The sequence below is a fragment of the Caloenas nicobarica genome, chromosome 6 (genome assembly GCF_036013445.1).
Source record: "Caloenas nicobarica isolate bCalNic1 chromosome 6, bCalNic1.hap1, whole genome shotgun sequence".
NCBI lineage: Eukaryota > Metazoa > Chordata > Aves > Columbiformes > Columbidae > Caloenas > Caloenas nicobarica.
In genome coordinates this window covers 28365228-28437316 of record NC_088250.1, presented here as the reverse complement: position 1 = coordinate 28437316, position 72089 = coordinate 28365228, and positions in this window count along the sequence as shown.

Genomic DNA, 72089 nt, shown 5'->3' with positions numbered 1-72089 from the left:
TTCTCCTTTTCAGTTTTTATAGATCTGCATTTATTTTAAAAACTTGTGTTTTCCCTCATTAATATTACTTGGAACTCAGAAGCCAGAACATTCAACATTAATGTAGCAGCAAAAAAAAAAAAAAAAAAAAAAAAGAAAAGAAAAAGAAAAAAGAGCAAACCCAAAACAAAATAAATATGTGGAGACTGTTAGTTAGTTCAGGGAATAAGAATTATGACACCATTATTCTGAAGATGTGAAAAACATACAAAAGAATAATGAATGCAAAACCACAGTTTTTCAGAACTAAAAAAAAAAATGCTCACTGTTCTAACATGAGGCAGTAAGACAGTGTTCTGTAAGATGCTTTGCAAAAGCTCATATTCAGAATATGTACAACACTCACACTGTGGTTTTAGATATGAGATTAATATCAACATTCCTTCTTCAGTGGCAGGCTTCCATTTGAAAATCAAACTTTTAAAGAAAAAATATTCAAATGATAAATTATTATTAAAATGTGACTGATTATACAAGGCTATGACTAAATGGGAAGAAATGAAAATTTAAAAACCTATTTTAAATCTCATTTCAGTGTTTAAGATATTTGTTTGTTTTTACATTTCTCTCATGAAAAATGGCAAAAAGACAATCTACTTTCTTGGGTTATCAGTGGGCAAACTTCCTTTTGCACTGTACCTACATGAAAACAGAACCACAAAAGCTGTCATATAGAATAAGTTTTAAGTCCAGAAAACATAAAATAAATTTGAGCAATTCCATTAAATCACTTTATTAATTCATTTTAAAGCAACCTTACATTAGAAATGCAGGATCATGCCCTCTGGTTTTGGTGTGCACCAGACAGAGCTTATACAACTTTGTCAACTGAGTTTGGTTATAATATTAATTGCTGAAGGTCATCTCTCCACTTATACATAGGCAAATACTTCTCATTCGAATTCATAATAGTGTCTGTATAGGGCCAGGAACAACTTTGATTCAAATTCCAGTACCATGAGGAACATTTTCCCAAGTGATTTCAGTCTGTTCAGTGGACTAATGATTGTGTTGAAGCAAAATCTGCTTCTGCTTCATTGATAAGAACATTTCTGGTATTTTTCTCCCAACTTTCTCAGGAAAACATTTTAATGAAGCACACAATGTGTCTGGTAATTTTCTACCAGTGCACATCCATCACAAAGCTTTGCTCTGAGGCTTGTGCTTTCCCTTTCTGCTCTGCTCTGCTGCTCGTTGTATTGCTGGAGTTCAGCAAATGTCTACTTGAGCAGATCAAAGCGTAATCTTGGCTTTCGTTGCTTCTCTGTGGTTTCTGGTGCTTATGTTAATCCTACTTAAACTAAGTGGTCAGAGATTTGGGAGATTTGAAATACAAAATAGATTCTAACCTTGAGATGGATTAGGGTTGTCAGATGACACAGAACTGTCATGTAGGACTAACGTTATGAAAACAAGAGCTGAAAATACTGTTTTAGTGTAGCTGACAACAGGGATTTATGCTAAAAGAGACATGGATGTGTTTGATTAAAGCAGCTCCTTAGTGAATATGTAGCCTGAATGCCTTGCAAGGTTATTGATTATGTATCTTAAGTCAGATAGAGCTTTTTCTCTGGGAGATTTGTTTTTTCATCCAGTAAACACAATAGTCTTCAGAACATGGATACAGTGTTTCACAAAAGCACTTTATTTTCTATGATAAGGAGAGGATTAACTTGCATTATAATTACCTATCAATGACTTTTTTCTTCAGAAAGTCTGCTTCTCTTGCAAGTCATTTTCAAACAATAATGAAGCTTTGTAGCTAAAACTCATTTACCAGGATCTGATGGGTCAATCTTCTAAGCCTCACAAAGTGGAGATGACACTGGATTTGCTCTTGTTGACTCTTTCAGAGGGCAGGGACACCTTGACAGTACAGGCTATGGGTCTAATTTCCAGTTGAATTAGTGGTTTGTAGCCAGCTGTTATTGTGCAGCTGGCCCGCGGAGACCATACTCAGGAGAAAAAGGTTTGTAAATGTTTCAAAAAGATTTCTGGGCCTATTTTTCTTTTAATTATGAAAATGTTTTTCAGTGTTCTTTAACACGTTTTTTTTGTAGTAATATCCCATTTTTACATGAAAATGTTTTCCATGACCAATAGTTATAAGCTCCTGTTCTTTAGAGCAGATCTAAGTGTGGTTATGTTGTCAGCTAGTGGAAATCAGTATCAATCATTGACTTATCCCTTTTCTGGAGGCTTGGGCAGTTGTCACTTTCCTTGCAGTCCTCCTCAGAAGTGACAAGGTATGTCACAGCTAATACAGTGATCTCCAATCCTTCTGTCCTTGATTTTGTACTGCATTAGCACCTATGAGCCTACCAAACCACACAAACATGGGACAGGAGAGTGGTCACCCTCCCAGAGACCTTACAATAGGCATGAATTGGGACTGAATAGTCCCTCCTACAACCATATTTAACCCACCTCTAGCTGTGGATTCATGGGTTCGGAGAGGGGTAAACTCAGGGAAAAGCGAGGCAAGAAAGGTTTAGCGCTAAATTAGTTGTCTCGGTACACATTTGTGAGCAAGCTGGAGAGCAGCTGTTTGCCAATTTTTGCTTTTGCTGTTATAAATGATGTGAGGAACCACCAAGCCACACTGGAGCACCCAGCTTATGTCTGTTCTTTTTTAGTGGACTATGAAGTCAGTTCTTGGAAGTGAGAACCATCATCTTTTTACAGTACAGACATGTCCAACTCCATGTGCCTCTGGTCAAGCTTGCAGTTTTCTATTATAGATGCACATTTTTGTCCAAGTAGTTGTTTTCTGGAAGCTGATTTCAAGCATAGCTGTTTCTTGATAGAAAAGAAAAGAAACCAATCCACAACTGACCTTCTGTACTAAGAGTATTATTATGGTGGAGAGTAAAATCCAGTTGATGCTTTTTTAATATGGCTTTCCCTTCAGGAACCAGATCTAATAAAATGCAACAAATCAATATCTGCAGAGAGGGTTCCCATCTACCTGGCTGTCTGCAGTTTTAAAGAATGGCAGATCTGCAGTCTTCTTCAGCCTTGCTGCTGCTGCATAGCTAAGGTTGAGAAGCAGAGGGATAAAAAGGTATCAAAGTAAAGGAAGGCACTACATACATGTACCAAAGTGCGAACATCCTAGAATAGACAATATTTATGATGGACTTGTCTCCAGCCTGGAGAAAACAATTATTAATCATATTATCATAAATAATTTGTATTCTTGGCAAGGGAACAATGTGGAGACAAGAGAGGACCCTGAAGACACTTAGGTTCTGTATCTGCTATGGCACATTACCTTTCCCAAACATGGGCATGAGTTCTTCCAGCTCATGCTTTGGGACTGCAGTCACTACCTGCCCACTTTCCACCTTAGGAGTGAAAGCAGGAGATGGAGCAGAGCTGAGGATCTCTCTGCCACGTCACATCTATGGTGTGGGAGCACAATGTCTAAGAGGTCACCTTCTGTGGATGGTGTGCACATCACTAGATTTGGCTAGGTTTGTTGGGTGGACTAAGAATTGGAAATGAAAAAACAAAGCAAAATATGGCAGAATACACAGGAAATTATTTTAAAACATATTTGCAGGTATGTTCATACTCTCGAAATACACTTTGAGAGAGAACTAGGTAAATATATTATGTTTTTAAGCTTTCGCCATCTCCTTTCTGGTATTCTTCATTGAAGATCTTTTGGATGAATAAGCAGTAAGTTGGAAATATTTCACCTGACAGTATTTATGTGTCCTTAATTCCTGTTACAAAATCTGACAGTTGAATCATTACCGAACCGTACTGGGTAAGTGACAATGCTAAAAAGACAACTGCCTTTATTGATCCTTCTGCTCTTCTTTTCTCCACTGCAGGAAGAAAAACGATTTAAATCATATTTGCTAACACATTAATATCCTTTAAGCAGCTGTTATAACTTTGTGTAGACAAAGAAAATCATATTGGAAAAGATGTAATGTGGTCATGATCAATTAGGCAACAGATTTACACTTGTGGAGGTTCAGGACCAAATGCTTCCCAATTTAACATAACTCTTATAATTTCACAGAGAAGGGAACATCAGAGTTAGAAATATAAATATGGTGAAACAAATAAAATTTATTTTATAATGACAAATGCCCTTTTATGTCAGCTAAGCTGGCAATCATGGCAGCCAGGAATGCAGGACCAAACACCACATTCCTCTGAAAATTTGTGCAAACCGCCAATACTTTCAGCCTTTATGTCTCCACTTTTGAGTGTAAATAATAACAGCTTTCAAACATGACTGGACTAGTCAAATACTGATTTCTGTTCACACACTTGGAAACCAGACCAACAATTAAGGATGTTTTCCAAAGCTCACCTAAGGCAGTAGAGATTAGTATTGGCCATCTGGAAGAAAAAAATCTCATGTTATGAGTTAGACACCTTTCAGAATGAACATAATTTGAACTATACTTGTGAATTACATTCCCTTTTCCTAAATAAGGATATGTTAGCAAGAAATTATTGAAAAAAGATGATAATGCACTTTCAGATAATGTATTTACATGTCTTCCTTTAACTAGCTTTGCTTATAAGGATTAATTACTAACTCACTCTGAGGATGAAGATCATGGTGAAAGGTATTATTAATAGCTACAGCTAAAATTTTATTGTCTCTTATTCATGCGATATAGCATGTCTAATTTTCATTCTTAGAACAAGAAAATAATATTTATACTGTGATAGATACAGGCAATCTGTAATTGAGATTATACTCTACTCTTAATATGGAGCATACCTCCTTGCTTTAATTTAAAGGCAAGGCTTGCACTGATTTTCGCACTGTAGGTTTAAGTCTCAGATGGAAATGGCCTTCCAGTGTGAAATTTCGAACAATGTTGGGTTTCAGACTTTTTGAAGTATATGTGTAGCATTTGTTTGATGTCTTTTTATAAATTTTTAAAGGGGAGTCTTTGAAAGGTGCACATGGCTGAAATCTTTGTACCTGTCAGGTTTGGTTTTTGTTTGTTTGGTTTTTTTTTTTGTCATTTGTTACCTTTTAGATCAGTTTTGTTGGTGGTGGTGGTAGTGGTTTTTTTGTTTGGGGTTTTTTTTGAAGTAGTCCTCCAATCTTAGCAAAACGAAATTAAAGCGGAATAAATAAACCCCCAAAACCACCTTATGCAGCAACTATCACCAAGTTTTGCATTTCATCCTATCTTCTTTGTTTCCTTTATGTATATGGAAATATGCAAGCATTTTAACTTTCAAATATTCAATTATATGGGCCAACCTGTGGCATCTTATGGACCACCAGTACTTTGTGTTTTGTATGTGATGACATTCTGTTTAGAAATGTTGATAGAAATGGAAAATAAATCTCTCTTTTGCAATGGACAGATGACACTAAAATCACATAGAGATTATAAAATGAAAGAAAACTACCAGTGAGTATACCTCCACAGAGGGTTAGATACTTCCATCAACAAGAAGATACAATTTTGTTGCTGTTTCTTAGTATTTATATCTTACAGGCTGCCAAAGAACACATTCTACAATTGCAATTTTGACTCCCACTCATAATATTAATCTTTCATTATCCCCTTTGAGAAACTTCTTTTCTCATCACAATTGACCAGTATGCCAGATGCAGAGAAATACTTAGCCTGGGAAGAAGTTTATGATTAAGAGATGTGGGCAGGTTTAAAATCCTAAAGCAAAGTTTTGTGTATGGTGGTGTGTGGATCATTGATCTGTGGAAATAAGAAGATACAAAACCTTAGGACAAAGCAGTTAAACTAAAAACTATTTAGCTAAACTTTAAATTGTTATTACATAGTATTGGAACCATTTGTGAAAAAAATCCCTTTCCATGAGGAATACCAAAATCAGAGTTCTTTTCATTCAGAAATGGGGAAACCAACCCTCCAAAATGTTAAAATAACCTGTAAATAAAAATGCCAACATCTGTTTTTTGGTAAAAAAAATATTTAAAAATACACCATCAACATATTTTGTTGAAAATGTGTGTCAGTTCAAGTTAGTCAAGGTATTTTAATAATTGTGTTATAATATGAAAGCTGAAACAAAATTCTTTAGCCTTAGCAGTTTAGGAACACACACACACATATACATACATATATGTATAGTGTTCAATATGCACAGCAGCTATAAAGAGAGAATAGGTGTTCCAATTTATGTCAAGTTGGTTAAAATATTTATATAGAAAATATAAATTGGTTAAAATAATAACTTTATATTTTTATATAGCATATATATTATATTATTATATAGAAATATGTGAATTCATCAAAAGTGTGCCTATTTTATATATATGCCATACTACTGCCTTATTTTTTGATGTTATCCAACATAATAAGCATATTTTTCGAATGTTGTCTTCTTGGTTTTTTAGCTCAGTGTTTTAATAGTTACACATTTGGTATTAATAGCTCACAAATGATTAATGGATAATATTTCAAGATGTGAATAATGAAAAGGCAATTAAAAAAGCCATGATAGATTGCATTTTTCACGAATCAAATAACTTACTTTATGTACTATGAATTACCAATTAAAAATGTTATTGTGCATTGGGAAAAATTGCTATAAATTCATATATTTCAGGAAAAAAAGCAACTGAAATAACACAATTGACCATGCAAAGACTATTTGAATGCATTTTAAAATACACAGAGGATTCCACAGAGAAAGGTTAATAAATCTATTTTGGTTATATGAATCTTACTGCCATTAGAATTAACTTAATAAACAAATTGGAAGGCTGTTATAGAAAATGTTTACTCTGAAGCTGTAAAGTGTCTGGATCTTCTGTGTACGTCCTGGAGGAGGCAGAGAATGACATTGCTGAAGGGATCAAATCACGCTTCCAGTTCTAAGCAATTCTTGCCTGTCTTACAGCAAGTCCAGGTCTGCCTTAAGAGTCATAGCCAATATCTTTATTGTAAAAGCAAGTCAGAATAAGGCTCGTAAAACTCTGACACCCTCTCAAATTTGAAGTTAAAAGAAGGATTCAAATAAATAGGCGTGTGCTTTTCCATACTAATTGAATTTGCTCACTACTCTAACAGTCAGTATTCCATATGACTGGTATATGGGTAATGGGACAGTTACTTATGCTCAGTTTCCCAAACACTTTTACATAGCAAGGAAGTTTGTTAGTGCTCAGATTTCTTTCAAAAGAGTTGCTGTTATACCTTGGGCCATGCACAGATAGTGAGAGAGTCACCCGTATGATTGCTAGAAGCGTTGCATTGACAGCATGAGCAGCAGGCTCACATGGGCAAGCAAGCGGAACGTGTTTTGGGCTCTGAACCTGAAAAAATGCTCAGTCATCCCTTCAGTGAGACTCGTAATTTGTCTGATGAAAAGAACCTGAAAAGTGCTGGAAAGGTCAGAGAAAGCACCAGGTGGCTTTCAGGAAGGGATTTACACGGCAAATGCAAATGAGCTCAGGTCAGTGTATTTAAAGGCAAGAAATTTATTTTCTGAGGTGGTGTAGTTAACGCCACAAAACTAAGGTACCCTGCCTTCCCAAGCTGCTCCCTCGTTAAGAGGCCTCATTACCTTGTGCAGAGGTTGGCTTAACACCCCACCAGGACCTCTAATACAGACCAGCAGTAGCAACTGTGCTGAAAACGCCATCTGTCACGCTAAGCCACGGCTTCTTGGTAGGGCTCAAAGGAAGAGACTGACTCTCCGGTCATCCAGAAGAGGACAGATGTATGATTCCCAGCGTGCCATGTCCTTTGACGTCCTTCCAGAGCAAACCAAGACACACAGGGGCTGAGATAGGGTGGACTCCACTGTGGTCCAAGTGCGGCCAAGGTGGACATTCTGTTCAGGAGACAAGACGTGTTTGTGAGGTGCCCGGCCTAAATGGACACATCATTTCTTACTTGCTGGGTCTCACTCTAACCTAGGACTTCCCCCCAAAGTGGAGATGGTTTGCAGATTCTGGGTTTCTCCAATGCTTTACACAGTGGGGCCCCAGAGCTCTGTAACTGCTAATAAAGAAACATTATGTTTCTTTTAATCCTTTAGGGTTTTAGATGTGTTTTGTTGTTCTGCTTTCAGAAATGCATCAACCTGCCACTTCTGTGGTGGATTGTACAGCTAAAAAGTCTTCCTAGCATTAGATGAATGGGCTTCTTCAAAGCTGTTTCCTCATCTTTTGATGAATGCTCTCCAGAGAACAGATAAATATTGTACTGTTTTATTTTCTTGACACAGTCTTTGTAACATGAATGAGGCAGTAACTTTTAATGTCTTGTGCCTCCTGTGAATTATAGAAATCTGCTGTTAAGTTTCTGACCTTTTCAGTGGGCTGTGTTTCCGATAGATGGCCATTCCACTCTATTTTATCAGCTTCATTTAATTTGTGGGGAAGGTACAGGCATGTTCAAGTGCAAACAGTTTAAAGTGCTTACTCTTCTGTGCTTACAGGATGATGTTTCACAAGTTATGTGCAGCATTAATGTCGTGGTGCTTTAGCAGATGAGAAAACAGATCAGGCAAGCAGAATATAGTCCAAGCAGTGACATTACTTACTTAAAGGAGTAACTTCAGAAATGATTAGTGTTTTTCTCAAGGATCAGCCTCTCAATAACAGTATGAATGTTATTAATGTACAGATATATCAGGACTACCATACTGGCCAAAATTTTTACCTAGACATCATCTTTTATAAAGAAATCTGCATGTGTATATATACATATATATATCTGTATGTATTATTTATCTGTCTATAGCAGAAAGACTAGGTACAATGGTACAGGGAAACCTAAACCAAACTCGCCTGAATTTAAACAAAAACAAAGGGTGATGGATTTAGAAACAAACTTTGTAGCAGGCTATTCATGTACATTTATGTGTATCATGTCTGCATATTATATATATATCTGTATTTCCAAATGAACAGACCAGTCCAAGAAATAAAAGCTGCTTGTGCCTTTTAGGTGTTTTCTTCTCCAGCTTGATTCCAAACTTAAAGCTAAATTCAGCAAGAGAAAAAATCATGGTAGAAATCTGACAAAAACAGTGGATACAAAGACATAGCTCCAAATACAACTAAAGGATTTGCTTCGGTGGTGCTTACTGCTTTATCTAGTGCATCCACTTATATGGCTGCTGTAACTGTAGTTTCTGTGCCTTTTTATTAGCTCTGTCAAAATACTCATGGCAACAAAATTTTGTTCACTGCTGTGTAATAGGCGAGGAGTTAAGTACATCTATGCAAATCCAACTGCAGATGTGGATGCAGTGGAAATTGATTTTAAAAGTCCCCTTGTCAAATATTGGTGCAGTTTACAGATGGCCAGGCAACACCGACATTATCTTGCCATTTTAGGCAGCTAACCATGAACTATAAATAAAGAATTAGAACACAAGACATTCAGGATAATAGTCACAAAATTGAACTTTGGAGCAATCCATGTATTTGCAGCATTTGCAAAAAAACGTTGATTGAATAATTGAGATTAATGAACATTGCTGTAGATGATGAATATTTTTCAAGTATAAAGAAGAAGGACTTAATTTGATGCAGTTTGTTTAGGTCTAAACCTGAATCACAATTTGAGATAAAATATACCACATGGTGATCCTCAGGTGTGAGTCTCATAGTTCACGTGACAGCATACACTGCCAAAGCTCTTCTCTGACACTAAAAATACTCTTGCATGTTGATTGTCATTAGGGTAATGACCAATTAAAGTGCTATAAACCTCTTACCCTTCTGCTTGAAATAATCTAGTTTGTCACTAAACAGAAGTTCAGTTCATGTTGAACATAAGATATGAGGTTTCAATACTAAGGGGTGGTTTCTATTCCTAAACTTTAAATAGTAGGTAGACTAACAGAAACCAGAGCCTGTGTCTGGTCCTCCTCAGCATGTATTTGATAAGAGTTTGCACAGAGAAGTCCACCTAACTCCTAATACAAACTGCAGCACAGAAAAGTGAGCTCAGCTTTTTTAGTGCTAATTGTAGAGCTTTGCACTTGCAATCAACCACTCACCCCAAAACAACCTCTGTGCTGGTTATTTGTTTTTAGCCACTGCACAATTAACACTCCAGTAAATATTACACCTGCAGTGCCTTTTCCTTTCAATCTGATGCTGCTGTTTCAGGTCTCCCTGCATCTTAAACAAGTGTGCTCTGCAATTTATTTTTTTTCTTTTTTTTCTTAATGATTTCAAATTTTCAATAACAATTAGTGACAACAGTTTGAAGCTAAAGACTACCCTTTATTTTCAAAATATGTAAGAAAGGAATTCTCCAGCATGCATAATTACCTAGCCAATGTACTAAAAAACGACAAGCATACAATGGTATTTTGCCTGGTGTGTTTTCCCAGGCTCCAGATACCTATGTGTTATAGAATTCTTGAGCTAGAATCTGTATTTGTGTATCCTTTCTGGATTTTCTTCAATAAAATACATGCAATATGTTTTTGGCACTGATTCTTGGCTTTCCACAGAAAATCTAAAGTATTAGCAGTATTCCCCTATGCTGCTACCTTCATGTGGCTCTTCTGTGATTAATCCTATAGAAGTGGAGTGTAGTTTTTTGGACAGAATTATCCCATTTACAGCTCAAGCACCTTATTTAGATAGCCCACCACATACTCCACTTTCTTAATCCCCTTTCATCCCTTTTCCAGGTCCTTGTCACTTGAAGCACTTTTTTTGATTATTTTTAACCTGTCAGGTCCCCACATAGGGCAGATGGGCTTTTGTTTTGCTTGTGGAAAAGGCCACTGTTGCACATTAAGAGTAGCATTGTGTTGGAACTGAACCTGCTCTGTTTGGATGGAGAGGCTCCTAGAACCCAGGCCTGGTTAGACCTGGGGTCCTTTTCCTAAAACTGTCAAGAGATCTGAATGAACAGTGATCTGCCATGTCTCAGCCCGAACCTTGAACAAATGGACTGGAGCAGACTTTATTCTAAACAGTCATTTAGGAAACTAACTTCCTATTGGTCTGATTTAATAAGAGTTTTCTTAAGATACTGTTTGATACCATCAGACTGAGCTACAGCACTTCCTCTGGTCAACAGCATCTGGCAGATTTGAACCAGCTGCACACAGGTTGATAATCTGCCCATTAGTGACTCCTCAGCCTTCTCACAGAGACCTGGTCCTTCTGAATGTAAAAGGTCTTGTTACAAACAACTAGAAAAGAGCATTTGGACAGGAGGGAATTCAACCAAGACAAGCAAGCAGTAGAATTATGAGGAGCATGTACGCACTGAATTGAGAACTGAATTTACAGTCCTCCTGCAATGTGTGTGCTGTCCTGCTTGCACTCGGAGCTGGGCAGGTGTAAATGTGTTCTGACCTGGAAAGAGAGTAAGCTGTGGTTAGTGCAGTGCTTGACTTGGCTAATGAACCCACCTGGGGCTGTCAGGCTGGCTGTGGATGTGGATGTGTTTGGCTGACAGGGAGCACGGGCAGCGCACGCTCACATCAGCCTGCTGAAGCCCATGCAGGCACACCCCGAGTAAAGCCCAGCTGGAGGGGAAAACATACTGGACGTTTATTTAAAGGTCATTGAACTGAGCCCTGCGTCCACAGTGTCAGCTTCCAATATTATTTCCCCAGTCTACAGCTTTAAGAAAGACCTTTATGGGGAAATTTACTGCATACATGCTTTAATTCCTTGTAAACCAAAAGCAAACAGTTTAATCCCTGCTGGCATTACTTGTGCTTTGTTTGTCAGAGGGAAACAGAGAGGCATAATTAACTGTCATGTTCTGCATGGACAATTGGCTCACAGAGAAAATAAATAAATATGAGAGAAAGTGAAACTTCAGGCCTGGTGGTGCCCCCATAAAACATCCCAGAATTAAGCTTTTATTTTTAATTTGAATGATGGTTTGTATTCATAAGAGCCTCCCAGTAGGGTCTTAACAGGGAGAGGTCATTCATTCCTGCCACCAACCCTCTGTCCCCTCTTTGCTTAAGTTGCTTCAGTATGAACCTTACAAATGACATTTCAATCTCCTTACAAATCATTGTAAGGAAACTAGGGAAACTAATCACAGCCTTCCATAAGTTTGCCAGAGCTTTTTTTTCCCTTGAACATCAAAATCTCCTATTTTCTACACACCAGATGGCAATATCTTCAGACAACTTCCAGTCTTACAACGAAAGAACACTGTGGTGTTACATGCACCCCTGATTTAAAGCCCAAACAGTCTGGTTTTCATTTGGAACATCAGAAAAGGATGTTTCACTAGAGAAACGTCCAGATGACTGCCCTCGCATCTTTAAATCTGAAGACTGTTACAGCATATGCCGCAGCCAGTTTGGACCACTGCTGGGAGAAGTGGCCAAGTTCCCAGTTACCGCAGAGGAGTTCTTGTCTCTGCACCAGGCAACTATACATCAAACAATAATTTCATCTGTATTTATGTAAAAATGAGGAACAATTCATCATATTTAGGATTAGACTTTTATTCAGGCCTAATTATCAACGGTTTGAATGAGTATTAGGAAGCTGTCATGAATATGGCTATCTGTCACACAAGAGAAGAGAAAAGGTGTAGGAACAGGAGAAAAAGAAACTTTCATATTTCTGAACTTAATTCAGTGCATTATGAACATCACAGCAGGTTCCCTCTTGAGCAAGGTATGACTCACCTCTCTTGCCCACACCTACTGCCTCTCCCCTGCATGACATTAAATAAGCATCTGTAAAAGTGCCTAGTTACTAACAGAAATTCAATTAATCATACAGAAGAAGATGAGTGAAAAGAAATATCAATCTTTTGAAGTTTTCGTGTTTCTTCTTCCAGCCCCCGCCACCTCCTTTTCTGGCTCTTAATATGGATAGATTTGCATTCTAGGAACTTTCAAAGAAGATAAATTGAATTAGGTGCCCACATTTGATTGGTATCCATGATACCAGTTTTAAAATTGCCACAAAAGACTTTGAAGAAATCAGAAAATCTGATTCTGTTTTGTCACGTTGGTTTCTTTTTTTACCACCTTTTCCTCATGCTCTGGTGAAATAATTTATCCTCTGACTTCTGAATTGCCTTTCACCACCACATGCTACTGTGTCTTCTATTCTGGGCTCCTGGCCATGATTTTTAAATTTCCAGTTTAGTTTACTTTGTGTATATCAGTCTGTATCATACAACTATCTATAACAGTTTACTACTATGTTATGCAACTTGTTTTGTTGTTACCCCTGCTGTTAAACACGGACACCTTATTTTTAGATGCCAATTTTTATCTCCCAGGTTTGGGAGCTTGTCATATGCTGTGTTTTAGACAGAAGAGCCCTCTTTTGATAATAGAGGCAAGGTCTGCTGCCTGTCGTCTAGACAAAATGGGAATTAGAGGCAGCTCTCTGTAGGGACAAGTGAAAACCCGAGTCTGATCTCCAAGACCACTGACAGAGTATTGCAAATAGTGAGCATTTGATAGATGTTGGTTAGAAGGAGTTGTTAAGAGGAACAGGACACTCCAGAAAAACTCAGAGAAAACTACTCATAGGAAAGAAATTACAGATGTGCTTATATAAACAGGAGCTGAGAGATGTGTTCTTTGAAGCCCTACCACTAAGAGTAACCTTGATGAAGAAGAAAAATAGCTTGAAGAAACTCTAATGTCAGAGTAAATTGGAAAGTTGACCAGGTCTACAGAACATCTCAGAGAGGGCATATTTGGATGTGTTTACTCCACTAAACATCTCCAAAGAAAAGGAAATCCTGTTTAACTTGTGTGTGTATAAGGTTTTTGTGACATCAAAACTAAAGCTAGATGGTAGTGCACTTGGGTGGGATGAGCACGCACTTCCCTGTTACATTACCCAAGACATCAGTCATTGAGTGCAGTGAGGCTGAGGGGAAGAGCATCACAGGGTATCCTTCTCACATTCACTGAAAGGAAAAGTATTTTAAATACACTCAATAAATAGGAGAACCACCAGTATTTGCTCTCCTTCACATCTCCCATACAATCCCACCCCCATCCCTATCCCTTTTTCTGCCATCAGAGATCTCTAAAAAGTCTTCTCTCCCATTTAGAAGAAACAGATGTTTCCTGTGGAGAAACACAAACATGAAATAAATTACAACAAAAATAAGACTTCAGGAGCCATTAGAATCTTCAAAAGACATCTTAATTACTCTTTCAGTGAAGAAAGCAAAGGGAATAGTGTGAAGAAAATAGGTGAATTAAAATGAGGAAATCAAAGAGAAACTGGCCTAGAGGAGTCCCTGTGGTCTTTCTTTACCTGTTTGGTATTACTTCTTAACAAGAGTATTTGAACCATTTCCGTCTATTGTAATTCTTCAGCAATATTCCATTGTGATGTGAGAAACCATCCATTTAGACATGAAGAATATGTTTCATTTAATTTCATTATTTAGCACATTTGGAGGAGATTTAACACGATTAATCTCAAGAGGAAGAAAATGAATTAGATACCTTTGCAGCTGATGAACTCAACAGTTTTGTCTGGCTAATTAGAAAGGCAAGTTTGCCACAACATGAATCCCCCTCTCTAAGACCTGTGTTTAAAAACCTATTCCTCTTCAGAACTGAAAATTGAAGCATATGCTTAACTTTAAGCACCCAGTTCCTGAAGGATGTATTTCAGTGCTGTTTAGAAGGATGACAGATTTACGTACATTGAAGTTCTGATGTCTAATTTTTAACATTACAGTGGCCATCATTGCACCCTCCACCCACATACAGTTTGTTATAGCCTGAAGATCTGAGTCTTTCTACTTACAAAGTTTTTTTGATCTGACTTTTTGCAGTTCCTAAGGACATATTTTGACAGGCATTGCTTGCACCAGAATCCCGAGTTCATGCAGACACAGCCTGTATCCTTCCAGTGCTTCCGTCACAAGACAACAGCTGCAGCTCAGTGAGGTTCCCTGACTGTGTCCGTGGTGAAAGTGATGCTGGCACTTGAGCCCAGTTTGGCTGCCAGGTGAGTGAATGCAGTGTAAACACTCACAGCAAACTCATTTACGTCTGATCTTAATGAACCTGAATTAGTATTTCATACCGGTGGCAGATCTTAATATACAGTGTTCTTTATTTACAGGAAAAAGTATCCACAGTCATGGACTATGCTTGCTTCTCTTTTTAAATGAGATCTAAAATGGTATGAACCCCACACACAGTTGTGACAGATGCTCAGCAGGTGTTAAGACATAGAAGTCCATGAAATTATGTGATATTTACACAGACTGGGCATTTAATCTGAATCCTCCTTAAGGTAAAGCACTGGCATCTTTCTTGCTTGGTACTTGGGAGGCTCAGGGTTCTCTCCAGACTAAAGGCAATTTTCATTAATTTTATGTTATCCTGTAATGGGATGAAATATTGTGAACAATATAAGTGAATTTTTTTTCACAGTTTCAATTTCATCCCCAAAAGGGTATTTACTACAGCAAATAATGTGACACACAGCCGGTTTGATCAAAAAAGATCAGATTTTGATATTAAGGTTGCAAGTAAAATTCTTCCTTCCCTGTCTATAACCCACTTCCCAGGGAATTTCATTTATTTACCCCTTGTCAAACAAAAAACTATGTTAGGAAAAGGTTTTGTCCTCTTCTCATCTAACCCCCTAATAATTGGAACTGAAACTGCAGGGCAGGCCAGAATGGCTACTTAACAGATTGACCAGTGTCCAACCTTTATCTGGAACAAGAACATTTACTAACAACTTGATTGTAGTAATTGTGCTTATAATTCCTTTGAACCAGTACACCATTCCAAAATGCAGAATCCCAATTTTAATTAAAAATTACTTAAACAATGTCTAAACTGGCCAGATAAACGGAATCCCTAATGTGAAGTGTTCTTTGTGGTTAATGAACCATTCTCCTGACAGTAAAAGCTTGGTACAAAATCACTGGTGTTCATAATGTGGTCCAATAATAACACCGTTCATTATTATTGTGATTATTTCTTGCTACAGTACAGCTTAAGGGAAAAGATGATTCATTAATAAATTCCCATTATTTTTTCTAATTCCAGTAATTATTGCCTTTCTATTTTGTACCAGCATGATTCCTCGATGCAAAGGTTAAGCAACCAGCCCTAAATATCAGATGGGCCTACAGCACACCTCAGGATATTGTATCCATGGAAATTTAAGAAGGGCACAGAGTTGTTCTGTCAGTCTCTGAGGCTTCCTGCATGAAATACAGGCTGAGTTTGTGATACACTACATCAAAGCTGATGCTAGATCTTTGTGGTGTACACTCCTGGGAGAATTAGTATCGCAAAAGGCTTGAAAATAACATGGAAAAATGAGAGGAAAGGGACACCTTTTCTATGGGGATATGCAGCTTTTATTATTATTGATAAAAATTGAAAGACACTGTGCTAACTGTAAGTGTGATTTTAGCCATGTGCAAATATGTGTGTAAGCAGTAAAATATGTGATTAAAACAAATCTATAAATTGCTTGTGGAGTAACTGGACTAAAGCATAACGACAGACTTCCTCGTGCTTAACCTACACAGTAGGAGCCAGGATTGCTGAAAAGTTCATTGCATAGAAACTGCCCTTGTTGCACTTTTGATCAAGTTAATTTCATCGGCTTGATTACGAAACTGCCATAAATTCAGGGATCTTTTGATATATAATGTACTTTAAATAAATGCATGCATAAAGTACCATGTCTTGCCAAGTCTTTACAATGCAGTGACAGGACATCAGTGTTTGGTTATGGACACTGTTTCCAAAAGGATAAATCGGATGTCATCTACTGCAGGAAAGATGGAGCACAGGTGAAAATGGACAAACTTTTCCAGACTTAGAGACCTTCTTGACTAAGGATCTGTCCTCAACAGCAGCCAACATTGAATGCCTAGAGTCACACGACAATTTGCTAGCCCTCCTTAGAAGCTACCATTTGCATTTTTTAGAGTTTCTAAAATAATCCGCTTATGTCCTCCTGAAATATATTTATCCTCAATTTAACAACACTGTGAAACAAGGTTTCTCCCACTGTTATGAAATATGGTGTGCCCTGGTTAGAAGCTTATTCTGAGCTGTCCAGCAAAAGCATTCATTTGTGAAGCTGTCATAAACAAAACACACACAACTGTCCTTATTTACTTCAGTAACTTCCTAGTCTCATGGATGTTATGTTGTAAAGATCGTTAGGGGTATAAAGAAATGCCACCTATGGCAGGAAACCTACTAATGGTGGCATGAAAATATAAAGCTGAGAAAAAGTAAAGAGTGGCTGTATGAGTTCAGCTGTGAAATCATGAAGTACCTAGGTCCAGATAATAGCTCTAGCTACCTTTCTCATATATACCACACACTATCACCACATGTTTTATATAAACCAAGATATTGGCAAGCAGTAGCTCAGAAAGTAATTAGGTTGTATTTCAGAAATAATATAGAGCATCAGCTTGGCCTGGACTGCAGTCCTGAGCACCTTCTGCTTCTTTGGTGGAAGCACAGTGCTGGTGGGCAGCCAGTGCAAGGGTTCAGTCTGTAGCAATTTGTGTAAATGTAAGGCAAGATAGGCTGTGACATTAGGATATGTCTGTAGTGGTGTGTGGTATGTGTGGTTCAGTACATACACTAACTATGAGCTTGAGGCTTAACATTGAAATCCTTAAGGTAAATGCCTACAAATTAAAATAAAATTAAAGGAAATATGACAGACATATAAAACTTTCCATGGACATAAAACAGTGAAAAAAATCTTGATCTGACATCATTAACATAACGATTCAAAGAAGTTTTGGGGCAACTTGATGGGAAAATTGAAATTGGCTTGTCATGCTTCTTTTAGAAGATTGGCTCTAAACCTGCAAAATCCTGCTCAGGCCAGTGAAGTGTCCCAGGCTACATCCATGCAAGACTGTACAGGCCACAAGGTCTCATTCTAATCTTTCTCTGTCTGAAAATGCTGCTCAGCGGTTGGTTTATGCCCTGGTTTAGATCCCAACTCCAGACCTACAGACAGTAGGCACACAGCTTGTTGCACTACTTGGCCAATGATGTTACTTCCCAGAATTGAAATTCTTCTGTAATGTTATTCTGCCATGCTGATTAAAGCCAATGTCTAAATGCCTGATCTATTTCCCTAGTGCAGAAAGGACTGCATTGTTTCTGCTTCTGCAGTGTGATGATAAAGTAAAGCTCATACTGAGCAATGTTAGATCAGAAGTCAGGAAAGGACAGAGGAATACTGAGTTTTCAAGATGGATACCTGGATAGAGAATAGAGGTTGAAAGACTTTTTTGTAGAAACTGTCATAAGAAAACATTAAAGTAGATGCATTACTGATGCTACTCTCTCAGTTTTCCACTTCTGCACTGGGAGCTAAATCACAACCAGATCTGGACACTTAAGCTCTCTCCTGAAGTCACCCTAACAGTGGCTTGTGAGGTGAAGGACTGTAATAATTCCTTCTCTATAGAATAAGAACCAAAGCAGTAAGAGATTCCTTGCCTAATGTGACAGAAAGAAGAAATATGGGCCAGCACCAGAAGCTTAGCCTAGGACTCTAAACACTCAGCTTAATGCTTTAATTACCAAGGCTATTTTCCTTAGAGACCTCAAAACTATACCACAGTCCAAATGGTGGGCTTTTCTTTGGCATTTCTTACAGCAAAATGCCATCAATTTAGTTTCTAAAATTCCAGGCGGGAATTTTTTTCCTTCTTTTTTGTCTGAAATACCACAAAATCTTCTATCTTCTTGTTAACTTTATGAACATCTGCCCCAGCAGTAGCCCACAGAATAAGTAAAATCCTTCTCCCAGCAGACACAGCAATACAAGGTATTTCCAATATTTTGCCTGTCCTCTCTCACTGTGACCAAGAAAAAGAACTTAAACAAAATGGGCCTTATAAATACTAGATGTCCTTGTGATGTATTAAGTCGTAACTGTTTCTGCTGTCAGCAGTCTGTCTCCACACCTCTCCTTCCCACTGTGGCAGCAGGATGATCTGTCCAGATATCTTTTTGGTCTTCTTTGGAGGGCTTATTGTAAGACAAAGTCCAATTGTACCCACCTGATCTGTCTGGCAGAGTGAGGACTCCATCACACCTTCTCTGAGACATATTAACATGTTTTCAGTGTACCAAGACATAGCAACAATGTAATGCCTGTGTACTAAACTTAATTCAAGTCTGAATTTAATCCACAACTCATCTTGCCTTACTGAGACATCGGGATTCAATTATTCTCCTTATTTTGTTCAAAGCTAGTGTAATGTTGTTGCCATTATAAGTGCAAAGCCCATGCGTTGATCTTTTCCAGCTCCATTTCAGTTAATGGAAAACTTCTGTTTGGAATTCACTCAAATCCTGTAAAGATAAATATTTTTTTCTCTACTTGTGTTATTTTTCAAATGCTATATGTTCAGGGCAGATGTACATGCTCATTTTTTCTGATCATGGGTTCATTGCCTGTAAAACTCAATGCTTATTGGTAGACCTTAATATAGACTCAACAGTTCACAAATAAGTCTATAAAATAGCCTATGAAGTCATCTTTGTTTGATGGTAAATATTTATACTGGTGGCATTGTAAATACTATTTCAGTGGGTAACTGAGAAACACATAGCACGTGTTAGAAAGAATAACTCATGACTTGTTATTTGAATACTAGTGTTAGGGCAGAGTTAGGATAATTATGTCTAACAATTTCTTACAATTCAGTACAGTATTTTTCTGCAATAGATCCTTTTATCTCACAGTTGCCAGGAGGGGAAAGTTTTGGGGGGAAAGCGCTTGGGAGAAAGGCTTCTAGAAGCATATTCTTGCAAGAAATGACATTTTGTCTTCTTTCCCAGTGTATATGTGAAATGTGGATAAAATCCAACAGTAGTATTGGTGTTGGTAGGAGCTTTAACAAAATAAAAGGTGTTTTTCTTCTGCCAGTCACATAATGCATTTTTCAAGGGATGGATTTTTATCCACACTGATATCTGAATACAACAAAGAAATCTGATTGAACTTCAAAGATAAAAAGCAGAAGCATGTGTATCCCTAGGGTCAGAGACGCAAAACAATCTGTAAAGTGTCAGCTGGGAGTAAAATGTGTAGGATATTCTGGGAATATCAATGATGAGAATGCAATAGGAGAATCAGCAAGTCTTTCTGGACAGTGCTGGAACTAAATATACTGGAGAAGAGCTATGATGTCTCCCACCTCTTCTTTAAAGGTTAATTTTGGAATCTGCCCACTACTCTGCCAACCTGATGGGATGCGCTGCTAAAATGTCTCAATTTCTTTCTGCCTTTAGGACATAGCAACCAACATGAATTAACTTCTTTGCTTGGCATGTAAGAACCATGAGGGCTGTTGCACAGTAGAAGATTTTCCATAAACACTGGGAGTCTGACATGATGATAAGACATCAATGGTTCTTTTTGACATGGCTCTGTGAGAAGTGAAAGCATTTTTATGTAGTGACACTTGCTTAGAGGAGTGTGCAAACATACACAGAGAGAGATCACAAGGATTTTGGAAATTCTATGGGAACTAGAGGTGAACTGTAGCCATGAAATCTGGGCTCCACCCGCTAAAACGATGCTTCTGTTTTCACCCTGTATCCTGATAAAGGAACTTGCCTCATATAATCCAGATCTAATGATAATTTAATCTTGGTGATGTTTCAGTCTGTTTTTTGATATTTCATATTAAGACACTGATGGGGGAAGGAGAAGTACCGGTATTTTTTTCTTTGAAAAGGAGTTGGATGTTCAGGCATAGAAGAAAAATGGTATATGAAAGATACTGCAAGAACGAACAAGATATAAGAAGACACAGCTGAAATAGAAATGACAGCTATAGCCTGTCACAGCAACAGACTGAATAAACAAATTTGGATTATGTCGCATAACACTTTCAAAATGAAGCTTTTTAGAGGACCAGAAACCTGCTTCGTTTCTTTTCTTTACCTTCATGCACTACTTTATTGTAGCCAAGGCTGAAAAAAGAAGTGCTGACAAAACCACAGCAGGACATTTGTACTTGTGACTAGAGCTGTTCCTTGCAGGAAAATGAATTTTCAGTTGTTTGAGGTTATTGTGAATTCATGGTGAAGTATGGCTAAATGTCTAAGTAAAAATACATCTAAATATATTTGGTTTTTAAATAAAAAATCATTTTGACATTTTCAAAATTAAATATTTTTATATTCTATTTTGAAGCAATATTGTTTTAAAATCTGCTTGAATTCAAAATGACAAGAAAGAGAGGGAAGACAAGAAATAAAAAAATGTATAGAATTTTGAGGTAAACAAAGTAATTATGTTGATGAAATTATTATTTTGGTTTGGTCAACTGAAACATCAGTTGTCCCAGTAGTTTAAATTCTGACATGTTTAGTCTTGTTTTGTTGAAACATCTTCCCAGGTATGGCTATGTCAAAGTGCTGTACGCTTTTTGCTAAGCTATTGCTTGTGAAGAGGGATTGCAATTAGAATGAGAAAATTAAGAAAAGAGCCAATCATAACTGCTTATGCTGATCTGCTCACAGTCAATAGGAAATGGACCCTAGATTTCTAGTCTTGAATAATTCACACTGTGCAACAGAAGTTTTATTTCAGAATGTGCAAGTGCTCATGGTTCCAAAATGCTATAACCCTTGGGGATTAAACCAACAAGAAAAGAGGGAGGGAAAGAAGATTAGAAGTTAAGAGCACTTTGATTATGTCTTTGTGATCAGCTGGAAATTGCCCTGTACTGAATGCATATATTTTAATCGTGATGGTCTTTTGGAAACTTTAAAACTCCGGACTTCATTTTATTTTTACCTCTGCTGTGGAGATGACATCATTTTATGGTATCTTTTCATTTCTGCTAAGGAGAGAGAATTCTGTGGTATGCCACCTGGCCAGGGTCTCTCTCATTTAATTGTGATAAACAGTTCATATTCAGTGATGTTCATCAGAAGAGCTTAGTTAAGTAAGGATCTTTCTACTTTTTTTGGGCAGGCAAACCTTCAAAAGAAAGAAAGAAGTAAATAGCCTAAGGTCACGAGCACAATAATCGTAGTCCTTTCCAGTCCATTTGACTGGACCACAGTAGAGGAATTTTTAGGCTGAAGACTCAGCATATTTTTCTATATGCCCCTTCCCCTTACAAGGGGACCTGAAACTATAAGGGTTGAAACGAATATGACAGTGAGCAATATATACTGCAGAGAAGAAATCCCTCACATAGTAGATGAGGAAAAGCAGGTTTCCCATCTGTAATGTCTTTGATGATCCTACTATCTTTGTATTTGCATTATTTGTATTATATGGACAGCATTTTTCTTTGCCAGTTATTCATTATTGACTGTGATGAGCCTGTCCTTTGGTTAATTAGTTTCCATTTTGTGCAGTAAATGGAAAAACTTTGTGGTATCATAGAGAATCTGTCTATGATCCAGAGCCAGGAGACTCCAAAAGCCCGCTGCAGGTCCACTTTGAGAAATGTGATGGATAGCAAATACACAAATATAGGCAGTGATATAGGAAACAGATTTTTCAGTGTGTGCAGCAGCCTTACTCCCAAATACACCTGGCAGGTTATGGTGTACACTGAGCCTTCCCTGACAGTCTTCAGGCGATCAACAGAGCATCTAGACAGAATGAAGGGCAAGGTAGGCGACATGTGAAAGGGAGTATCTTTCAGTGGAAGCATGGAAACAGCTCATGAGATCCACAGATTGCTACTGCTCATACATGCTGAAGGACTGGTGACTTCTAGGATGGGGTTCAAAGCAGTGATATAGGAAACAGATTCTATGCTGGGTTCTAGGATGGGGTTCTGAGTTTTTTTATGTTCACATCTCTGGTCTCAAACTAAGGTGGTCCTGACTTGGAACAACTACAAAACCAGTACTAGATGGTTGTTTCCACCAGTTTTCTAGTGATCATATATCCTTCATAACAGGCCTTGCTACCAGATCATGATGAGGACTAAGAGGGCAGAAAACCAGCAGATATCCTCAACATCTGCATTTTCTGCTGGATTGTTTGAGCAGGCAGTAGCACTGTGGTAGTGCTGAGTAGCTATGTTGTCATAGCTTGGGGTGGTGCAGCAATAGCAACAGCTGTGGTTGTTTTGGGTCAGCAAAAACACCCCGCTGTGAAGATGCTCACCCCCAGGAAGCCCATCTTTTGCAAAGCTTCCATGTAGTTTACATAGATCCAGGAATTGGTGATATAGAATAGCTTTATTAAGGGATAATATTCCAGTCATGCTCCAGAACTCAGGTACCAGAAACTTGTTCATCATTTTGTATGACATAAGGATAAAAGCTAAATACCACTTTTTTGAGGAAGAAGAAATAAATTGTCTAAACTTACCAGAGGAGATGAGATGGGCATTTGTCTATTTCTAAAAAACTCACTGATCTCGAGTTATTACTGGTCTCTCCAATTTAGAAATGAGTAACACATTTCATACTGTCTTCAGAATGCACCTGATTGCACTAAATAACATGGTGCTTCCAAGACCTAAAGAATCAACCTCTGTATTGGTCAATTCAAATGCTGAAGAAGGAGTTTTCAATATTGAGAGAAATGAGGGGATTTTCCCTTCCAGGGAAGAAAAGTAAGGACACAATCTGCAAGTGTGAAATGTGAAACAGAATAAAATTGAGAAGCAATAGAGGAGAGCAATCAGCCTATGCGATTCTTTCATTTTAAGCATCAGTGAGCAGTGAAGCTGACAAGAACATTCAGCTTGTGTTTACCAAAAAGAACCATTCTAAGTTTGAGGGATGTGTGCCAGTTACTTTGTGGGCCTCACTTGAGAGGGGCTTTTGCACAAGGAGGACCACGAAGATCAAAAAAAGAGAGCACGACCTTTGGCACCATAAAATTTGATTGTAAGGAAGATGAATGTCTCCTGCCAAAAGGACAAAGCTAAAGTAATGAAACAAGGATTTGATTGACAGCATGTTGAATGACAAGAATATTATCCATGTCATGCCATAGGGCACTCAGCTGTGGTCTCTTAAAGTGGGAAGCAAAGACATTACAGGCAGGTCCAGGAGTTTATGAACTCGAGGATGCAAAACTGATTTTTCATAGGACAACATCATCTTAACCAGAAAAGCCCTTAAGACAAGAAATAATCATGAAAGTGATGAAAGAAAATGACTCCAGCTAAATAGAGAGGAGAAAAACCACCCAAGTCAGATTTTTTTTCCCACTTGTAAAGATTTACACACTGGGACTGAGCAGTTGTGTAGAGGCCAGTGGTCTGGGTAGATGTAATAGGATGCATTCACTCACCTGTTTGTACACAGACTTTCTTATTCCCAGTGGTGAATTTCTGTTATTTAGGACACTGGTTACTCTTACCTGTAGTTGCAAACATAGGATCCCAAAGGTAATTAGAATTTTTTATTAATTTATTTTTTAAATCTTTGCCATGCTCTCCAAATGCTCTGTGTTGCCCTTGCTATTTTGATTCCTTCCTTGGTCTTCATCTTGAAAATAATCTGAAAAGACCTCATTCACAAAGTAATTTTTTGGGAAAAAAAGACATATTTTCCCTCAAAGTTATTAATCTACAACACTTGTTTTCACCTTGAGATATGCAGAGTCCTGTGGTTCTGCAGTCCATTTAGGAAAATTCCCTGAAAAATTAACTAAGAATTTTTTTTTCCGATTGTAAATTCAGAAAGATTTAGAGTGCTTGTCTACGGATATCACCCTGGAAGTTGAAAAGGGGAATTAAGAAGAATCTGTCAGGGTTTCAGCTGATCTTTCATGATCTCTCAAATATATTAGAGGTCAGAATTGTTAACTCCAGGCCCATGCAAATAGGCACATAAAAATCAAGGCCAAGATGAAATCAATACTACAGGAAGGACTGGAACAGCTAGAGGAAAAAGGATACATTTCATGACAACTTTGATGTTTCTAAATTGTTTTTTGCTGCTCTTTGTCCACTTTTCAGTGTACTCTCCAACTCCATTTTCAGTTGGAAGTGGGTAAATTTTAAATTCAAGTGTTTTTAGACTTCTTCTCCTTAAAAGCTCCATCAGAACTGCTTTCTCCATAAAACCTTCTGACTTTGAAAGCGTATTTCAGCAGAAATATATTTTGTTGAAGCAAGTGCTCTACACAACTTTTACTAGATTTTAGTCACTGCTGCGTGGTGAGTTGCTAGACCTCATGAGTGCAGCACACAGGGAAGTGCTCTGGCTCTGCATTAGGCCAAGGGAACAACAAAAGTTCCTTCACTATGAAACAGGGCATGTGTATGATGAAGTAGAAAAGTTGTCATCAAAGGTCTGTGTTTAGACAAAAGCAGCCAAGGTCTGTGCCAAAGGCAATTACAGCCCCTTGCAAGCTTTTCCTTTTTGTGTGAAAATCTTAGGTGAATTATTTTTAATCACACACCACAGTTTGCAGTCCCAGGAGGCGAAATTTTCATCAAAAGCATTGATCCTTTCTTCCATAAAGACCTTCAAAACCAGGTGGCTGTGCTTTCCAGCACAATGTGAAATGATGTTGTTCCAGATGTTATTCCAGCAAGTACCTGAGTGCATCACACTTCACAGGATATTTCTGAACCTGTTGAAAAGTGCTGGTTTTGGTAACTGTTCACATGTAAGTTTTCAGAAACTGGTGCTCTGTCACAAATTACTGTCTCTCCCTCATTAAAAACACTAAGCTGGTATTTCCTATGGGCAGTCTAAATTTTCTGTTAGATTATGTCAGGCATAAGGGTGATATCATATTGTCTGTGCGCCAGAGAGTTCCAGCATTTCAGGTTATAAATTCCACAAGGAGCAACAGAGAGAAAAAACAGTCTGATAAGTAGGAAGATGAAGTAACATTTAAAATATATATACATATATATTGTCTAAATAGGCTTCATCCTTTGTTTATAGCTAAATCTCTGCTGCAAAAATTAAAAGGTTGTCCTTTCTTCTTTCTAACTGTGACTTTTTGACCAGGTCTTGTGAGATGGTAGAACTGTGGCAACTCCTCTGTGAGAAATCTTACTCCACTGAGACAGCAAAAGGACAAGATGTTGAGTATGCATTTGGCCAAAGAGGGTTTTTGATTGTTCAAGAATGGAATGGACAAGTACTTTAAACAGAAAAGTGCCAGAGGAGGCACATGCTTGGATTTGGTTGACTGATATAATCTTTAATTAAGTCTAATCACTGAGACAAAGTCAAGTGATCAAGCCAGGAAAATACATACTCTCTAAAACAGTACCACATAAGAATAAAGTGTCAAGTGTCATTCTGCAAGCCTGTGGCATATGGTTATAGACATTTTCTTGGCTATGATATGAAATCTAAAACCACACTGGTGACCTGAGGTGGCTGTGAAGTCTGCAAACTAGATGCCTATATTCTCACTACAACTGACTGGAAGAAGAAACTAAATTAATTATGAACTCCTGTTCCTAATCAAGCCAGAACATTGATCTAACCTTTCTTCTTATTTTTTTTTTAAATATATATATATGTATTCTGTCTATTTATTCCTGATGTAAGGTCATATTTATGAGAAAATAGTTTCTTTCTCAAAGCTTACTTTTGTATCAGTGTCCCACATGCTAACAATAGTTGAGTAAAGACAGAGACAAGGTGTCCACCTCTGTAACAAGTGAAAATGCGATATTTAAGTAAACAGACTGGGAATTTGATGTCCTGTTCTACATTTCTCTTCTAGCTGTCACTGGTTATAAATAGCTCTTTAAAAAGAAGCAGAGGAAGAAAAAAATTATATGAGATGGCAAGCTAATTCAGTCTCCACCTGGAAAAGTAACCGTCTATGTCATACACCCTACATGTGATTCTCACTTTGAGGTATGCTTCAGAAGTAAATGAAATTTGAAAAATTAAAGGCAGACTATTTAGGGAAAAGTAAAATTAGTAAAATACAAATAAAAAGTCATCCTTCTGCACTCCTCTTTCACCCTCTGCCACTAATGAAGGCAGAGTCAACATAGCAAGAAATTGGATTTCTGACCCTGCTCCCTTTGAAGTCAGTGACGAAATTCCCATTAATTTCAATAGAAGTAGGCTTACAAATTTTAATTTGCAGTGTCTGTTTCACAGTGGAATGTCTATATTTTCTCATCAGCACACCTTTATGTTGCCAAAATCCATTGAGATGCTTTGCACTGTCATTCAACAGAGCGGGTTGGGCTCATTTAATCTTTGTTAGCTGTTAACTAAACATACAGACTGACTGTTTTTCAAATGCTAAATTTTAAAACTTTCCCTGTTTTCTCCTTCCACTCTGGTAAAATACGTGGTGTTCTCCAGGCATACTTGGCAAAACAAACAAGTTTTGTAAGCATATCCTGTATATCGATTGAGTACTCAAATAATCAGAGGGAATGCCATTCACCTTTCTAATGTCATGTCTTTGCAGAGCTCAAGACCTTGTCCATACACAAGTGGTGTATAAGTTTAAGTGACTCAAACCTAGATCAATCATGTTAAACCAGTGCAAACTCTCCCATTAAGTGCATTTGAACAAGTTTAAGTCTCCCTTAAACGGATTTCGCTTGTGGCCCTTTGTAAACTAAGCCAAGCAAATAAAATAAGAGATAAAATGGTTGAAGTACATTATGTTAAACCGGCACAACTTTTCTTGCACAGGTAACACTTAGGAATAGAAATTTCAGGCACAAATAGGAACTTCTTTGAGAGACTGCAACTCATGAATATAGCAGAAGATCTTAACTAATTTTGCACCTATGTATGCAGCGGTATCTAAACTTTATTGTCTGAAGAGCAGGATACAGTGGTGAATGGACCTGAACTCATATACAAAGTTTGAGGAAAGGGTAAACAGAGTCTGCTGAACATCTTTCCTTCAAATCCATTTCAAAATGGAAGAAATATGTCCAAAGACAGGTGGCCTTTCAGTTAAGGCACTTGTCTGGAGTGTATTTCTATCCCTGTCTTAGGTTTCTTTTACTAGGACTGCCATTTAGGATCGGATGGAGAGTAGGTCCTTTGGGTGCTCAACTCTTCCTGATCCCAGCAATTTGACCCACAGAGTTTCCTAGAGTCCCTGAAAGTCCAGGTGCTACGAGATGGGCTGTTGAGATGCAGCCAAGGGGAGCTGGCTCAACTTCTGCCCCTTCTGTGGCAATTTAAGAACTTGAATCAAAGCTGCTCTTGGGTTGCTGCTGTCTACATTGGATTCAGTACAGTCCAGCTAAAAAGCCCACAAGCAAAACAAAACCAACCAACCAAACACACAAATAAAACAAACAAACAACAGAAAATCCAGAGCACAAGGACTGAAATGCTTGTGTCCCACTCAGAGCTGAAAACAGCCAATGTTCAAAAATTGATTCATGTAGGATTAAGAAGTGAACTTTGAGTCCTGCCTTTTATACCAAAGTAGGTCTGTAAAAGACGGGGGTGCCAAAGGCCAAAGATATGATGTTATTTATGAAGAAGAGGAACAGAAATGCAGGACAGGAAGCAGAGGTGATGGTCACAATTATTTTTGTCAGGTCCAACACCAAACATTTCACATAACTGCACTTGCCTGAGAGCCATTGAGACCCTGCTAAACCACAGCACTTCCCAAACAAGGTTTCTGAACCCTCGAACAGTTGCTTGGACTAGCATCTTGGAAAACATATCTCAGTTTATTTTGACGGGGAACATTTTACCTCAGTCATAAATGTCTCAATAACCTTTTGTGAATGGCTGAAGTTATTGAAACCTCTGGTACTGCAGTAATATATTCCTTCCTCTAACAGACAGACTTGTTTTCTGAAGGTTTATTGAAAAATGAAAGTCTCATATAAAATGTATTTCAGATCATTTAACTTTTCTATCTCCTTTTATAATCCAATGAATTTTATTCATTTTAGTAATCTCCTTGTGAGCCTGAGTACTGTGGGGCTGAGATTAAAGTACGGTGCATATGAATCTGGGTTCATAAAAGAAATTAAGTGTCTTCTTGCTTATAAGATTGCAGTCACTTGATTCAGCCACTATGGCTGAGAAATGGGATGTAAGTAAACTGCCCACTAACTGATTCTTATTCTTCTGTGTCTAAACAAATGAAGTTCAGATGGTTCAGCCACTATCTAAATTAGTGTTGATAAAGCTGACACATCTCTGCAGGGAATCCTTCCTTTCTTGAGATATTAAACCTGCAGCCCATATCAGTATTTTTGTGGCACTATCAGCTGATGTGATCAGTGACAAAGATTAGCAGTGAGCTGATGTCCACAGCAATTTTTCCTTCCTCAGTTTCAGCAGAGGTGGGTGCAGTAGTGTAAATATAGATATGACTGATTGTAAATGTGCTGCCCTTGGCTGGCAGCAAAAAATTAAATCCCCAAGCAAACTACTTATCCTTTGATAACAGTGGCCTCCATTGAAGCCAGTCCCACTGTGACCCAGCATACTTGTAGTGAAAACCCTTCTATACTCCTTGGTTTTCACCAACAGCTGAGAGAACCAAACAACTGAGAAACGCTTTGCTTCTTACATGTGACTTAAGAGGAAAGTTATCAGCCTTAGCTTCTAATAAAGAATACATTCCTGTGAAACTGAGTGTGACTGATGGCTTCTTGCAATTTCAAATAATCCCCCCCAAATGCTTTATTCCCATTCTTAAAATGCTTTTTTTTTTTTTTTTTTTTAAGACAGCTATTCCTGACAGCTGGTTTGATTCTGAAAAAAAAATAGAAGAAAAACCTGGCAATCAGAAGCACAGAGTGAAGAACGCCTCTAGTCTGGTGCCAAAGCCCCTCTCACAAGATTCTGCAAGGATCAGGCAAGAAAGATTCTGCAAGACAGGCAAGGAAAAAAGGTGCAGGCACCTTGTGAGGGGTTTCTCAAAGATCAGTTTCTTCATGTTGCGTTTAATATATTTTTTATTCTTGTGGATGACTCTTACTTTTGGGACCTTCTGAAAGTGGCTGTTATGACATTTATTCCTATGCATATAGGAATCAATAACTATAAATTGTTTGACCATGTAAATTCATATGACAGTAAGGAAATAGGTTAAAGCTGTTACAGAGAAATGCATGGAAAACTTCATAGCACTAAATGATGATCCATTGCCTGAATCATCACAAATCACAGTATGACATGACCAGGTAAGCTGAAGGAATGCATGGCCTGCATTAGCTCATACAGTGAGATTTACCTGCCACTGTCAAGTTTCCGTGATAATTCATAAATATGAACCAAACTATTCAGAATGGAGTTTCTGCTTGGCTTTCTGTTGAGAAATCTTCCCAAACTTCATTTCCTTTAGGTCATAACCGAAATATTCATTAGTGTGTAATGTAGACTTGTGGGACTTCTAACAAAATGTGCAATAGATATGGATTCAGGATGGTATAATTACAGCTTTCCATTATACATGGAGAGCAGAGCAAGTTCAAGATTAGTTTTTCTTGTTGTATTATACCATTTGAAAGAAAGTGTCAGACACATCATGCTAAAATACAATGATATTCTTCCTACACAAGCATAGACAGTACACTAATGAGCTGACTCTTCTGTCAAATTTGGACCACGCAGGAGATGACCGGAAAGCACATCAAGGAAGCTCCTGCAGTACATAATTTTACTAGTAAATAATAGGAAAAGTAGGTCAATTGGTGCTTACCATTCTCTTAAAAAAGTGAATTTTCACTGAAAAAGGATTGGCTAAATGGCCAAAAAAATGTTGTTCTGAAAGCTGGAACTTGCAAATCAGTAGAACATCATCAGAAAATCCTTTGCTAGGAAATTAAATAAGTTGGACAAATACACTGAAGCATGCTCAATTGATGAGAAAGAAACTTTTCAGATAGTTTTGGAAACAATAGTAGAGCCAAAATCAAGAGTCAGAAATATCTCAGAAGAGATGAATAACCACTCAGTTTTCACTCTCCCCATCAGCAAATCTGATGTGTAATGGAAAATCACTGATGGTTCACTATTCATCCTCTCATGACTTTTTTCTGAATAGAGTATATACTTATCCGGTGGGTGATTGCCTCACAGCAACAGTGCTTAATGGCAAAGCTTGGACTCTGTTCTTAACTTCAGCATAGTCTGATGATGGTCAGACATAAAGTTGTCAATGAAGTACTGGGACTAGAACCATCTACATGAAATGTCCATTGCATATTCTAAGTAAGTAAGATTTATTGTCTTCGGTCCAGGTGTAAAAAAGAGGCAGGGGGAATTTTCATTTCTGTTGTCCTTGGGGATCATATCACAGAGGAAACAGTGGTCCTTTGTCCACAGTGCTCAAGATTAACAGTCTCTGCAGTGCTGGCAACTGCCCCAAAACCTGGCATTTGTCTTATATCCTGACTTAGCTCTGTCTGGCACTCTAGTGCTCCTGAGTCAATAAATATTAATTAATATTCAAACCATGTCAATGCTAGGCCATACTAGAGTCTGCAAGCCTAGATTTTAAGTAAGGGCAGTCATTTAGTAGTTCTAAATATGTTGATTTGAGGCAGTCGAGAGATGACTGTATTTTACTCCGTGGCATGATGTAGCTGAACCCTGAGATATACATAAAGTGACACCCAAGAAAACTATAATTACATTGCAGGAGAGGATGGAATGTTCCTCTTCCTCTGGAACGAAACCCCAATAGTCATGTAAATAAACATGGGAAACATTTACAACACTGGATAGTGATTTATCACCTAGTTTTCTTTCATTATCTAAAGTGTAAGTCTAAATTTCTACAAAAATGGCACATGAAATTATCATATACTACTGGCCCTGACACTGATGAAGCCTATAATTAATTGTTAACCTCACCTTTCAGCTGAATGAAGTCCTCTGATGAACTAATATTAAGACCACCTCAAAACAAACATTGTTCATTCATCATCCTCAACTAAGCCATGAAAACACCTCATTTCTGGTGTTGGTTCACACCCTAGGTTCAGACAGACTGAAGATATTGTCCCTTTTCATTCTCTGCAAGACAGACTGTAACTGGTAGTTATATATATAGTTAAAATAATGATAACTCCTTTTCAGCAAACAGAATATTTAGTAAAAACTTTGTGTGTCAAATAATTGGGTTCACCAACTGTGAAGTTAGGTCAGGAGAAATGAAACACAAAGATCTTGCTTTCACTACAACAAAAATAATTCCTGTTATTGTAGTGGCACTTCTAGACTTTTATCCAGAGCCGAGTCACAAATTCAGGACGCCAAATAGGATGCGGCTGAGCAACTTGGTCTTCATTTTCCCTGGGATGGGAAAAAAATAAAAGAAACTATACACATTGGAATTTATGGAGCAATAAATGGACTGAATAGCGGAATAAACATCAGTAGAGAACATAAAGATGCCATGAAACATTTCCACCAAAATGTTTGAAGTCTTGCTTCCCTGACAAATCCACCAAGAGAGATTTTCATTCCTGTTTTTGTAATACTAAGGATAGTCTGAACAAAAGGAAAAGAGATCATTAAGAGATTAAAAACAAAAGAAGTTTTAACTTTGCACATTACATGTCTTTCAGTGATGCTATTAGCGAAATTAATGAAACCCATTTTCTTTACTCTGGGGCTCTGGAAAAGTCATTAGATTGGAATGAATATATAACACTACATCAATCTAATTTCAAGAGAGGGAATCGGCAAACCAATGAGCAGACGCAGCTTCAAAAAATTCACCTTAATGGCAGTAATGTAAGTTTCATGAGTTACAGTAGAAAGCAAATTAAAAACAACACAAAGAGACAATGATTCAATGGAGCACAAACACAACAATTAAGTGCCTCTGTCTATTCAGCATCATTTTGACAATTAACAATGCCACTTTACTAATCTTAGAATTTGGCTCGTCCTATTTATTTGAAGGATACCTTCCCAGTGCACTCTTCCTCAGATACAGATTGAAAGCATGTTCCCTTAAATAGCCATGCATTTGGTGACTTTGAAATTTCACTAAGGAGACAACTTTGCAGAACATTCATTTGAGGGAGGCGAAAAAGGATTGTCTTGTAGGGGTATAAATGTAATTACTTCAAAATTGCACCCACTTTTGAACATTTATTTGAAACCTTAGTATACACTGTTCCTATTTTTAAGTGATGCATTTTTGCTCTTTTAATTAATTTTTATTGCTACTATTTGCTTTATTTTAAGAGTCACTCTAAAACCAAATTAAAAATAAAAGTGATACATTAAAAAACAAAACAAAACACACAAACCCCCCACCAAAAATAATTAAAAAAACCCAGACAAACAAAAATAACAATCAACCAAAAAAACCCCAAACCAAAACAAAACAAAAAAACGACCAACAAAAAACCAAAAACCAAACCAGAAACAAATACTACAGGTCTCTGTGTAAACAAGAAACTCAAGGTAGACAACATGCCCAGATGATTGCAACATTAACAACTACAGCTCCAGCTTCTTTCTGTAGTTTCACAAAGCTCCTTGCTGGTTCTTAAAGGTTTTACACACCTCCTGTCTACACTGACACTTGACAGAAGTTCAGATTCTTCATAGAGATGTTGCCCATGGAATATGTTGCATGATGAAGAAAATGCTCCAGAATTCCCATGTGCACTAGTGGGACCTAGTCCTCACTGGTTATAATGGTCACTTGGCATTACTTTCTGCAGGCAGCTGCGAGCATATACTACCCGAGCTGCACAGAAGCCTATATGAGCCCATCAACTGTGTAGCCAGCACTACCTCAACTCTGTGTTCAGAATAGTCATTTGTTTTGCATGGCCTTCTGGAGCTGTCTTCTGATCAGGTGGCCAAGTAAAGCAAAGCCAAAGCCATGTTCCCCTTGTGCAACCACAACCCTACAGACCAAGGTCTAGTGCAGCATCTTTCCTCATCAACCTCTGCTTCGTTTGGAAGAATGAAACTAACTAAACTCCAGTGTCTTGAAGTCATATTCTGCCCTTTGATTCAAAATCTTAGAGAGGTAAACTCTCAGCTCTATAATTAAAACTCCTTAGTTGCTGATAGGAGTCAAACAGGCAATTCCCATATGAGCAACATGTTGTTAATACTAACGTTTAATTCTTTGTGCATATATCTGCACAGAAGTAGAAACATTCTTGTTTACTTTCTTGCTCTATCACAGTTCATCTTGTGTGATTTCTCTTCTTTGTAGTTTGGAACAGTCCATCTTCTAATGAAGAGTCAAAGACAGTATGTCTGAAGCAACCAAGCACTCACTATGAATCTCAAACACCAAGTCAATAGTTCACTGGAATCTGCTGCTTGGAAATCTTCCTTGCAAAAAATGACTTCCGTTGCTAGTGAGCAGCAGTGCATAACATCCAGTGTGAATGATGTAGGCAAAGTGCTGATGTCATATCAACGATAACAGATACTAAGATCACTTGGCAGCTGGTTAACCTTAGGCAGGGTGGTTGGATCTTCACAATATGTATAAAAGAGCACAGAGCTTGCATACTGGCCAAAATAATCACTGGTGCAGGAACTGTAACTGCTACTGTCTAACAAGTGCCCTTGTCGAAAAATAAAAGACTGTGTGACCCAGCACCTCTCTGACAGATATGATATTCCAACAATCCACATCAATCTCCACTTAAGATTTATTGTCACAACTGACTGACTTGTCATAAGACACAGGCTTGGAAACAGTATGTGTTGCATCTTCCCTTGAAATTACTCTATTTTGAAGAGTGGTAACTGTCGCTCCACTAATTGTAATAAACGCCAAGAATACAAAGATTTACAAACCTATTGCTTTATTGCTACTGCAACAATGTTTTTGTAATCAACAAAAACCCTACACTGTAAATGTATTTTATACTTTTCCAGGTAGAAAATTTTATAATATTTTATAAATGTCGAGAAAGGTGGAGGAATAAAAGCAGGGTGGAAAACCTGTGGAAAGTATGGTCTATTTCTTTATTTTTGTCTCTTAACAGCTGCATTCAAGAGATCAGAGTGATATTTGTGAATAAATGGCATGACTTCAGAAACTAATAAATTCCCCTGAGAAGAGGAATTGAAGAGGCTTGAGCAATTTGGTGCTATAGAGGAGTCATTGTAATTGTGAAACGAACAACAACAGCTTTTGGGCTGTGCTTTAATATGTAGACTGGGGAGGTAAAAAGTTTATATTTTTAATAAAGTATTTCTGAAGCAGCCTGGGTGGGTGCTTGAAGCAGATTCTGCCTTACACAGTGGTGCTCACTCTTTCTCCAGCAATAGTATGTCCAGAAGGACATCGATAGTCACTGTCACCAGAGAAATTAAGAAAGTGCAGAATTGTGGTAGTACCTACTTGCTAGACAAGGCACTGATGAAGACCCCCTGCCAGCAGCATGCAGAGTGCACTGGAAAAATTCTGACTCACAAAGGTGCCTTTGCTGTGGTTCTGTGGTTGTTACTACTGAACATCCCGAATCCACCAGCACAGCGTTTTAAATTTGCTTCAAGCATACATGCGTTATTGCCTTTCTGCTGAGCTTAGGGTGTGGTTTCACATTACAGTGTTACTGATGCTACTGCAGGCAGTTGCCAGAGCATGCTTTACTGCTCTGCCCCCCAGTCCTGTGCATTCCCCCCTACCCTCTGGAAACAGTGGTCCTACACTGATGTCATACCTGGCAGTGGGAATGAGCTGCTGACAGATGGAGGAGCAGAACTATTATTTTAGCAGCAGCCTCTTGGTACTATGAAGTTACTGTAATGTGAAACTGGATCCTTAGCCAGAATATTTGCCTTTGAGACTATGCTTCTGCTCAAGTAATTAGAGTGCTGCATGCAGGCAGAATCCGACGCAGTGTGAAGCCTGGTGCAACAAGTTCACCCATCTGAGTATTTTTAAACAAACTTGAACTAGCAGTGTGGCTGATATCAGTTCACATAGCTGTGACATTTTTGAAGTTATGTTACGAGATCGAAAACTGAATTTACTGTATCATCGAACCAGAGCCTTAGGCACAATGCCTCTTGAGACTGCTTATCAGCTGGTGGACCTTATGCATATCCCATTGCCCAAGGAAAAGCCTTAAATCCTCTGGATTATTAGAAGAGAAAGAAATAACATAAGCAGAAATGTTTCACATTTAGGTAGCAGAAAGCTTTCTGAAACGACCACTGCTCTTAGTATTAATCTATTCTTAGCATCAGTCTCCATATATTAGTTGCTGGTGGATACATCCCTAATTATATATCCTTAACTTAGCTGCACTAAAGCAGCTCTGAGACATCACAGCAACTAATTAACATCTTTATTCTGCCCTTTTACAATAGAGACATTATTGTTTCTGCTCAGGTCTAAAAGAAACTAATTTTTGAGAAAAGTTTTTTTTATTCCAGTGCACTTAAATATTGCTTCATTTCGGGTTCTAAAATGACTGTTCTTTGTCCTTTACAGTAGACTCCATTCCTATTTTTATTTTTTTAATGAGGCAAAATACCTGGTTTATTATTACTACAGTTTCCCTCCAGATAAAACATGGGGTCTCAACTGCGATACATATTCCTCGCCTTTCCTTTAACTCTTGATCTGCTTGATTTCAGCTGGAGCTTATCAAATCTATCTATCAAATATTTCTGTTTGAAAGGTGGAAGAGTTTGCCTTGAGTAAGTTTGTCATAAATTTGCTACTTACCTAAGCCCATTTAAAGCCAACAAAAAGTACATATACACCCAGAAAGGTGCAGAATTTCTTCAATGCTTTGCAAGCGTGTTTTATTCAGACATATGATCTAGGCAGGACTTAGCTTAAGCTTCTCTCATTGTGGGCTCTTTTTCTCTGGGTTAGCTACTCATAAGAAGTGCAAACACTGGCAGTTACCACAGAACAGGTGGCAACTGTCTATGTGGCCACATCACTTACTTTTTTGATGGATGCGTGACTGTCATCCATTTTTCTGACAGACATCCATTTATCCATCATTTTATCTACCACTGCCCATGATTACAAGCACGTATCTTACCAAAGAACCTGAGAAAACACCTGTATGAACAGCTTCCACTCCTCTTGCATTGCTGTAGAATTACGTTGCAAGGAAGTTTCATACAGGTGAAAAGCAATTCAGGGCCTAAAAATTTGGTCTTTATGGCCTGGATCTTAGATTCTGCTTTCAGTAATGAAAGTTATCCCAAATTTTGAGATGGCCTGCAGAAATGGGGTGGTAAGTTAAGCCGTTTCTCTGGCTACAGATTTTTCCTCACTGACCCTTATCCATCTTCTTGCGATTTCTGGGAAAAAGCAACAAACTAACTAGTAATTAAAGTTGCTAAATTTGAACATTTGAACACATGACAGAAGGAAACTTCAATGCTTTCACTTTTTTAGCTTACAATTTAGTGCTTAAGGATAGTGTCCTGTGTTTGTAGAAAAGCGGATCTTGCAGCTGAAAAGTTAAATCCTACTGTTTGGGATTTTTTCCTCTGAGCATGTTCTTCTTCAGCACCATGGTGAAAAGCTTTCCTGATCCTCAGAATAAATTTTAACAGGGAAGGGGCAATATACCTGTCTCCTTGCTTTACACACTTCCAGGAATCCTCTGAACTGTAAAACCTTTCCGTGTCTGCACATCAAAGCTGGTTTGCATTTTCCATGTATGTTGCCTTGTTATAATCTATATCTCTTCCTTTACCTTGCAGCGGGCTCTCAGCCACATGAAGTCATATTCGAAAACCTGTGAGAAAAAAAGAGAAAAAAAAGAAAAAGGAGTTAGGTTCATGTATTTAAAAGAGAGCTGCTCTTATTATCTCTTTAGGCCAAAATAACAATGTTAATATCTGAGATCCCAAGAGGAGCTAACTGACCTGAAACTGCCAGCCTTGTTCACACGTTCAATCAGACACAGCCTCATTTTCTTTACTTCTGGAGTAGGTACTACTCAGTATGCAGAAGCATGAAGCAGCATAACACAGTATGAATAGACATGGGCTTAGACTCTGCTGTTTGTACTTGTGATGATTAATATTGTACCAGAGCTGCGTGAAAAATGGATTTCTTTGTTTGTCAGCCAACAAAGTAAACAAATGGGAAAAAAATTGGGGACTGAATAAATATTCAATTCCAGGCATTTAATTTTTTTTGGTCTCTACTTTATTTATTTTTAAAAGCAAAATTTGTCTGAAGACAATTTGAAAAGAAGCATATCAAAGTATGCTAGGTAGAAAAAGACAAAAGGAAAGGGCTTTCTTCCTTTGTGAACTCAGTTTTCTCATGGCAGACTGTTGAAATTCTTTTTAATTCATGAGTTAAACTGCTATTATCCTGTGCTTTTTGCATCTTACTGTTCCACAGCCTTTGCATTGCTAAAAGCCTTGCCTCTGCACCCTTGCAGCCTGCCAGTCCCAGAGGCTCTTATTGACAGCGCTGCCCCAGGCTGCTCTCCTGTTGCTGCCTGGGGGGCTGGGACCCTGCAGATGCCTCCTGCCCTCCCCAGGCCTGAGCTTTTGGCCACCCCAGGCAGAGCACATCAGCCAGTGGCACCTGCCCCAGCAGCCGTGTCCTGCAATGGGAGCCGAGTGCATCACCAGCGCCCTCTGGTCTAATTTTTCCTTAAAACTAACTCTCACTGTTACAGTCAATGCGTGCCAACAGTTACGGACTCTGCTAGTAACTGTCTCAGCATCCTTTCTGCCATGCCATGTTTCTGAAATCTTGTGATTGAAATATTACGACAGTTTAAGGTCCCTTTTACCCAGAGTCTGAGTGCTTCTAAATGTGATGGGTATGTGTGGGGAAACATTTGATTCAAATGCAGCATTACTTACCTTTTGAAAAAACAAATTAACAAAGAGCTTCCCATCTCCAACCCACATAACTTTTACCTTTTGGGCTCACACAGTTTGGTTCAAAATTATTTTACAAGCTTCCTTAAAAGCAACTTAACTCACTTTGCAAAATACTAAATAATAAACCATAAAGAAAGATTAAAAATAGAATTGAAGATTTGGGGCATAGGAAAAAAGGTTGCCCTGGCAACACTGGTTACAAATATAGGTAAATAGGTCTTGGATCACAATCATCCTTCCTCCTTGCTTTATTTCACAGCTCAGTGCACTACGTCTTCTCATCTCACTGGTGTGAGGTGGCCATTTAAGGGTCATTTCAAACACTGTGTGCAGTTCTGAATATATCACAATTAACAAAACACCTGTTCCAAACAACTGTGCTAATCTGCTAGACATATCCAATGAGCATCTTATGTAATCCTTAACAGCTCTTGTGTTTTTAGCTGGCAGTATGTAGTCTGCTGATTGTAAATTTTTCTTTGCTGGGCAATATAAGAGACAACGAGCTGCTGTTCACCTTGAAAGCAATCTGCTTACAACTCCTGCCATCACCTTGGTCCATGGGCTGCTAGGGCTTCAAGTGTGCATTTTGGGGTGGAGGGAGGACTCTCCTTAGCTTTGGAAAAAAACATTTGTGGTTTGACTGGTCAGTTGCAAAACATAATCTGTACTAACTGGTACACTAACATCATTCAACAAGCAGTATTTTCCACTGAGAGAAGATACTGGGTCCTGAAGGATTCTGATCTGTGAAAAACACTGCAAGAACCAACAATAAAATAAATAACCAGAAACAGCAGGTGGAGTCATTGTGGAAGGGCTATTACCTTGTCTAGCACACTACTTCTAATCCTCTGCAATATTCGACCCAGTTTGCACAACCATATAAGATGTACCTTGTAACTCCTTCTCCAGTACTGCTTTTTGTAGCTGTCTTGGAGCCAATAGAAAAAAATGAGAGCTATGGCTTTCTATGCATGAGATGTTATGCACCATGCTGATAAACACTTTGCACTTTTTCACTTCCTTTCTCATAACTTTGTATCTCATAGTGTTAACAGAACAGGTTTGACCTGCTTGTGTTTATCTGTTTTGTTATTTGCAGGTTTGCTTTATCTGTGTCATCCCTCTGAATTGAAACGTTGACTTGGTGTTCCTTGTTACCTCAGATAAAATCTTCATTATTGCAAAATGAATTTCATTCTGCAGTCATAAAAATTCATAGCTGTCTACATGCATAAGCACATAAACACCCGACACCACTCCTGCTGCTACTTCATAAAGCTTCATTGCATGGAGGAGCAAACACAAGGCACAGTTGATGACACAGGATCACAGGACTCTCTTAGGACTTCCTCCAGCCACCTGCTTCTTGACAAAAAATATCTTCACTTTCCTTCTGAACTCCCCAGGGCAGGCACCTGTTGGTGAACAGATCTGCCTTTGGTGCCTTCAACATTCAAATTCTTTGTTGTCACTGTTCTTTACCTGTTCTTTATCCCCACCTGTCCCCCTTGCCCCGCAACCTGCTTTGCAATGCAATAGCATTGGTTCTTGATGATCTACAGGGCATGGAAATGACAGTGCATGCTTGGTGACTACTTGAGATACCATCTAATGGCTGATCTTTAGCTTATCTGCTCTGCCTCCACACATTCACCTGCATTGATGTGACAGAGCACTACTCAGTGTGACCCACTCCAGGTTTTCTGAAAGCCACTGCCCCATTTGCTAGAGAACAAAGGATGCTGAGAATGCCTTTGTGGGAGGTTGGACCCAAACCCTTGCAGTTCATATCTTATTGCCATTCTCCTGTCCAGTGGTGTAACACAATGGAAGGTCTTACGGGATCTTCTTCACTGCCTTGGGACTCCTTGAGCACCATGATTGCTCTTGTTGAGGAAGGACAAGGATGGTACACACATTCAGGTACACTTAGCTTTGTTGTAACTATCAAGGTGAAGAAGGCACGGAGGATGAATCACACCAGACAGTAACACAAGCATACACCTGAAGCCCCCCTGCATGCTGATCCAGCTTGCACTGAAATCTGGACCACTCAGGCCTTTAACCATGCTCATTTCATGATCCCAGTTCAATTATTGACCCTTTCTGCCTGTGGTATTCATGGAGATCTCTGCTATTCCCTCAAGAGAAAAGCCACATTGTCACAAGAGTTGTGTAATACTCATGCTTATATGCAATCACTATAATCCAAGGTTGTAATTACACTGCTGAGATTTTAAGGTTTCAGTTAGCACAAAACTCAGGTATTCCTACCTCAAAGGTAGAGGTTCCCACCAGCTGAACAGAAGAGCTATTCTGGGAGATTTTAGTCCTCTAGGACTTTGTGGGCCACATGGAACAGTTACGACTTCATTTAGGAGAGGGTACCAAAATCTATACATACTATCCTACTCTTCCGTAATTCTCACTAGACTGTTCATTCCATAGCACCTTCACTCCCTGGAATTCCTTGTATATGCATTCTCCTCTACTCATTTAAAGTGCTCCTGGATATTATTATCGTTGCTCACCAGGCTGAGGGATTTACCAAAAGTATCATCCCTGAAATAGGCTGTCCTTTTTTTTTTTTTTTTTTTTTTTTACCTTTGAGAAGTCAGCAAAAACACTTAATTTCTGCAGCACAGAATATATTCTTCCAAAACTTTGCACCTTGCTGGTGGGACAGCTGATGTCGCCATCCTACTCCTCTTCTAGTGCTCTCTTCAGAGTCTTTCCAGTCTGCTTTTCCTTGCAGAACAGACTTGACAAAAAATTACAGCCTGCATCATCAATCAGTTGAGAGCTCAATGCAAAGTAATATGGTCCCACATGTGTGAGAGATATTTCCATTCAAAATAAAAAAGTGTAGAATTTTAGTATGGGGATTATATACTGAACTTGCAACACCCATTGTTTATTAAAAAAATAAAGCACATACAATTAATGCTGGCAATAATGGCAAGTTGTGTTCTATAACCATCAGGTTTAATTGTTCATCCTGACACGCTCCAGCATTCTATTAAACACAGATTACTCAGGACTGAATAAATGAATACAAAGTAAGTCGGCCCACCGCTCTGCACACATCAGTGGAAATAATGAATTACATCATTTCATGAAAATTCATAAAGGGCCAGGGAAGGTCAAGAGCTTGTTATAATTTCACATTGACCATTTGTGTGCCAGTTTTCTAGAGCAGAATATGTTCTGGAAATGCCTTATTTCTTGCATGAGAGGTCATTTTAATTTTTATACTGGATTTTTTTTTTCTAAATGAGAATTTCGTATAACTCAGGTGGCAGGATATTTGATTTTAAATGTTTTAAAATTCTACAGCCCATATTCTTATTTGCTAAGGCATACTTAAAAAGTGATTTTTTGTTGTTGCTCCTTAGTGTGTGATTGACTTTGCTGGTGAACACACAGCAGGAGGCATATATCCACCAGCAGAGGGAGTGTGTTGTTGGTGAGGTTTTTGTTTTGTTTGTATGTTGTTTTTGTGTATGTGCATTTTGTTTTGTTCTAATTGTTCTGGCAGAACCTTCAGATCTCTACTGGTAGGGGGGCCCTGTTTGCTAGATACAGCGTGCAGTGACAGCAAGATGAAATCCTTGCACTGCTGGTTTCGAACTTACATATATACAAAAACTTATTTGAAAAAATAGCAAAGTTTCTTAGGTTTGTGCTTTAACAGATTTGATTCGTTTGTAAGAAAAAGCATAATGAAACAAAACCACTAACAAATAAGGATACTGTGCACGTTACTGCCTTATGTACTAATAAAACCTGTGCAGCTATTACGTGGGTAATGTTCTGTAAAAGCACACAGTATACAAATGATTCACATGAATGGTGTTCAGTTTACTTAATCCCATCAACCTTCTTGTTCAGTCCAAGGGACAAACTCACGTTTCCCGTAATATCCCAAGTCTATAACTGAATAGATAAAATGTCCTTTTCCCTTTATTCATTTTTTGACATTTTTGGAAGTCTATGCATTTGAAAGTTGTTAAATTCCTGGGAAGTGGAAAAGAAGCTGCTGCTACTAATGGTGTTAATGGTCCCCAAAGAAATATTTACCCTTTAGTGCATTTTGGAAAGTATCGAGAGCTCTAGAATATGCTATGTAGGATTTTCATCAGGCTGAATGCAGGTCATTCAGATAACCATTTAAAAATGGGCATCAAAATTAAGAGCTCAAACTGTTGCTTTGCACAGGAATATGACTGTAAATTACAACAGAATTATTAGTATTATTTCGGCCTGTATACACAGGAGTTGATCCAAGGTCTCTAGAAATCATTGAAGCCCTTTACTGGCAATGGAAGCTCTAATACCAAACCCCTACTTATCTGGGGAAATCCCAGTCCTTTGTGTATTATTTTTACCATTTATATTTCAACATGCTGTGGCCCTACACTGAAAGCCTACTCTCCCTTTCTCAGATTCCCACTGTATGCACACATAGTGCCAGACAACTGGGCATGGATTGACTCTGAAGCTTTGATTCATCAAATAGTCTCTCAGTTCCACAGGGAGAATGCCCAGTAGTATATGCCAGCATGAGGAAGGATGTTCACTCTGCCCTACAGCAAGAGATCATCTCCTCCCCAAAGGAAATACAAGGCTGTACGTTTTTGTAGCACAGATATCACTTTAAAATGTGGCCAGATGCATTTCAGGGTCTGTGGCTCTCTAGAACAGATGGGGTAGTGTCACGGTTTCTCTTATCCCCACACCTTCTCTTTGCCCCTATGGGCCACCAATAAATTTGTCTAGGTTTAAAGCAAGGCTACAATAAACTGTGGCAAATGCTCTCTGTTACCCCCCCACCCTTCCCCTACCTTTTCCTTAGATTGAAAAGATCAAAAGGAAGATAAGGAGGAAGGAAGAGAGACTTAGACTTCAAGTTGGAAAGGTTTTAAAAGGCTTTACTAATGCTACTAACAAATAGAGAAAATATACAAAATATACAAAACCAATCTTGTATGTGTGACATGGAGTTGGTGTCACTCCAGCAGCGGCGGAGTTATGAGCTGGCTTGGCTCCAGCAGCTGCAGGGCAGGCACCTGGAAGTCATGGGTGGGACTTCATAGCAAACCAGAAACTGCATTCAGGGTTGCAGGACCTCGGGCCTAGCATCACAGGCACGGGTGACAGGGTCCTCTCTAGATGCCGGCCATGGTCGAAGAGAGCAAGACCCTTGTGATCTCTGCTCTTATATAGGTGGTATGGCGACTATGGGATGAAATACTCAGTCAGTTTTAGTCACCTGTCCTGTCCGCCCCTCCTGTAAACATGTCCCGTTATCAGTTAACCTTGGTTACCATAGTAATAAATCTAAACATTTATTTACTATTAAACATCTAGCTTCTTCAGCATTCCATTGGTCATCTTATCAGCTCTGAGTATAGTGTCCGAGAAAAAAAAATATGCAGCTAACTTCAGGAAAGTGCAGTTACTTAGAAGAACTTAGCTGAAAGGAAAATTCACTAAAAGAGAAACTGGTCTTGTTTTTAACAAAACCAGGACAGGCAGCTTCATGGTCCAACAAACAGAGCACAGGCTCAGCAAAGTTACAAGAAAATGTGTTTGGGTGAAAAGGACTATCACACAACTATAGTAGGTAATTCTCAGGTATCTCAGGTCTGAATCATTTCCTACCATTGAGGTTTAAGAGAAGGCTTGAAGGAAAATTGTGTAGCATCTGCCTAAAACAGGAGGTCTCTGAAACTTTCTTCTGAAGCGTCTGTCTGCTGATGGGCCACGTAACACACAGGTTTGTGTCCTGATGACAGTTCCAATGCTTTAAAGGGAAACTGCGCCAGATGTGGAGCTGAAATTCACTTAGGCCAAGTTTCATACCACTAGGCTAGTAAAGACACCACTGCCTCTTTTATTTTATTTGCTAAAGCTTGTCTAATGCCTCCAGAGATGTCAGTAAGTGCATGAAGGCTTTCTTCAGGAAGTTATGTCAATGTTCAGGATGCAAACTGATGATAATTGTAATTTTTCCTGTAAGCCGTTGCCTCTTCTGTATCTGCCACTAGCCACTATGAGCACCTCAGTGCATCTGCAGGTTGTCCAAGGACCCTGACTTTGGGATATAGCAAACACCGCTCCAAACTCTATAATCCTATCTCTTCCAGAAGGCTGTTTCTTCCACCCTGGATCAGAGCAAAACTTGAGGCAACTCGAAACTGGATTAATTGAACAGAAAACAAGCACAATGTTGTGCCACGACAAAACAAACAAACAAACAAACCCACCACACATACAAGTGATCAAAAAGCACTTCTACAGTACAGAATCCTGAATCCAAGTTATGTTTCTCCTCCCTCATACACTATATCATGTATTCTTTTATTAATTATGATCTCCCATTGTGTAAAGTGATTAATTACTTCATTCAAACACAGTGGGCACACAAGCTCCAGTCATTAGCAATGCCATGTGTTCAGTTCATGCCACAAATCTTTAAATAGAGTTTTGGTCTGCACATAATGCTGGTGTCTTCTGTAGTATCTTGTACAAACATTTGGAAGTCCTTTGATGGAAGACAGGCATACTGCTCATTAATTTTCTAGCTGTTTATCAGTCACACTGTCAGGTCCCCTTTATTTCAATTGCATGACTACAATAATTAGTGTCTTTAGACCTCCTTAGCCTTGCTCCAGGCTATGGTGCTGACTTCTGCTGGGTTTAAAGGTTCTTCCATATGAATGTGTGGTTATTTATCTCCCAGGTGTTGTATTTTTAATCCTTAGTGAGGGTTTTCTACCCGCTTTAAACCAACTTACAAAAAATAACATGCATCTCAGAGGCACCAGAGCTTCCAGCTGAGGAAGCTAAGTAGGAATTATCTCACATTATTATATTCAGATTCATTAGCTGGATGGCCTGGTAGCAGTGAAGCAAATCACAGAATACCTGAACGGGTAGAATGTCAGTTTGCTAACTATGCTTGACTGACACTCAGAATATATCTCTTCATTTTTCGCAATGTCTTACCATCCTTCCAAACTGAACGGATGTCTATTACAAAATGCACACCAAGACACTGACAGCAAACCAAGAAGATTACATCAGGTTGAACATATATTCATTAAAAATTCTAAACCTTACCTCTACTCATTAATTATCAACTTTAACATCCTCATAACCTGAACTCTTACTACAAGCTTCAGACCTTGTCCCTGCAAAACACTGTGAATATTACAGCATATTGAGTATTCACCCATTATAAATTCCTTATCACGAGTATTGCCACGAGAGTATCTCCTTTGTGGGAACAGCAAGATTGCTTAACACATCTCCCCGCAGCTGCTCCCATCACCTCCCTTGTGCAGGACAGTCCTTCCAAGCGGCACAGACCTCCGAGTGCTGCCTTCTCAAGTCATCACCTGCAACCCACCGTCTCCCGGGACCGCCGCAGCCACGGCAGCAGCACCTCCCCGAAGTGATGGCTGCAGGTGTCCCGCATTTCCTCAATTTCAGAGTTAAGGACCCAAGGGCTCCGACCGCCCCTGACAAGCTCCCTGGGAACACAAAGCCCCGGGCACCCCGCAGCCCCGGGTGTCACAGCCCCGGGGCGCGGCTCATGGACCCGGTGGCGCGGGACGCGTCCTTGCTCTTCCCCATCGCTCCCCACCCGCGAGCTCCCCCGGTCCCCTCGGGCTCCGCTCCCCGCCTCTCCGCAAGCACAGCGCCGCCACGAGTTCCCACAGTCGAGGCTCCTTCTGGTGTCTAAATGAATTTTTAATTACCGACGCGGGCGTTCAGAGGAAAAAAAAAAAAAAAAAAAAAAAAAAAAGCTGAGCACACCCTTCGGGAAGCGCCCTTCTTCCCTGCCCAGGCTCTCTTTCTTCCACGCGTTCTCGGCTGTCCTTGCTGTCGCTGCGCGTTACACTCCGCCCAGCCAGCCGGCGAGGCGAGCGGGCCGGAACGGCGTCCGCCGGCCGCTCCGCGCTGCCCCCTGCTCCGGCGCGGCTGCGGCCCCCGGCCTGGCCCTGCTCCGCGGGCTTGGCCCGCGGGCCGCACCCGCTCGCAGGGCACCTCGCGCCCGGAGCGCGAGCGGCACGCGGCCTCCCCGGCGCGCGCCGGGCCGTTGCCAACGGCTGGAAGCGGCCGTTGGGGGCACGCGGCGGTCCGGGGCCGCGCGCGGCGCGGGAGCCTCGCAGCCCCCGCCACACCCAGTGCGTTGGCCCAGCCCCGCAGCACGGCTGGACAGCAGCGGCACCAGCCTCACGGGTTTCATTCCTGAAGAACGTTTCTCACAAATATTCGTAACGAGCTCCAGGGCTGGGTACTGCACCGGCTCCCTGTGCGGTCTGTTCAAAGCTACACTTGGCATCTTGATTTTGGAGTGATTTTTTTAGGCTTCGCCGGTTCTGAGCAAACCTTGCTGACCTACTGCTGAGCAGAAGATAATATTAATGACCTAAAGTAGGTTTGCTTTCCTAGCTAGTATTTATTTTAAATGCTTTGTTATTACCACAAAAAAAAAAAAAAAAAAAAAAAAAAGAAAAAGGAGAAGATTTATAAAAATCAACCACCTGAAATTAAAGGTTATAAATTTGATTAAAAACATAGGTGGGAGTGAACTTATGCACTTCTGTGGAAGTCTACAAAAGTCTACAAAAGAGCAGTGGGAGACTTAATCTCCTAAAAGCTGCTATCCAGGTCTAGGCAAGCACTTGAAATGCTTCCAGAAGTTGCCTGAGTGCTGTGGGTGTTTTCCATTGTCAGGGATAAACCAGCAAGACACTGACATGAAGTGGCTTACTGCTGCAATTATGGCCAGTGCACCGTTCCATTTTCCTTTATGATCAAAAGACAAAAAGCAGCCATAAAAACGAAAAAAAAACCCAAACCCTAAAGAAAACTGAACTAGAACAACCAGCCTTGCAGGGTTTTGAATCCTTGTGACATGTCTCCTGACTGTAGATTGCAAGATAGGAAGTATCTAAAGGGTTTGATAGATTATTTAACTGGCTTGAATTTTCTGTGGTACAAACTGAAAACACATGGGGAGAGTCCTTTCCTTACTTTCTTCACTTTAAGTTTCTGACTGGTCTCCATGAGTTCCAAAGAAAATAAAACAACTTCTGTCTAAGCATGTACCAAATAAATTTGTTGGAGTTAGATTCTCCAGTGAACATCAGAATTTACTATTGTAAACATACAGTGGTGGAAAAACAAGGGAGGTAACTTGTAAATTATATCAAAGCAGATTCATAATTATCTTCAATATGTCATTCTAAACATGGCACATGAGGAGGCAGGGTAGAGAAAAGCTGAATATCTCATTAGATTCTGGACTGGAAATGGACTCTTCAAACCTCTTTATGAACCTCCTCTCTCTAAACGATAAATTTTGATGATTAAAGTTACGGTGGCTCATCTCTGATTTTTGTTTATCCTCAAATACAAGAACTCTACTTATTTATATATAGATTCATTTTGCAACCTAATTGTGCTGATGAGAGAGATGACATACTAAAATTCTACCTAATAAGTGCACCATTTGATTGCATGTGTTTTAACCCTAGTTAACCATGCTTTGTCTAATTGTGTGATTGGGTTATTTACATAAAGTGTTGAAATCTAAATGCTGTTCTTCAGCATTATATCATTTTGTACACATAAGTTGTCAGAGCACTCGTATTACTTTGTTCCTGAAAAATTAAAAAAGGTTTTCAGCATCTGCAGCAAAAATAAAATGTATTTGAAATGTATAAAAATATTAATTTCAGCTGTAATTGATAAGAATATTGAAATTAATACGCAATATTAATTTAGCTTTTTTTTCACTCTAGTTGAATAGTGCTTTACTTCATGAAACTATTGAAACATGAAACAGAACTATTCAATGGATAAAAATCCATGCAGGAGGTGCAAGATTTTCAGACAGTAATCCTAAGTGGAGCTGGAAAACTGTATGAAAGGTTAACTGAAGATGAAAGCAGTCTATACAAGCACAATCTATATGAGAATGTAGTCAGGAAAGCATTCATGGTTAGCCCCTTTATACAAAGGCAATGACACTAGTTGTATGTTACTGAAAAGCATACTGACATGGCAGAAATAAGGACAATAAAAAAGTGATACTTCATTTGTCATTAGAACACAGGAATCCTGTTTTACCCAGGGGAATGCCACCTGGTTCCAGAGCCTGACTTTGTTTTGGTTGAAATTAAAAGCAAAGCTGCCATTAATATTGATAATATAGGGCAGCAGGCTAGTGAACATAAAAGCCAGTGCTCTACACGTGTATTTTAAAGGTGTAAGTTCAAATTGAAACTCTTTCTTCGTATTCATCCTTGCTTTTGAAATACAGCAGTGTGAGAACCCAGATGAAAACTACTCTGAATTCTGTGAGTGCAAGATACAGAAATGAAATTACTTGGCCACAGAAGATACTGGGAAAAAGCAGAGGTTTCAGCCCCACAAAATGCTGTAGTAATTTGACTAAAATAGATTCCAGAGCTGAGATGGGCCTGTTTGAAACTGTGCTTTGCAAAATCGAACTCTCAACGAATAGTGATTAGAGTTTATGCAGTAATTGTTTTGCTTTACATCGAGCAAAAAAATGTCTGGAATTCTCCTGTATTACATGTTCTGTATTATGCTGGTTCTTACAGTATGGAAGCACAGAGAATGAAAATACAAAGAAGGGCAACAAAAATGGTGCACAGAAATGAGAGATATATGAGCTAACACGTAGGGAGCTAAACTAATATATGACTGGGAGAAGAGCAGCCTCAGGGGAGACATGATCAAAGTCTATAAATACCTTCTACAGTCTATAAACACATTCAAGGTAACCATAAAAATAAAGGATAGAATTCTAAAGCCTTAGAAGATGGCAGGACAAGGATCAATAAGGTAAAGCTAGAGAGGGAAGAAGTTTAATGTAAAATGTTGGGCAACAGACGAACTTCAAATAGGCCTGGTAATTAGACGCTGTCCCTACTAATAGTCCAGAGCAAGGTTGAAGTCATTGCCATTAATATTTTATAATAGATGCACCTCTGAATTTCAGGATGACTAAAAATAGAATGGGCTTTTTTGAACCACTGTCTAGACAAAGAATTAAAAACATGGGTTTATTTTTAAATGCAAGACTAATACATTTCTTTTATACAGAAATCCATTATGGAGTACATGAAGTAACATAAAAGAAACTGGTGCCCGCCTTAAAGTTAGCTTTAAGAGCCTTTCAAGATGAGCAACACAGCGCTTACCTTCTTGCCCAGATGTATCTGAGGGGCAATGTCATACTTGTTCTCACCTCTTTGTGTTTGTACTTTTGGGTTCTGGTGGGCAGGCTGAATCCCCAACCTGTAAAGATAAAGCTTACAAAGAATCTGAGAGAAGCCCCAATCCTATTGAAGTCAGTAGCAAAACTTTGGTTACAGTAGATACAGGATTTCACCCTACTGTTTGTATTTCTGTGAAGGTACTAATTAATTTTGCTATAACATTTGCCTTTTTAGGGCATGAGTTGGTAGAGACCTGTAAGAGAGCTTCTTTGCTGCTGTACCAAGATGAGAGACAACAAACAAGCCCAATCTTCCTTGGATTTCAGTGGCAAAGGATGAGGTGTATGGCTCTGTCCTAAGCAAGAGTAAGTGAAATACAGACAAGAAACTTCTCCTCTTTCCCTGTTTTTCCACAGGACACAGATACGTGAACCAAGTATATATTTTACATATAATCAAGGTCCTTCCACTTTCCTTTCTATTTGCTGAGGTAATTTACTGGTATCCTCCAGAAGCTGGCAGTTGTCTGTACTTCTTTCAAGAGCTGAGACTCCTCAGGAATATTTACAAGCTACCTTTGAACTAGGTTGTGCTGGATTGCATATAATAGTTTGACAGTGACATACATTAGTTTCTGACTTGTGCATAGAGCCTCTATTGATTCACAGGCAGCAGCTGCTCATTATCTCAACAAGAAACAAACAATAGAAATTTATTGTAATAATAACTGATGGAGTTACTGAACACAGGCATTCCCCACTGAGTTCAATTAGGGATATCAGTGCATGTACACTGTTAAAATCTTAAAATTAAGCGTGACATGTCTCAAATTGGTAAGCCAAATTAATGGACTAGTTTGACTGAGTTGATCTTAATCTGCTTCCCAAGTTCACTCAGCTAGTATTTGGCAGAAATATAAACTGTGTAACTACCAAGCACTAGAATGTAGGTGAACTTTAGGTTTACCTGCTTTCTCCTGATAACCAAATGACAGCTGCAAAACTGCTATCAGCTGAAAGTTGGAAGGGGATTTTAAAAGAGAAAAGTAGGAAATTCCAGTAGCGAAAATGAAGTTTGTGAATAGTAGAAATGAGAGTAAGATCAAAGTTGAAAGAAAAATAAAAAAGCAGGAAACATAGTCAAAGATGAGAGATGATAAAATGTATGAGTCATGGAGCAACAGAGATGTAGCTATTTTAAATTATGCACTGTGGTAAAAGGAATGGTTCTATTCTGACTAAACTTTTTTGTTCTTTTCTCAAATTACATGTCAGAATGCAAATACTTATGTATGCATCAGTCTTGCAATCTTCAATATTATTTTCAGAACAAACATTCCCTTCTGAAAATGAAGGTTAATAATAACACTTTATGATTCTGACTGAAGAACTTTGGTTTAGACAGTCTAGGAACATCAGAAGCTTGGTAACTTCAGCTTCTTCCCAGCCAAAAATAGAGTGCTGTATTGGTCATGACTGATCAAGGTCAATGGTCACCTACTCTCAAATTTTGCTTATAGTAAGCATCAGTCACAAAGAATTCAGGAGAGAACAGGTTGTCAGAATGCAGTCAAAGTCATTCTAAAGTTGATTCTGCTGGGATTTGGTTCTTCTCAGTTTAATAACAATTCTCTAATTTCTGTTTTGCTAAAACACTGACATAATAATTGATACAGTAAATTATGGAAGTCAGCATTTAGCAACAAATTAGGAAAAACTGTCTCTTCTGAGAGTGGTTCTGCCTCTGCCTCAGGTTAGGGACTCATGAAAGGCACCTATTCCAGATGACTTTTTTAGGCTTCTTCCCATTTGGACCAAAAGGATATTATTCAGAAGTGAAAGACTGTAGTCTCAAATACCAACTTTATAAGAGGGAAATTGCTTAACCCAGCTAATACCTTACTTTAAATTTTGCCGCTGTTTTGGATGTGTTCTTAGCTGTAGGGAACTCTTAAATTGCCAGGATTAACAGTCCTAAACTCTGAATTGTTACAGTATTCCATTCTCAAAAGCAAAATGAAAAGGAAAGGTGATACTGGTCCAGGTAACAGCTTGATGTTTAGTGCACTTCTCCAGATGTGGTAATATTGACATTTTATGAAAACTTAGCAATAAATAAAATAGATCCATGTTAAAGAATGGCAGGAACTTCAGACCTCTCCTCTACACTTCCAAATGCTCACAAGTTAGAGGAAGCTGGTAATGCATATTAAAAACAGTGAATTAACAAAGTGTGACTCTTCAAAGCAATATGTTTATGTGACAAACTTGGCCTGGGTTTAGATATTGGTGTGTACTAAGGCCAGAAGTCCACACGATTTACTTCTTCGGGGTATTTTGTATCTCGAGGTTTCCCTACTTGGCCTTTTGTCAAAAAAAGAGTGGAACTATTGGGTTTAGAAAAACCCAATTAGAAAAACACAGCAATATGACTTTAGTAATAATGTAATGGTGACTTATTTAAAATGAGCGATCAAGTAAAGCAGTATTGTTGTACCAAACCACATATCTTTGAAGGATTTAGTTGTGAAGTTATTAACTCCATCCTATATGAAAAGTCCACTAACCTTGGTAAGGTGTAACCTTGTGATTAAATCAGAAACAAGAATCAGTTGTCATGGTTTCTAGTGTTATAGCAACATTTCCATAGAACTGCAGAGTTAAAACAATTGAATATAGAAATTTAAATTACCTTCTTAAACAGTGACACTGGTAAAAAGGATGCAGTAGGTATAAGCATTGGAAAATAGTCTCCTGCTAAAAAAAATTAAATTGTTTCTGTCATAGGATTCAATGATTCGTGTTTTAATGTGAAGGTTTCTGTATTGTTTACATCAGTAAACTTAAAAAAACCTTACCGATGTTATGTGTCAAAATTGAAAGAAAAATTTTGGTATTTGTAAACATGACCATATTTCAATTTTCTCAAATACAACAAACTAATTAAATTGTTGCATGTACCCTTTTGAAGAATAGAATATTTTTGTCAAAAAGCTCCCTTGATTTTCTAAAAAACACAATGAAATTTATTTCTTATCAGTCAATCTTTTCTTACAAAGAATCCATTATTGGTCTGATCACATAGCATTTTTAGAGCCACTGCCTCTAGCCAAGTGGAAAATAAGGCCTGTTTTTATTTGGAAGCTGGAGTCCAATTTCAGGATGTTTCCAAAATGGGGAGTTGTTTGTGTTTTCTTTTTGTGGATTTTTTTTTTTTTTTTTTTCCCCCAGTTTCACTGCCTCTTTTCAGGCTTCTTTCTCAGAGAGCTGAACATAAGCAAACTGCCAGTGAAATCAGCTTTGCTGAGCCAGACTCCCTGGTTGGTCTGGGATTAATATCTCAGGGAAATTACTTTGCTTTTACCAGTTTTGAGGTGCCCTTCTAGTTCCACTTCCATGTAATCTAGCTAGTATCATGCTAGATAACTAATACACCTCAAGACTATATAAAGCAGTCTATCAGAGAGACATATAAAACTCAGATCTTCAGAAGTATATGGTAAGCTCATCTGTCCAAGTCCACATGTTTTAGGGAAGTAAATATTTATGACAGTTAGACCTAAGAAGCTATTCTACAATAAAATAAAGTAAAATCATTGTTGTATAACCTTTTGAAGCATTCCAATAACCTTGTCTCTCAAGGTGGTTTGATCACTTCAGAAATACTCTTTAAATCCTTTCCATTCCACCTTTATCTGCTTTATGATTAAAACATTTTTAGAGGTTTTGATGATGGATCCAAAGTTTCCTCATCTTTACAAGTAAGTCGATACTTGCAAAGATACAGAATTAATGCAAGTTACAATCCCAGTACAAATCAGTACTTCTAAAAAATTGAGCACGTTTACATACTTGATGTTCCTTCATGAAGCTGATAAATTAAAATATGCTGAAAGCCATCCAAGGGTTTTATACTTTGGGAAGAATGTGGCCTGACTTGTAATTGTTCTTTACACTTCTATAATCAGTACTGAGAGAAAACCACAGAACTGAGAGAGAAACACAATTGTGTTGAACATATTATACCTCTTTTGCCCTCACCATATGGAAGCATAAGTTCAGAAAAAAAGCACTGTGTTTGATTGTGTCTGATTCAGCCCAGGAGGATACTTTGGCTCAAAACCAGTCTAAGCTGGTGACATGAAACAAGAAGAAAGTGGTGCAGAAAATCGAGAAGAAAGAAGAGGGGTTATACTGGCTCATTTAAATGAAAATGCCAAATTTGTGAAAAAACAAACAAACAAAACAAAACAAAGCACAAAAATACAAAACCAAAAAGCTACCTAAATCAGGGGCAAAGTACAAATTTGAAAACTGTAGTGTGCAGGAGAAAAATCTTTTAAAAATCATTTTGAGAGATTATTCTCTGTCCTGTCTAGACCCCTGGTTTGGCAGCAGGCTCAGAAACAGTCAGCTATGAAAGTCAATAACCTGGGAAGCATGACAGCCTAGGTGGCACGGAGAGTTAGCTGTCTGCAGAGCTAATCAGCTCATGCATAGTCAGTCTGGGTTTCCAAAGAGTCAAAGAAGCCTTGTACCTTTTGAGCCTGCAACCGAGATGTCAAGAATCCTTCAGAAATAAGCAGTGGCTAAGGCCACCTACAAGTCACTGGGATCTAAAAGTACAGGGAGCCTCACAACTCATACACAAAAATGGGCAGCCTGGGGACATGAGGATGCAGGCAAGCATCCCTGAGACCCCATGAAATAAATGAACATCTTAGCTTTTGACTCTGTCAGATCTGTTTTTTCCAGCACAATATTCTTTCTGTCAGCCAGCTCCTGAGGTACATTTGTGTGATGCAAAGCGTAGTAGCAAAGCAGATCAGAGATCCCTGAGGTAGCTCCAAATAAGCTGACATATCTTGGATGATACAACATCATGCAGATAAATTAATTTGGGTTCCTGAAGCAATAGAGACATATTAACGTGGCACTGTGTGTCAACTAAGTCTGTCTCTGAAGTGCTTAATCTTAGCACTCTAGTGGGTGATTATTTTCTTTTTCCTTTTAAAGCCTGGGTTATCTCGAAGCTGGGCTCCCTCTCTACACAGAGAGTGAATATTTTAAGAAATTTTCCTCATCCTGGTTGATTTCAAATGTAGAGCTAGATTTATATTTGAAGGAAGCTACTGTAGTGTTTCCCATGGTTTGGTAGCTGGCATCCTAATGAAGTAACACAAGACCCACTCTCACTTTCCAGAAGAGCTGAAATTGTGAAGTCTAGATTTTCTTAGCTCTTTACATGTGATTTCATTTTATTGTCAAACTTTTATGACTCCTGCAGTATTATTTGTCAACTGAGATACAGTGTGGTGTTGGTTTGTTTTTTTTTTTTCTTCACTTTACTGTGAAGTCACAGAGCCTTTTCACTCATGCTGCGTAACACTAGCTTGATGCTAAATGTGGTTGCTTCTAGTAAAGAAAGGTGGGAGAAGAGAGGAAAGTAAAAACAGCAGTTTGCATTTTGGGATATTTTCTGCTCCCTCTAGTGTTATGCTTATCCCTCAAATACAGAAAATCAGAGGTCCTACTTTAAGAGACAGCTTCATTTATGAAGTGATTAAAGTGTGCAACAAGTATTGCTCACAAAAAAAGATTGAAGTTTTGCAAATCTTACCCTCTGCTGGAAGAGGTTGTAAAAGAAAAAATGAAATGTACAATGGGAAATATGGAGCCAGTCTATGGGTAGATTTGCACACAAAGAGTTTGTCCAGAAGTCCCAGGTGTACATTCATCTGGAAATCCCAGATGAACATGTGAATTTCTCCAGTTTTGCCTGAGCAAACTTTCCAAGTAGACAACAAAAATTTTTTCAGGAGACCTTGTTCTGAAAAATCACACCACCTGTTGTTTTCTTGAATTTGAGGGTCTAATAGGAGATACACGTACAATTTTTAATACTTACCTGGGTTGGTACACCCTTCTCCCGGGAAAAATAAACAAGATTCCTCTACACGTGATACTGAAATGCAGTGGTGATGTCTGTATTTTGCTTTGATGAGGAGAAGTAGTTCTAAGTGTTAGATTTAACATTTTGTCTGGTTACTTCAGAGGAGTCTGTGTATACTTTCCACTATTTCTCAAGTGTGTGTCTCTGCAAGATTGCACTCTGAATATGTTTTTCACTAAGTTGCATACTTTAACAGATATATATTAGGGCTATCGTTTTGTGAAAAGTGTCTTTTTGGTTCCTACCTTTGTTGGATTTGTTTGCCAAATGCAACATGTAAGTGGTAAAGTTTTCAGTTAAAAAGTTAACTAACCAAAATAGAGGTTGGTGTGGACTGACTGAATTGTGATTTTCAAATTCATTAGATAGGGTCATCCGAAAAACAATCTTTTTATTTCTGAAACATGTAAAACTGTTCTATTTCAAAGCAGATGAAAAATTTCGATTTTTAAAACATTTAAATGAACTAAAATAGTGACTTCTAATTTTCCCTGCATATAATTATTTTCCATTTAAAAAAAATGAAGAAGTTCTGAATATAAGACAACATTTTTTATTTTGGGTCAGAAAGTCACTTGGCCTTCTTGGAAAAGTCATTGTTTTTTTCTTTTATTTTTGGCAGAAAAATATTTTACTTTTTAATCATCCCGGCTCAACCTAAAGAATTTTTCTGTTAGTATTCCAAGCTTCCCAGAACTGGCACTAAGTTAACCACTATTAGGCCACCTCTAGTCCTCATTTACCATTTGTAGTGATGAGACTGGTTTGAGAATCTGTCTCCAGGTTAATTGTGGCACTGTGACTGCTGAATGATTTTTTTTTACATTTGCTTTACCCTGTACCCTACTTAAGCTAGGACATATTGTAAATTTGGACCTTCAAAGTTTTGCTTGCACTCACTGAGAGTATAAAATTAATATAAATGATAATAATTCTGGGACTGAAAATGCAAACATTATTAACATGTTTGGCACAATTTAGGGTAGTTAGCCTACATATTAATGTGTGGCAAAAAAATACATTTTACATTATGTCAGCAGCTCTGGAAGATGAGGCTTCATTTCATGGAGCAAAATATGACTGTCCTAGCCAGGAGGAATATGTTATTGCATTTCTATAGCTTTGAGTTGCTTCTCTAATTTCTGTTGTGATTTTTGCACATTCAGATGATTTCTTGAACTTTTCATAATTAGATTGGTAGGAGGAGAAAGGATCCTTGTTGTGATACACTTCTTATTACCAACACAACAATTAATGAGAGAGATTTTCTGCCTTTTAAGCTTCCTCATTAGTTGTTGGGAGGGTGCGGGAGCGCTGTACAACAAATCTTTCTTCTCCCATTTCTGGCAATGAAGTCCATGGTTGTTTCTTTTTGTGGTTTGTTATCAAAAAAGCACGTGATTCTCCTCCCAAGATTACACATACTGTCATCATTTCCTCCACAAGAGGTGCACATGCAGCGTAAGTTAGTAGAATGGCATCAATATAGAAACAATGCAGTAAGATTTAATGGAATCATATTACAGCTAGCCATACACTTATCATCCTAACCAGTTTTGTTTCTCTAAAACCTTTTTTTGCACTGATGGTAATAGAAATTTTATACAATAATAAGTTTTACAGTCAACTGTTAGGGTCCACCTGCTAAGATTTGAGAAGGTACCAAGGCTCCAGCAAAATTATCTTTAGCAAACAGAAGTCATTAATGTCTTGGTAAAAGGATTTTCTCCTTCTATGTGTGATTGCATGTGTATTTATGGATATACATTTACTATGAATAAAATATAAAGTGAAACCCCAACTGTAAAAAACTAATTGCATCATTTAGAATATTGAAGGACTAAGAGAAGAAGAAAAACCCACAAACACAAACACACCAACAATGTTTAGGCATCATTTCAGCTGCAGCTTGTAAATAACAAGAATGACTAAAATTCAGCAAAATGCCAACTGGTTATTTACACGAAATAGAATGCAGAAATATAGACATTTAACTCCTCCCCTGAAAATACCCTTTTCAGCCCATTAGCCCATGTAGGAGCTTTTATTGGGTAATCATACATAATAATATTTCACCTTCCTTTTCTTCTCTCTTCAGTCCCATCTCATTACTTTCTCATTATGTGTTACTGAACATTTGTTTATAAGGTCATTGTAAGGAGGTGCCATGTATCTTCTGCTTGTTTTATGAGGTACATTATTAGGCACTGAAAATAGTAAAAGCTATTAACTATGACAATTTTCCTAAATGCCCCTTAGAAGAGTTCCATGTCTGGCAATACCAGATTTTACACTGGTGCCTCTATGACTTGAATCTATTTTACATTACCTTAGAGAATGTTTGTAACATTTCATCCTTGGTTTGCAACAAGCTCAATCTCTATGACACTGCTCCTTTGTAGGCTACTGAAGTAAGGTTGTGGGGAAGGTAATAAGAATGTGCTGAGCCTATGCCAGAAGCCCCACTACCCATTCAATTATGTTCTCTGTCTGCTGTCGTAGTTCAACCTCCATCACACTATTTTAGGAAAACAACCAACCAACCAACCAACAACAACAACAAAATCCCAAATAACAAAACGCTCCTAATATTATATTAAAGGTTCATGTAGCTTTTTGAATGCAATCTGCCTTCTGAATCCAGAACAATAAGCAAGTTCTGCTGTGAAAACAATCAACTTTTGAGTACGAACACTGTAAGATATTGCACTCTGTTGTCCCTTCAGTTCCAATTAGCTCAGTACAATTGCATTGATATAACTGAGAGGAGAATTCAGCCCCCTAAACTTCTTAGCTCAAACCCCAAGTAGTGATTCCCCAAAAGTAAAAGCCAATGATACCAACCAGTGATCTTTGGTCCTTTTCAGTTTGGTAGGGTAGCTTTTTGCCAAAACTGAAGGATGCAATTTTGGCACGTTTCCAACTGAAGAAAACCCATAGCTCTCTGACTATTTCAAGAGTGTTGAAAAGGTGTGTCACACTCAGGCCAGTTGTGTACTTTCAAATATCTCCATTTGACTTCTAGTTTTAAAATCACGTTGAAAGGAACAACTGTAGCTAAACACTCCTGTGACTGTCTAAGCCTTTCAGCATTGAAACATTTCTGAAGGATTTTCCGTTTGCAAGAGGGAAACATAGCATAGAGTTACAGAATTCTGGCTACAGAAGTCTTGATAGACAAATTGAAAATTGGATTTTCCATATACTTTTATCCAGAAAGAAACAACAGTATTGCTTCAGATATTTATTCAGGTCTCTATCAAATTCTTTATTATGATTGTTATACAATTGATTCCCACAGCGACCTAATAAACTTGGTGTCATTGGAACAAAAACAATACTCTTTCCCAGAGAAAATGAATTTAAAATGTATTTTCTAACATGTATTTTATTTTTCCTGGACTTTCTATTTTTTAGGTTTTTGTTTTGTTCTGTTTTGTTTTTTCTTCAGTTCATGGTTTATGTAGCATTTGTAGCATTTCATTGTTGATTTTTATTCAGGAACATTTCAGATTGTAGCATTATTGTCAAATCTTTTCTCATGCCATTCAGTTGCAATCTCCTTTCCAGTATCTCTTCAACAGCTGAGGTGAAACATTCTTTCAAAGTCATTGTCTGTCTAGAAACATTGCAAGAAATGCCATGTCTATGCAAGGAATTGTCATTAAATAGTCATCTCTTATCTAGAACTCTGCAGTAAAGAGGGAAAAGTCAAGGAATAAACCACAGGTGATGTATTTCCTCACATTTTCATAAGGAAGATCAGAAAGGGCATGGGCTAATTGACAAAACCAAGCAAAACAAAACCCTCTTCTTATGCGTAAAATTTTGGTCAACTCAGATAATCCTTGTGTGTAGATTTTTCCTCTATAAACTTAGGAGTCGGAGACACACAGGTTAGCCTGCATGGATACTTTTTGAAGGCAATTGAAACAGGTGGTTCCAAAAATCAGTTGGATCAGGTTGCACCATGGAGATCCCCAGCTCTCAGTGTTTATGAAGATAGCATGTTAAGTTCCAGATTGCCTCACTTCAGTGGCTGACTCTAATTTCTTGAGTTTGGACATGTGGGCTGAAGTTCTATAAATCCATGAAATATGCCCTTTGCAAAGGACTTTATTCTGAAAAGAATCCTAAACACTGAAAGAAGCAAGGCATGAGTTTGGCAGAAAGCCCCATTATGAAGAAAGGCCAAAGGAAAATTAGGGATCTTCTTCTTGAAATATGGTGAAAAAAGAAATTATAGCGTCAGTGGAAGCAAGGTCAGGCATCATGGGAGGATTACAGAGATGAGCATGGTCACCTTATTCACGGACATAGATGAAGCTGAGACGTTTAATACTTCGCCTTGGCCTTCAACACCGAAGATGGACTTGGGGGCCCCCATAGCCCTGGGTTAGAGAACCATGGCTGTGTGAACAATAAACTCCAAACTGATCCGGAACTTGTGTGGGATTTTCTACTCCAGCTAGATCCCTGCAAGATGATGGAGCCTGATGGGATTCATTCAGGAGTGCTTAAAGAGCTGGCTGACGTCATAGCGAGACCTCTCTCCATGATTTTTCAATGCTTCTGGGAATCTGGAGAGGTCCCAGATGACTGGAAGCTGGGAAACATTGTCCCAATCTACAAGAAGGGCAAAAGGGATGACACTGGCAACTACAGACCTGTCAGCCTCACTTCTGTTCCTGGCAAAATAATGGAGAATCTGGGATTTATTGAAAAACATCTGAATGATAATGCAGTCATTGGTCCCAGCCAGCACAGGTTCATGAGGGGAAAGTCTTGCTTAACAAACTTAATTTTGTTCCATGACAAGGTTACCTGCCTAGTTGACCAAGGGAAGCCTGTCAATGCGATCCTTTTGGATTTCAGTAAAGCCTTTGATACTGTCTCTCACAGTATTCTCCTAGACAAGATGTCCAGCATACAGCTGGATAAACACACAATGCAGTGGGTGGGCAATTGGCTGACAGGCCGGGGTTCTGTTTGACGGCAAGTTGAACATGAGCTAACAGTGTGCCCTGGAAGCCAAGAGGGCCAACCGTGTCCTGGGCTGCATCAAGCACAACGTTGCCAGCCAGGCAAGGGAGGTGATTGTCCCACTCTACTCTGCACTGGTGCAGCCTCACTGGTGCAGCACTGTGTGCAGCTCTGGGCACCACAGTATAAAAAATATATAAAGCTACTAGAGAGTGTCCAGAAGAGGGCTACGAAGTTGGTGAAGGGTTTGGAGGGGAAGCTGTATGAGGAGTGGCTAAAGTCACTTGCTTTCTTCAGCCTGGAGAAGACTAAGAGGAGACCTCAGCACGGTCTACAGCTTCCTCACAAGGGGAGGAGGAAGGGTAGGCACCGAATTCTCCTCTCTGGTGACCAATGACAGAATCCAAGGGAATGGCAGGAAGGTGTGCCAGGGGAGGTTTAGGTCAGCCTTTAGGAAAAGGTTCTTCACCCAGAGGGTGAACAAGCTCCCGAGGGAGGTAGTCACGGCCTCAATCCTGTCAGTATTCAAGAAGGAACTGGACAACGCCCTCAGCCACATGGTGTGAACTGTGGGATTGTCATATGCAGGGACAGGAGTTGGACTCAGTGATCCTTGTGGGTCCCTTCCAATTCAGGACATTCTCTGATTCTATGATACATTTAGATGAGACTAAGGAAGTTGTTGACAGCCTTACCAAAGCATTAATGAGAATAGGAATTTTGACCTGCATGCCATTACCTAATATCCTAATTATGCAACAGCAGCACCTGGCACATCAGGATGAATTCATAAAGAACATGCATTCTCTTTTGGAGGAAATCTTTGGTTGTAGTTTGGTCATCTTAGTTTGTAACTTTCTGGGCCGATTGTATCCAATTTTTGAATAGTCCTTGAATGTGATAGTTCAGGATGCTCTGTTGCTGATAGTAAGTTGATAGTTCATTTCACCATGTATTCACATGTAGGACAGGATGTTTTATTTCACTTACATTTTAGCTCCCTTACTGTAATTTGGAAAAACAGATGGAAAATCAATAAAGGAGGAAGACAAATTCTCTTTACGCATAATTAATTTAGTGGGGATACATCTACAAATGTTTTTTTTCTCTGGTCTATGTGAAAATTCAGCATCTCTAATAGTAGTGGTGATGAGCATCACAGCAGAACTCAAAAATGTGCCTGAACCGTTTTCCAGCCTGCTTGTTGAGAGTTAGGGTAAGGAGAAAATAAAGTCAGATGGGGTCTCCGATTGTGTAGGCTGTAGTACTGTGACCATGAATCTTGAGCTGTTTCTGTCTAGATGTGCATAAAACCCTGTGTCCTGAATAATCAAACTGTGATTTACAGTGATCTTGCCTGTATTTCATTCTTAGAAGCTTTCAAAGCAGAATGAGCTTAAACGAAATTCACACCACCTGTTACCTGCTTTTTTTTCATTGGTTCTAGCAGCTCTTTTCAAAACTGAGAAGTTGGTCCATTTTCTAAGAGGCTAAACTAAAGACTTAATTCAAGTTACAGAAGTCAAAGTGTAACAGCACAACAAATATTAAGTGGTGTGGAGACTATTCCCAATCCTATCAGTTTACATGATATTATATAAATGTAAATAATTTACTTAATTTACTTTAAGGAATCCTTGTTCAGTATAAGCATGTTCTTTGCAAACTAGGCTGGAGAGGGAACCTTTGGTCTTGGACTAGAATATAGTCATAGACTATACATCCAGATGAAACTATGGAATACAGGTAGAACACAAAAGCAGGACTGCTACTCCCTTAACTCACTATGACCCTGTTCTCTATGATTTCAGACTGAATATGAGTTCTGTTCAGAGGCAAGACACTGTGGAACAATCTGCAATCTCTGTCTTATTCCTCACAGAGCCTTCATTTTGTCTTTGTGTTTTTGCTTTTGTCAATGTTCTTGTGCCTTTGAGAGCTAATGGGGAGACTTTTGGACTTGAACAGGTTTTGGATCAGAAATTTTGGAGATAGAGATTGTGTACTATTGTAGAGAGTACTTCTGACTGTGTGCACATAGACAATCAGAGCTTGGAAAAGCAGATATGGTGATGGGCTGTTTTTAGAGTTGATTGTGTTCAGAAGTATTTTAGTGCCTTAGTCGAGAGCAATTCCTTCTATCCAAGTGACTCTTTAAAGGTTTTAAAGAGTACTGTTTTCTTTTTGCAATATAAACAAGATGATTTTCTGCTTCAAAATACAGGCCTCTTCTTTGTGCAATGGAAAATTCTGCTAGATTTTTCCATGAACTGGTTATAAAACTGATTCTTTATTAAGTCTGTTGCCTCATTGCAGTGATTTGGTGAAGCTTTGTATAACGTCACCATTTTAACTAACAGAATGGGGATATTTTAGTCATACTGGTCATTATTTTCTGGTAACATTTTTTTGCTCTCTTTCTCTCATTACCTTGACCAGATAAGCAATAGTCAGACTATTTTTGAGTCACATCTGTCACAAAAAGAAATAAAAGGCTTGGCTAATCACAATCTTCAGCACAGTTCAAAGAAAAATGTATCTGAATTCCTCTTTCCCTTATACTGAAAAAAAAGCAAGCGGTGGGAAACACCATCTTCATTCAGTGTTCAGACATTTTTCTGAACCAAGGCTTTGGGCATCTGGAAACCCTAACTGCACACACAGCATGTGCTCAGGACCACCCTGCTATTCCTGTATCATATGCCAACACAAGGAGCATATCTCAAATCCTCCGGACACACATTCTGTTCTCAGACCACATGTGCATTACATGCAGAGAATAACAGATGCTACTTCTTGCTGCAAACCACATGCAAGTAGGTGTCTATGTCAGAAATTCAGGACAGAAAGGTATCACTTTTCTAGGCAATGGGAACTCTGTGACAGAATGGCAGAAATTCAGGACAGAAAGGTATCACTTTTCTAGGCAATGGGAACTCTGTGACAGAATGGCAGAGAAATTTTTAAACAGTCCCTGAGAGAACAGAGAGGTAAGCAAAATAGCAGAACAATATTGTACTTTAAAACTGTTTTGCACCTCTGGGAAAGAGAGTTGTATGAGCTGTTGAACATGTTACATTACGTAAAGATCAAGAAGACTTATGTTTCATGACATACTAGGGACCCAGAAAAAATATCTTGTCTATTCAGATCTGGTATTCTCCCTGCCATGCACTTTTACTTCTGTTTCATAATGAGGCAAAGAAGTTGTCCTTGAAGGATTTCACTATTAATACATGACAGTCTAAATGAACTGTATCTTGTCTCATATCTGTCTGGAACCTGTACAAGTCCACGAAGGGTTGTAAAATGTTTTGGAAAACGAGAGACAGATGACTGATTGGCTGGCGACTATTTTGACAGTTCCTATTAGACTATATAAACACAGATTGTGATTTACCCTGTCAAATTGGTACTGCCCTGTGGAAAGGGGAAGTGAATGATTGAGGAAACACTAGCACTGAATTTGAAAAAAATCCGAATATTAGGTGCACCTTCAGTGAACTGTATCAAGAATGTAATAGCTTAAAACACCCTCTCAGGAATTTTCACTCACAAAGAACTTGGCCTTTTCACACAGGCAGATGATTTTTCCCCTCCTGATCTGAGAAGATCTGAAAACTAGAAAAAAAAAAAACCAACAGTGAATTGAGAATGATTCAGGTATAGATGAGCTTTTAAAACCTTTATCAACAGCATTTGAAACAAAGCTTACGATAGAGGGGAAACAACTGGGGATGGCAGCTGCTGAAAGTAAATAACTGAGGTCGGACAGATGATTTGTGCTGCCTTATAAATGTCCTTGATGGCTGCCATCAGATAAATGGAGTGTTGGCATAATTAAGTATCCCAGACTTCCAGTTTTGCAAGAACATATTCTGTTACAGAAAGAACTGATTTCTTTCACAGGGAAATCATTATGAGACAAACATCAAGGTTCCCTCCTAGGCCTGCTCTTTCTCCAGGTGGTGCAACAGTTTTGTCTTTCTTATATGAAGGTCAGAACTGCAGCAAAGATGTGTTGGGCGGTTGCTTCACTGCATCATACAATGTGCGATTCCACTCTGAATGCACTTCACTAAGTTGTAAAAACAAAAAGAAAACATTCAGGGGTTGGAAAGATCTTTTGCAGCCTTTTTCATTCCACATCACCAGCATTTCCCCTCCATAGAGAAACTGTCATAGCTGGTAATCATTATTAATAATAGCAGTAGCACTACTAATGAAAGACATCTGTCATCATAAAACTTAATAAATTAATATGGTTCCGTAAACTTAATACTTTATCATTGTATGTACTTTGCTTCTTGAAAGTTCATTTTTTCACACTATTTTTTTCGCTGTGTGTTAAATAATAGAAGTGGGAACCACTAAAACCACAGTTTTTAATACTGTTCTATAGAAGTTCTTCCTGGTTTTAATGAAGAGGAAGCCCTTTGACGCTCTCTTGTGCACTCAGTCTTTGCTTGTGCACACAGTACTAACAGTACTAAGAGTTTTTCGTTTCCTCTCTCTGTATAGAATGTTACTACTCAAATTAGACATGTTAATCACTCTCAAACAGTCCTGTCTCTCAGTTGGCTCAAAAGGGAGCCAAGGCAATGAGATCAGACATAACTATATACCTGCAAAGAACAGAATAAGCACTATATGCAAATGAAAAATGATGATTCACTGCTAACTTTATTTCATATAAACCTGGTAGCCTTAATTGACTTAACCTTTAAAATGTCTTTCATAAAGAATGAAATGACATAGTCATTGGTAACACAGATTAGGATGCTTTATTGGTCAAAGAAAAGTCTAATGATGCAGATATTGGACCTTTAATTTACTTACTTGAAGATGTGTGAGTATCTGCTAGGGCAAAGGAAAAACTGGGGAAAAGATCTGTTCCAAGTTTAAAAAAAAAAAAAAAAAAGCCAAAAAGCCCAAATACATGATTATGGCAATTATAGGTGTTAAATCTGATTTACATTCCTGCATAATTATAGTGTATATATATAGAGAGAAAGGATTCACTGTGCGTTTTAAGAACAACTATGTCACGAGCAATGAGAAAATATTGACAGGCAAAAATGTCAGTGCTTTTTTTAAAGCAGAATTACAATTTTACAAGATGATGGGAATTTAGCAGATGCGCTATGTTAGCGACTAGAACATTTGATACTGTGACATGAGCTCTTGCTTGAAAGATTAATTCCAAATTGGCTTCAATGGGAACATGGGTGCAGACTGATACTCTGTTAAAAGTCCAAATAGCAGGAAAAATAAAGTAGATGAAAATGGCAATATATCAAATTTCAAAGAAGTGTCTATGAAATAGTGAAGTTGTTAATGGGAGGACTGGCCTGATCTGGCAATAAACAAAGTATTAAAAAGTACATTGGTCCCATCCTCCAGTGTAATCACTGTGAACTTGGAACACAAAGGAACTTGCCATTTTGCAGGATAATGCTGTAAAAAAATTAATTTTGAGGTAGCCCAAGTATGCAAGTACAAGTCCAAGAGTGCCCATACATACCAGTAGTAAATATGTTTGTAAGTGCATTTTGCACAACGCTACACATCGGCTTCTTACATAAAAGAAAGCACAGCGAAAACATTATGCAGAAAGACGCTTGCACAGAGAGAGCATGAATCTGAAGAGTTGTCCTTGTTCCTAGGCCTTTTCTTGTTCCCCGATATAGGTAGACAGCTATCCCTATTTAAGATGGTGAAACTGAGGCAAAAAAAAAAAAAAAAAAATCTGTAAAATAGCACATTCTTAAAGCTACGTTCACCCATAACCAGGAATACAACTCCACTTTCTCCTTTTACCACATTAAGGCTTTCTTCCCATCTTGCCAACATTATCAATGTTTACTTTTCTACAGAAGTACAAAAATAAAATTTTTTGCTCTACAGCATTCAGTTTTCTTTAATGGCTGGCAAAGCTTTATAACCACCCTTCTTTTTCATAGAAGTAAATTGCTTCTGCTGTGCAAGTTATTGACATTTATAAGAACAATCATGTTCAGTAGGCTTTATCTGTGGATTTCAGAGCAACCAAACAATGAACTGAACCTGACTTTTATTCATTTTATTTTTAGGGGCTGTGTCAAATGAAGGATGGGTAAATTCAGTAATTTGAGCAATTCATTAATCTTTACTAGGAGTTCACTGCCATAGTCTCTAAGAAACACACTCTCCCTCGATTTGTTACTCAGAAAGCCTGATTTAAGTGTACTTTGGCTTGTTCTCCTCCACTTTACCTTTTACTGTATTTCTTTGATACTTCTTTATTCTCTTATAACTCTGATGCATCGCGTGCCGCAAGAAATCCACAGAGAGAGATGCACACTTGTCTCTGATGGTATATGACAACGCAGCCTCACAAACTGCAGGCTGTTATAGAAAACATATTTTTCTGCAAATGTAAACGAAGAGTTTTATGGCTATCATTTTGGTTTCCGACTTGTTCAGTGGTATCATGTTTGTTGACTGTGGGTGAGTGTATTTCTGTGACTATGAGTTATTTTCCCCAAATGAATGAAGATAAACTTTTAAAGTAACTTCCATAGCTGTTGACAGGTATATATGCTGCTGCAAGCCACCCTTGGCTAACAAAAGTCCTGGCAGCTAAGATCCTGGGTGAGAAATGCTTTGCACCCATGTATTTCCACTAGTGGGTGTTTAATCACCCTTCTTTTTCTCTTGGCTTTATGTTCTAGGGTGATCAAAGCAGCAAAGCATAGAAACAAAGATATTTCAGCTTTCAGTCAGACTAAAGAGCTTCACAGCCCCTTTATTTATAGAAAGGGCAACCTTTGCAATTATTTGAAACAAGTCTCAGCTGCTGATTCTGTTTTCATGGTTTTGTGTGAGTGAGCAATTCTAGTCAAGACTTCAGTGCTTGATTCTGATTAATACTCTCGTATACTGATATCTACTCTAAAGCAGAATGATGTAAGAAGGCATTAGGAAAAATATGGCTTCAGTCCAGTGGAATTATGTTGGTATATTGATGCATGTGAGAACAAACTCAGATCCCTAGGTTTTTCAATTATAACTGAAAAGTGAAGGGAGTGTCAAGACATGATTAGTTGGAGAACACATTGGAAAAACTTCAGTGGATCAAAACAGAGATTCAGCTAGCTCTGTAATGTGTTGCAAATACTTTCTAAGCCCACAGATGCCTGACCTCTTTAGCAGAAAAGGACCATTTGGGGAAAAGTCAATGGTCAACCTAAGTTATACATTTGAGTACAAGGGCATGGGGTTGGAGACTCCCGCAGTTTACATCATGCACAGGAATACCTCTTATTTTTTTCCTAGTAAACCCTACAACTGTCTTTAATACTCAGAAAATTCCATGCATTGGTCCTTACTGGTGTTTAGAGAGTGTGATAACTAGCTGCCATTTTACGGAAAGGTACCAGAAAGATTGCAATAGGCAGAAATAGGCAAATCTGCCTTCTAATAAAAACTGAATACAGCTGGTGTCTATTTATTCTAAATGCATTTTTTTTCCTGCAAGAAAAAGAAACCCTCTGACTGTTCTTGTTCTTTACAGAAGCCACCACTATGTTCATGAAGTTCGTTAGCTGCTAATTCACTTGGAGCTTTTTTATGGTGGGTGTTGGGTGGGATGTGAACAGAGGAAATTCTATAGAACACAGTCCAATAAAGCGTAAAATTTGGGAAACTGCTCAAAGATTAGAACTTCGATGTATTTTACATCAATATTTACTTGTTAGGCTATAGATCACAGCCACTTCTCTCCTTCCTCAGAAATCTGACATTCCACATGTATCTCAGATAGTCTGCGGTAGAGCCTACAATGTCATTCAAGCAGTGTTCAGCTAGCTGAGTAGCACTAAAATTTGTGCTCAGTTCGCCCATGCCTAAAAAATGGCCTTATTCATTTCAATCAGCACTACATCAAGCATAAAAAATCATCTATGTGTCTCTGGCTTTTATTGCTATTCTTATCTGATAATAGAGATAACTTTGATGCAGTTTTTTGAATAAAGACTTCTTACACCATCAGCTAATAGTTTGGACATTCTTATTAATACTAATGCAAAGGGGATTTACTGGTGAAAAAAACTGTAACTGAGGAGAAGAAATTAGAGTTTAGATTGACAACAAAGGTTTTTGATGAGAATAAAAGTGAAGTGTCACTGTATTGAGTGGCAACAACAACAGTGGAATAGGATGTCATGGAAATACCAATTGTATCTGCACACAGTGGCAGTCAATGGGGACAAGCAGAGATTTATTTAAAAGATGTCTCCTGGCAAAGACAAATGGGTCTGGTTTATTTATTTAAAACATTACCCTCTGGGATGGCCTTAGGAGATACTTATCTCCTAGCACACTCTGAGTAGGATGTGGGAGGGGAGTTGATGAATGTTTGCATTTCATAGAAATTCAGGTAATATCCTTTAGAAGGAATATATGTTACTGCAGAAATTTCAGAAGTTATATGTAGGTTCTTTTGGAAAAGTTAAGTTAATGTGCCAAAACTGTCTGGTTTGACAATACAGAGATCCCTTGGAACAAGAACACCAACTTTACCATAGACTGCTTTGCTGGAGAAGCTCAGTTCCATCACAAAAGGAACACTTGAGACAGTGGAGGTGAAGCACTGTCCCCACAGACAATTAATTCTGCAGTATCTCAGACTGTCAATATCAGTATGTCCAATTAGATCCAGCTGCACAGAGATTTCAACACATGCCCTCAGGCAAGCAGATTAGCACCACACCATCATTTCGCTCAGGCAGCAGCCACAAGTAGTGTTTTTAGCTATGAGTGAACCGATTTCTGCCATGTAGATCCCCTGAGGTTAAAATGATCCACAGAAATTTTAGTTGTCCTGGCCTCAGTTTTTCTAAAAAAAGTCACTGTCGAATTTCTGCATGGAGAAGGAACAACAAGCTATTTTTGTCACCAGAGTGACATCCAGCGCAGCGCAGTACAGTTTAGGCTAGCTGTTAAGAAATGGAGGTGGGCTCATGTGCCTGTTCTCGAGACTTTCTGCATTTAGCACTAAACTTGTTAAAACACAGCAGTTGAGTTCCTGGAATGGAAGCCCTGTTATGTACAGAAGCCTAATCTGTCTTACACTTGTTCCAGGTAATGAATGTTTTGGTTTTGTGCCGCTTTCAGTGCAACTTTTGAATTGGGTACTGATGTGTCCAATTCTGTAAAACACATACTTGAGGACTTGGGCAGGTATAGAAACTTCAGGAACCTGAGGACATTCCAAATTTAGATGTAGGACAGGAATTATCCCAAATAACTGTGCCCATCTGGAAGACAGCCATTAACTAAGGTAGTCATCTGTCCTTTTGTAGCCAAAAGAGAGAGAATCTGACACTCCAGAACTCAAGTTCATCCCATTCTAAGATAGTTGTGGGATGAATTGCTCCCTGGAAGTTTCTGTTTGTATGTGTAAATGACAGCAAGAGCCATAGCTCATAAAATATGCTCTTATCTGGCTAGAGTTTGATTCAATGAATGTCATACCTAAATTCTGCTGAAATCTGCCTCTGGGTGCCAAAGTTCTTTGCAAAGGCAGTCCAAGTTCGCATACTAAGACAATGAATTTTTTTTTCCTGATGCACATGGAATAGTTACATTGCTTAAGCCTGTTTTGAACTATTGTAGGCATATGCAGCGATTTTGTGTTCTGTTCAACCGCAAGTTCAGAGTATTCTCAGTCACTCTGTTTTTAATCTTTGCTGCCCTTTAAACCTGGAAGTAAAACCTAGCATTGAAGCCATGTGCTTTTGTCTGAGTGAAGAGCAGATTCAGCCCTTCCCTAAAACACAGGAAATGAGTTCAGTTTCATCTATACTTCAGCATGGCTTTTAAGGGTTCATTACTGCTTCCATATGCAAGCATGGTAAAAATAGTGGGAGGCAACAAAAGCAAGAGAGAAAAATAAGGCAATGTAGAGAATGAAGATCTGAATCCCAGGTGGTGTGTTTATTCTCCTGTATGCTACAGATCACAGAATCACAGAATGGTTAGGGTTTGGAAGGGACCTCTGGAGAGCATCTAGTCCAACCCACCTGCTAAAGCAGGTACACTTAGAATAGGTTGCACAGGAACATGTCTAGGTGGGTCTTGAATGTTTCCAGAGAAGGAGACTCCACAACCTCTCTGGGCAAAGAGATGGGACCTCCTGTTCTGTGGTCTGAATCCACTGTCTCTCACACTCTTATCAGAAACACAACTAAAATTTCAGAAACAAAATGTCTGTCTTCTACTGACTTCCCATATTTTTTGTTTGCCATATGTGTTAAACAAGAATAAAGATAACCCACTTTGGGTTTTGTGTTTCGCTGAGAATACAGTTTGACAGTTAGAGAATGTAACCAATTGCACAAACTGATGAGTGAATAATGGGCACCACAGTTGAAAAGGGTGCAGGTATACAAGTTACAATAATTAAGCACTAAGTTAAAGTACTAAGGTGCTGTAAAAATTTGCATCCATACAAGAAAGGATGTATAACATACACAGAGTTCATAAATTGAAACATTTGAGTAACATTGTACACAAGCACATAGTGAAAATACTTCACTGAAAAATAAAATAGGGAAGAAGAGCCTAGGATAAAAGAATAGGGTAGGAGTGGCAGTGGAGAAATGCTGATTAACTGACTGGTTTTGTCACAATCACTCATGCATATCTGCTCTTCTGGGTTTCTTGGGAAGAGTTTCAAAAAACACCTAAAGTATTGTGGATTGCTGCCCCACCAAAATGCATTCTGTCTTGTATAATAAAAGCTTTCTGAATTATTTTGGACAGTATTCCTCTCTGTCAGTATGGCTCAGCAAATACTAGCCCAGTTTAAATCTACACAGATGTCCTGGAAATGGGAAATCAAATGGTGTTCTAAGTCCTTATTACCACAGACAATTATTTTATAAAAGATATCCAAATTAATCAATGGATAATTCTGATGGGATGTGGCAGCCAGCAAATGACAAAATAACATTTTTTCTGTGGTCCTGAAAGCAGAAAAACTTTTTGTAATTGGAAGAGCCAACAAATGTTTCATCAAATTAACCCAGAGAGCACATCCACTGAGCAATAAGGTGTTACACTTACCAAGTGTTATGTCTAGTTTTCCTAACTTTGGGGTTTTTCTGGCTGTAACCGCTC